This window comes from Chiloscyllium punctatum, chromosome 3, assembly GCF_047496795.1.
Source record: "Chiloscyllium punctatum isolate Juve2018m chromosome 3, sChiPun1.3, whole genome shotgun sequence".
NCBI classification, from domain to species: Eukaryota; Metazoa; Chordata; class Chondrichthyes; order Orectolobiformes; family Hemiscylliidae; genus Chiloscyllium; species Chiloscyllium punctatum.
In genome coordinates, this window is record NC_092741.1 from 6,056,816 (window position 1) to 6,121,485 (window position 64,670).

Here is a 64,670-nt window from a genome sequence, read left to right on the forward strand (position 1 = left end):
ATGTTCCCTGCTGTCTGCGGCGTTCCCCCCTGTCTGCGGCGTTCCCCCCTGTCTGTGATGTTCCCTCCTGTCTGCGGTGTTCCCTCCTGTCTGCGATGTTCCCTCCTGTCTGCGGTGTTCCCTCCTGTCTGCGGTGTTCCCTCCTGTCTGCGGTGTTCCCCCCTGTCTGCGGTGTTCCCTCCTGTCTGTGATGTGACTGGGCGGTGGTGTTTCCCTGTTCCCTGTGCTATCCTACGTCCCTTTCCTCCCCGTCCCAGTCAGTGATTGTGGATGACGGGGTGCTGATATAGTGACTGCTGCCCATTTTCGGTGTGTCCGTGTTCTCGTCCAGATATCACTGGTAACCGCTCTGTCCCGATTGGGAATGTCCAGTTGAGGGTGTCATAGACTCCCCGAAGGTTTTGTGTCGGAGGGTGGCGGTGGTTCGGAAGACCCGCTCTAACCTGACAGGGGGGTCAGAACCGTTTGCCCTCTCCTCCCTCAGTGAGTAGGCTGTCCACAGACTGAGTCCATCTGAAGACTAGAGTGTGGGGCTGGAAAAGCGCAGAAGGTCAGGCAGCATCCGAGGAGCAGCAGAATCGACGTTTCGGCCAAAACCCTTCATCATTTTCAGTTTTTGGGAGCGGTGAGTCACTGATTTGAGCTTTTACATTTGACATCGGAGAGCAGAGGTTTCTGAGAAAGGAGGGTTTTTAAATTTCCGTCCAGCTTTATAAGTGAGTGTTTTCCTAACCTGAGACCTGACCATCTCCTCTAACCTTAAACACCACAGACACGTCAGGTAAGCATCTCTTTTTTTTAATTTTGTGACTAGGGGACGAGCAGGGATGGCAGTACAGGGAGAGGAACATTCCTGCTGCAGGATGTTTGAGGTGAGGGACACCATTAGTGTCGCATCCAAGTCCATCTGCAGGTAGTGCACCCAACTCTCGCTCCTCCAAGACCGCGTTGGGGAGCTGGATGAACGTCGGATTATTCAGGAGGCAGACGCTGTGATCGATAAGAGTTACAGGGAGGTAGGCACTCCTCGGCACGAAGACAGCTGGGTGACTGTTCGAAGGGAGAAAAAACAGACAGTGCAGGGATCCCCTGTGATCGTTCCCCTGAAAAACAGCAATACCATTTGGAATACTGTTGGGTCAGGGTCCGTGATGTCTCAGATCGTATCTTTGGGGTCCTGAAGGGAGAGGGTGACCAGCCTCTAATCGTAGTCCACGTAGGTACCAACGACATAGGTAGAAAGAGGGATAGAGATGTAAGGCAGGATTTCAGGGAGTTAGGGTGGAAGCTGAGAGCTGGAACAAACAGAGTTGTTCTCTCTGGTTTGTTACCTGTGCCACGTGATAGTGAGGTGAGGAATAGGGAGAGATATCAGCTGAACACGTGGCTGTAGGGATGGTGCAGGAGGGAGGGCTTCAGGTTCTTGGATAATTGGGGCTCATTCTGGGGAAGGTGGGACCTGTACAATCAGGACGGTCTTCACTTGAACCAGAGAGGTAATAATATCCTGGGAAATTTGCTGGTGCTGTTCGGGTGGGTTTAAACTAGCTCAGCAGGGGAATGGGAACTGGAGGTGTAGTTGCAGGGCACAGGAGGATGAGAGTAGGGAGGACAGGGGAGTATCCGAAATAAGGTAGGTGAGCTTGCAGCATGGTTAGGTACCTGGGACTTCGATGTTGTGGCCATTTCGGAGACATGGATAGAGCAGGGTGAGGAATGGATGTTGCAGGTTCCAGAGTTTAGATCTTTCATTAAAAACAGGCAAGGCGGTAAAAGAGGGGGAGGTGTGGCCTTGTTAGTCAAGGATAGTATAACGGTAGCTGAGAGAACTTTTGACAAGGACTCGTCTACTGAGGTAGTGTGGGTTGAGGTTCAAAACAGGAGAGGAGAGGTTACACTGCTGGGAGTTTTTATAGGCCTCCGCAGAGTTGCAGGGAGGTGGAGGAGAGGATCGGCAAATCGATTCTGGGTAGGAGTGAAAGGAACAGGGTGGGGGTCTTTAACTTCCCCAACATTGACTGGAAATGTTATAACTCTAGTACGTTGGGTGGATCAGTTTTTGTCCAATGTGTACAGGAGGGTTTCCTGACACAGTATGTCGAAGGGCCGACGAGAGGGGAGGGCACACTGGGTCTGGTGTTTGGTAATGAACCAGGCCAGGTGTTTGATTTAGTTGTAGGTGAGCACTTTGGAGAGAGTGACCATAATTCAGTTACGTTTAGTTTAACGATGGAAAGAGATTGGTACATGCCACAGGTCAGGAGTTATCAATGGGGCAAAGGGCAATTATAATGTGACTAGGCAGGAATTAGGATGGAGATACAGACAATGGGAATGTGGAGCTGGTTTAGGGAACAGATAGTGCGTGTCCTTGATAGGTCTGTCCCTGTCAGGCAGGGAGGGAGTGAGAAGGTAAGGGAATCATGGTTTACTAAAGGAATTGTCTCCCTTGTTACGCGGAAGAAGGAGGCTTATGTGACGATGAGACAAGATGGTACAGATGGGACGATGGAGTGTTACAGATCAGCTCGGAAGGATTTAAAGAGAGACTTAAGAAGAGCAAAGAGAGGACACGAGCAGTCTTTAGCAAATAGAATAAAGGAGCACCCTAAAGCTCTCTATAGGTATGTGAGGAATAAAAGGATGATTCGGGTAGGAATAGGGTCAAAGACAGAAGTGGGAAGTTGAGTGTGGACCCTGTGGAGATCGGAGAGGTGCTAAATGATGTTCACTCAGGAAAAGGAGAATATTGTCGACGAGAAGAATGATACACGAGATATGAGACTAGAAAGGGTCGAGGTTAGTAAGGAGGAGGTGTTAGCAATTCAGGAAGGAGTGAAAGTAGACAAGTCCCCTGGGCCAGATGGAAGTTATCCACGGATTCTGTGGGAAATTAGGGAGAGGATAGCAGAGCCTTTGGCCTTGATCTTTGAGTCATCATTGTCTACAGGTTTTGTACCAGAGGACTGGAGGATTGCAAATGTTGTGCCCTTGTTCAAGAAGGGCAGGAGAGATGACCCAGGTCATTATAGACCAGTGAGCCTTATTTCTGTTGTAGGAAAGGTTTTGGAAAGGATTATAAGAGATAAGATTTATAATCATCTAGCAAGCAGCAACTTGATTGGAGATAGTCAACATGGTTTCAGCAAGAGCAGGTCGTGTCTCACAAACCTCATTGAGTTTTTTGAGAAGGTGACCAAGCATGTAGATGTGGGTAGGGCAGTTGTCGTGGTGTACATGGACTTCAGTAAAGCCTTTGATAAGGTTCCACGTGGCAGGCTGTTGGAGAAAATGCAGAGACATGGGATTGAGGATGATTGAGCAGTTTGGATTAGAAACTGGCTCTCTGAAAGAAGGCAGCGAGTGGTGGTTGATGGAAGATATTCAGCCTGGAGTCTGGTTACTAGTGGTGTGGCACAAGGGTCTGTTTTGGGACCATTGCTGTTTGTCATTTTTATAAACGACTTGGATGCAGGCATAGGTGGATGGATTAGTAAGTTTGTAGATGACAATAAAGTCGGTGGAGTAGTGGACAGTGTGGAAGAATGTTACAAGTTGCAGGGGGACTTGGATAAACTGCAGAATTGGGCTGAGAGGTGGCAAATGGAGTTCAATGCAGCTAAATGTGAGGTGATGCACCTTGGGAGGAAGAACAGGAAGGCAGAGTACTGGGTCAATGGAAAGATTCTCGGTCGTGTGGATGTGCAGAAAGATCTTGGAGTCCATGTACATAGATCCCTGAAAGTTGCCCCCTAGGTGGATAGGGCTGTTAAGAAGGTATACGGTGTGTTAGGTTTCATTGGGAGAGGGATTGAGTTCCAAAACCGCAATATCATGCTACAACTGTACAAAACGCTGGTGCGGCCACACTTGGGATATTGTGTACAGTTCTGGTCGCCCCATTACAGGAAGGATGTGGAAACATTGGAAAAGGTGCAGAGGAGATTTACCAGGATGTTGCCCTGCCCCCTGTAAAAACGCCATCCCATATTCCCAATTCCTTTGCCTCTGCTGCATCTGCTCCCAGGAGGACCAATTCCACTACCGAACAACCCAGATGGCCTCCTTCTTCAAGGACCGCAATGTCCCCCCAGATGTGGTCGATGATGCTCTCCACCACATCTCCCCCACTTCCCGCTCCTCCACGCTTGAGCCCTGCCCCTCCAATCGCCACCAGGACAGAACCCCACTGGTCCTCACCTACCATCCCACCAATCTCCATATACATTGTATCATCCGTCATCATTTTCATCACATCCAAACAGACCCCACCACCAGGGATATATTTCCCTCCCCTCTCCTATCAGCGTTCCGGAAAGACCACTCACTCCGTGACTCCCTCGTCAGGTCCACACCCCCCACCAACCCAACCTCCACTCCCGGCACCTTCCCCTACAACCGCAAGAAATGCAAAACTTGTGCCCACACATCCCCCCTTACTTCCCTCCAAGGCCCCAAGGGATCCTTCCATACCCGCCACAAATTCACCTGCACCTCCACACACATCATTTACTGCATCCGCTGCACCCGATGTGGCCTCCTCTATATTGGGGAGACAGGCCGCCTACTTGCGGAACGTTTCAGAGAACACCTCTGGGACACCCGGACCGACCAACCCAACCACCCCGTGGCTCAACACTTCAACTCCCCCTCCCACTCCACCAAGGACATGCAGGTTCTTGGCCTCCTCTATCGCCAGACCATAGCAACACGACGGCTGGAGGAAGAGTGCCTCATCTTCCGCCTAGGAACCCTCCAACCACAAGGGATGAACTCAGATTTGGTAAAAACAATGACTGCAGATGCTGAAAATCAAATACTGGATTAGTGGTGCTGGAAGAGCACAGCAGTTCAGGCAGCATCCAACGAGCAGCGAAATCGACGTTTCGGGCAAAAGCCCTGAACTCAGATTTCTCCAGTTTCCTCGTTTCCCCTCCCCCCACCTTGTCTCAGTCCCAACCCTCGAACTCAGCACCACCTTCCTAACCTGCAATCTTCTTCCTGATCTCTCTGCCCCCACCCCACTCCGGCCTATCACCCTCACCTTGACCTCCTTCCACCTATCGCATTTCCAATGCCCCTCCCCCCTACCTTTTATCTCAGCCTGCTGGACACACCTTCCTCATTCCTGAAGAAGGGCTTATACCCGAAACATCGATTCTCCTGCTCCTTGGATGCTGCCTGACCTGCTGTGCTTTTCCAGCAACACATTTTCAGCTCTGTCTGAAGACTAACCTCACTGAAGAATTAGTGATATATTTGCAGCACCCCCACCTCCTCCCCACCCCCACTGTGACCCAGTAATGGAGACACAAAGAGCTTACAATAATCCTTTACTGATTTATTGCCAAATGTAATACTGTCTCCAGGGATTGTGAGCACAGTTAGGGACTTTCACAGCTCTTGACTGGAAAGTCAATGCAGAAAGAAGTCACACAGCAAACACTTCATTAACGGGTTGAAGAGAGAGGGTTTAGCAGAGTGAGCAGTCAGTTACACCAACACCATCTCACCAGGCACCAGCGCAGCAGCTCTGAGAAATCACAGCCGGTGCCCAGGATCACCCTCACCCAGACACAGCACTCACCTTGACCCAGGACCAGTACTGCAGCAGCTGGGCGAAGAGGCAGAGTGACCTCGCTGTTGGAGCCTGGGGGCTGAGGGGTGGGGGATGGGGGATGGGGGCTGGGGGATGGGGGCTGAGGGATGGGGGATGAGGGATGGGGGATGGGGGATGGGGGATGGGGTCTGGGCGGGCTCTGAACCAGGAGCTGTACGGAAGACGATTCAAACTGTGAGGTTGCCTGACAGTTTTAGTGGTTATCATTGCAGACCAGACCAGACCAGACCAGGCCGATCCCATATTGGGGGGGGGGGGGAGGGGGATGTTGGTGGTAGGGGTGGGTAGGGGAATGGGGCAGTAGTTGAAGAGTGTCAGTTTCTGAGGGACTGGGCCGGGTACTGCACTGTGCTCTGGTGAAGGGGTTTGCATAGTTTCATCAGACTCTGAGTAAACAGCCTCCTCAGAGTCGCCCCAGGCCCGTTTCATCAAACAGGCTACATACAGGCCAAAGGCTGATACACTGTGAAAAAGCAGGAAGGAGTCACTCGCAATCTCGGCATCTTCATCTGGATTTCTAACCCGACATGGTCAAACTCAGCCACTGTGAACATAGAGAGAGAGAGAGAGAGGGCAGGAGGAGTCAGGCCCAACTGGAAAATACACACATTCCCCACACACACCGCAACAGGGACATAGACCATCACTGGGGTCAGCCCCTACTCTCACAACCTGGGGGGGTGTCCCCAATACACGGGGGGGGAGGTATCCCCACTACACGGAGGGGGGGAGGGGTCCCCAATACACGGGGCGGGGGGGGTGTCCCCAATACACGGAGGGGGGGAGGGGGGAAGGGGGGAGGACGGGTCCCCAATACACGGGGTGGGGTATCCCCAATACACGGAGGGGGGACGGGGTCCCCAATACCCAGGTCTGTCTGGGGCCTGTCCCCAATACTCAGGGCTGTCTGGAGCCTGTCCCCAATACCCAGTGGGGCCTGTCCCCAATACCCAGGTCTGTCTGGGACCTGTCCCCAATACCCAGTGGGGCTTGTCCCCAATACCCGGGTCTGTCTGGGGCCTGTCCCCAATACCCAGGGCTGACTGGGACCTGTCCCCAATACCCAGTGGGGCCTGTCCCCAATACCCGGGTCTGTCTGGGGCCTGTCCCCAATACCCAGGGCTGTCTGGGACCTGTCCCCAATACCCAGGTCTGTCTGGGGCCTGTCCCCAATACCCAGGGCTGTCTGGAGCCTGTCCCCAATACCCAGGGCTGTCTGGAGCCTGTCCCCAATACCCAGGTCTGTCTGGGGCCTGTCCCCAATGCCCAGGGCTGTCTGGAGCCTGTCCCCAATACCCAGTGGGGCTTGTCCCCAATACCCAGGTCTGTCTGGGACCTGTCCCCAATACTCAGGGCTGTCTGGAGCCTGTCCCCAATACCCAGTGGGGCCTGTCCCCAATACCCAGGTCTGTCTGGGACCTGTCCCCAATACCCAGTGGGGCTTGTCCCCAATACCCGGGTCTGTCTGGGGCCTGTCCCCAATACCCAGGGCTGACTGGGACCTGTCCCCAATACCCAGTGGGGCTTGTCCCCAATACCCGGGTCTGTCTGGGGCCTGTCCCCAATACCCAGGGCTGACTGGGACCTGTCCCCAATACCCAGTGGGGCTTGTCCCCAATACCCGGGTCTGTCTGGGGCCTGTCCCCAATACCCAGGTCTGTCTGGGACCTGTCCCCAATACCCAGTGGGGCCTGTCCCCAATACCCAGGTCTGTCTGGGGCCTGTCCCCAATACCCAGGGCTGTCTGGGGCCTGTCCCCAATACCCAGGTCTGTCTGGGGCCTGTCCCCAATACCCAGTGGGGCCTGTCCCCAATACCCAGTGGGGCTTGTCCCCAATACCCAGGGCTGTCTGGGGACTGTCCCCAATACCCAGGTCTGTCTGGGACCTGTCCCCAATACCCAGGTCTGTCTGGGGCCTGTCCCCAATACCCACTGGGGCCTGTCCCCAATACCCACTGGGGCCTGTCCCCAATACCCAGTGGGGCTTGTCCCCAATACCCAGGTCTGTCTGGGGCCTGTCCCCAATACCCAGGTCTGTCTGGGGCCTGTCCCCAATACCCAGGGCTGTCTGGAACTGTCCCCAATACCCAGGTCTGTCTGGGGCCTGTCCCCAATACCCAGTGGGGCCTGTCCCCAATACCCAGTGGGGCCTGTCCCCAATACCCAGGGCTGTCTGGTGCCTGTCCCCAATACCCAGGGCTGTCTGGTGCCTGTCCCCAATACCCAGGTCTGTCTGGGGCCTGTCCCCAATACCCACTGGGGCCTGTCCCCAATACCCAGGGCTGTCTGGGGCCTGTCCCCAATACCCAGGGCTGTCTGGGGCCTGTCCCCAATACCCAGTGGGGCCTGTCCCCAATACCCAGGGCTGTCTGGGGCCTGTCCCCAATACCCAGTGGGGCCTGTCCCCAATACCCAGGTCTGTCTGGGGCCTGTCCCCAATACCCAGTGGGGTGTGCCCCCAATACCCAGGTCTGTCTGGGGACTGTCCCCAATACCCAGTGGGGCTTGTCCCCAATACCCAGGTCTGTCTGGGGCCTGTCCCCAATACCCAGGTCTGTCTGGGGCCTGTCCCCAATACCCAGGGCTGTCTGGAACTGTCCCCAATACCCAGGTCTGTCTGGGGCCTGTCCCCAATACCCAGTGGGGCCTGTCCCCAATACCCACTGGGGCCTGTCCCCAATACCCAGGGCTGTCTGGGGCCTGTCCCCAATACCCAGGGCTGTCTGGGACCTGTCCCCAATACCCAGGTCTGTCTTGGACCTGTCCCCAATACCCAGTGGGGCCTGTCCCCAATACCCAGTGGGGCCTGTCCCCAATACCCAGGGCTGTCTGGGGCCTGTTCCCAATACCCAGGGCTGTCTGGGGCCTGTCCCCAATACCCAGTGGGGCCTGTCCCCAATACCCAGGGCTGTCTGGGGCCTGTCCCCAATACCCAGGGCTGTCTGGGGCCTGTCCCCAATACCCAGTGGGGCCTGTCCCCAATACCCAGGGCTGTCTGAGAGCTGTTCCAGAGCACCCTTCCTGTCAGAGGCCTTTCCCATTAGGAGGAACCCATTTGGGAAATATTTCTTGCTGCAAACCACTCACCTCAGCAAGATTCAAGTCCACTGTTCCATCCTCCTGCTCCAGAGCTTTGAATGACCCTGAATAAGAGAGAGAGAGAGATTGGTCAATGATTGGTGACACTGGAAATCAGGAATTTCCCTCCTGATCGGAGAGGAGCGAACGTAATCCCATTGTTTATAACTGGAGGCAGAGAGAAAACCAGGAATTCCAGCCCAGTGAGTCTGATATCGGTGATGGGGGGTGGAGAGGGGATGAGGAATGTTCAAGTCCATTATAAAAGATTCAGTCACTGAGCATTTGGAAAAACAGCAGCAGGATTGGACAGAGTTAGCATGGGTTTACAAAAGGGAATTCATCCTTGACAAATCGATAGGAATCCTTTCTGGATATAACTAACACAGTTGATGAGGCAGAGCCAGTGGGTGTGGTTTACTTGGATTTTCAGAAGGCTTTCGATAAAGTCCCATATTAGCATATAATGTCTAAGATTAGAGCACATGGGATTGGGGGCAGTGTATTGAAATGGACAGCGATTGGCTCGGAGACAGAAACAAAGACCAGGAATAAACGGGAATTTTTCCCAAGCAGCAGGAAGTGACTACTGGGATACCGCAGGGATCAGTGGGATAACGCGGGGATCAGTGGGATACCGCGGGGACCAGTGGGATATCACGGGGATTAGTGAGAGACCGTGGGGATCGGTGGGATACCGCAGGGATCAGTAGGATAACGCGGGGATCAGTGGGATATCGCGGGGATCAGTGGGATACCACAGGGATCAGTGGGATACCACGGGGATCAGTGGGATAACGCGGGGACCCACAGGGATCGGTGCTTGGACCCTGCTATCCACAATATACATGAATGATGTCGGTGGGGGAACTAAATGTAATCTCTGCAGGTTTACAGACAGCACAAAGCTGGGTGGGAGGGTGAGCTGTGAGGAACATGCAGAGATGTCTCAGTGGGATTTGGACAGGCTGAGGGAGTGGGGAAATACATGGGAGATGCAGGATAATGTGGATAAATGTGAGGGGTTGGGGGGGGGAGGGTCAGGAAGGCAGATGATGATCTGAATGGGGACAGATTGGGAAAGGGGCAGGGGCAATCGCACCTGGGTGTCCTTGTACCCCAGTCTCTGAAAGTAAGCGTGCAGGTACAGCAGGCAGTGAGGAAGGGAAATGGAATGTGGGCCTTTATAGGGAGAGGATTCGAGTCCAGGAGCAGGGAGGTCTTGCTGCAATTATACAGGGCCTTGGGGAGACCACCCCTGGAGTATTGTGGACAGGTTTGGTCTCCTTATCTGAGGAAGGATGTTCTGGTGATGGAGGGAGGGCAGCGAAGGGTTACCAGACTGATTCCTGGGAGGGCAGGGCTGATGGATGGAGAGAGACTGGATCAGTTAGGATTATATTCACTGGAGTTTAAAAGACTGAGGGGGAATCTCATAGAAACTGATGAAATTCTAACAGGACCAGACAGGGTGAACAGAGGAAGGGTCTTCCTGATAATGGGGTTGGAGGGCGGGGTGGGTGGTCACAGTTTAGTGGAAAGGGTTAAAGCTTTTCGAGCTGAGATGTGGAGAAATGTTTTCACCCAGAGAGTGGGGAGCCTGTGGAATTCACCAGCACACAAGGTGTTGAGGCCAAATCACTGTGTGTTTATGTGGAGGAGCTAAATATAGCTCTTGTAGCTAAAGGGATCATGGGATATAGATGGAGGGTGGGATTAAGGTGGTGAACTTGATGATTGGCCATGATCCTGCCTGTGGCTTATCCCTGTTTATACCCTAGCCTCGGGCAGGACAAGAGATAGGGAGGGGCAAGGGGAGGTGTAAAGGAAGGGGGTGAGAGGTGAGGGGAGGGGGTGAGGGGAGGGGAGGGGGTGAGGAGAGGGGGGCAAGGGGAGGGGCGAGAGGTGGGGGGTGAGGGGAGAGGCAAGAGGAGGGAGTGAGGGGAGGGGGTGAGGGGAGGGGGTGAGGGGAGGGGAGGGGAGGGGAGGGGGGCAAGGGGAGGGGCAAGAGGTGGGGGTGAGGGGAGGGGGTGAGGAGAGGGGGCAAAGGGAGGGGCGAGAGGTGGGGGTGAGGAGAGGGGGTGAGGAGAGGGGGTGAGGAGAGGGGCGAGAGGTGGGGGCGAGGGGTGGGGGTGAGGGGTGGGGGTGAGGGGTGGGGGTGAGGGGTGGGGGTGAGGGGTGGGGGTGAGGGGAGGGGGTGAGGGGAGGGGGTGGGGAGAGGGGGCAAGGGGAGGGGCAAGGGGAGGGTGAGGTGTAAGGGGATGGGTGTAAGGGGATGGGTGTAAGGGGATGGGTGTAAGGGGAGGGGGTGAGGGGTAAGGGGAGGGGGGTAACGGGTAGAGGGGTAACGGGAGTGGTTGAGGGGAGGGGGGGTAAGGGGAGGGGTAAGGGGAGGGGATGAGGGGTGAGGGGAGGGTGAGGGATGAGGGGTAAGGGGAGGGCCATTAGGTCCTGGCTGAGACTTACGGAACATGGCCTCCAGTTTGACGAGGCAGGAGATGAAGTTATCGAAGTCCAGCACATCATTCTCTGAGTATCGGCCAACGATCACTTGGTGGATTCGGTTGTTGATTTTAAAACCTGCCGAGTGACAGGGAGAAAGGATTCAGTTACACATCACCGTCAGAGTGACAGGGGGAAAGGATTCAGTTACACATCACCGTCAGAGTGACAGGGAGAAAGGATTCAGTTACACATCACCGTCAGAGTGACAGGGAGAAAGGATTCAGTTACACATCACCGTCAGAGTGACAGGGAGAAAGGATTCAGTTACACATCACCGTCAGAGTGACAGGGAGAAAGGATTCAGTTACACATCACCGTCAGAGTGACAGGGGGAAAGGATTCAGTTAGTCATCACCGTCAGAGTGACAGGGAGAAAGGATTCAGTTACACATCACCGTCAGTGTGACAGGGGGAAAGGATTCAGTTACACATCACCGTCAGAGTGACAGGGAGAAAGGATTCAGTTACACATCACCGTCAGAGTGACAGGGAGAAAGGATTCAGTTAGACATCACCGTCAGAGTGACAGGGAGAAAGGATTCAGTTAGACATCACCGTCAGAGTGACAGGGAGAAAGGATTCAGTTACACATCACCGTCAGAGTGACAGGGAGAAAGGATTCAGTTAGACATCACGGTCAGAGTGACAGGGAGAAAGGATTCAGTTACACATCACCGTCAGAGTGACAGGGAGAAAGGATTCAGTTAGACATCACCGTCAGAGTGACAGGGAGAAAGGATTCAGTTACACATCACGGTCAGAGTGACAGGGGGAAAGGATTCAGTTACACATCACGGTCAGAGTGACAGGGGAAAGGATTCAGTTACACATCACCGTCAGAGTGACAGGGGGAAAGGATTCAGTTACACATCACGGTCAGAGTGACAGGGGGAAAGGATTCAGTTACACATCACGGTCAGAGTGACAGGGGGAAAGGATTCAGTTAACATCACGGTCAGAGTGACAGGGAGAAAGGATTCAGTTACACATCACGGTCAGAGTGACAGGGAGAAAGGATTCAGTTAGACATCACGGTCAGAGTGACAGGGAGAAAGGATTCAGTTACACATCACGGTCAGAGTGACAGGGAAGAAAGGATTCAGTTACACATCACGGTCAGAGTGACAGGGGGAAAGGATTCAGTTAGACATCACGGTCAGAGTGACAGGGAGAAAGGATTCAGTTAGACATCACGGTCAGAGTGACAGGGAGAAAGGATTCAGTTACACATCACGGTCAGAGTGACAGGGAGAAAGGATTCAGTTACACATCACGGTCAGAGTGACAGGGAGAAAGGATTCAGTTACACATCACCGTCAGAGTGACAGGGAGAAAGGATTCAGTTACACATCACCGTCAGAGTGACAGGGAGAAAGGATTCAGTTACACATCACCGTCAGAGTGACAGGGAGAGAAAAGGATTCAGTTAGTCATCACCGTCAGAGTGACAGGGGGAAAGGATTCAGTTACACATCACCGTCAGAGGGACAGGGGGAAAGGATTCAGTTACACATCACGGTCAGAGTGACAGGGGGAAAGGATTCAGTTACACATCACGGTCAGAGTGACAGGGAGAAAGGATTCAGTTACACATCACGGTCAGAGTGACAGGGGGAAAGGATTCAGTTACACATCACGGTCAGAGTGACAGGGGAAAGGATTCAGTTACACATCACCGTCAGAGTGACAGGGGAAAGGATTCAGTTACACATCACCGTCAGAGTGACAGGGGGAAAGGATTCAGTTAGACATCACGGTCAGAGTGACAGGGAGAAAGGATTCAGTTACACATCACGGTCAGAGTGACAGGGGGAAAGGATTCAGTTAGACATCACGGTCAGAGTGACAGGGGGAAAGGATTCAGTTACACATCACGGTCAGAGTGACGGGGAGAAAGGATTCAGTTACACATCACCGTCAGAGTGACAGGGAGAAAGGATTCAGTAACACATCACGGTCAGAGTGACAGGGAGAAAGGATTCAGTAGTCATCACCGTCAGAGTGACAGGGAGAAAGGATTCAGTTACACATCACCGTCAGAGTGACATGGAGAAAGGATTCAGTTACACATCACCGTCAGAGTGACAGGGGAAAGGATTCAGTTACACATCACCGTCAGAGTGACAGGGAGAAAGGATTCAGTTACACATCACCGTCAGAGTGACAGGGAGAAAGGATTCAGTTAGACATCACGGTCAGAGTGACAGGGAGAAAGGATTCAGTTAAACATCACGGTCAGAGTGACAGGGAGAAAGGATTCAGTTAGACATCACGGTCAGAGTGACAGGAGAAAGGATTCAGTTACACATCACGGTCAGAGTGACAGGGAGAAAGGATTCAGTTACACATCACGGTCAGAGTGACAGGGAGAAAGGATTCAGTTACACATCACGGTCAGAGTGACAGGGAGAAAGGATTCAGTTACACATCACGGTCAGAGTGACAGGGAGAAAGGATTCAGTTACACATCACGGTCAGAGTGACAGGGGGAAAGGATTCAGTTAGACATCACAGTCAGAGTGACAGGGAGAAAGGATTCAGTTAGACATCACCGTCAGAGTGACAGGGAGAAAGGATTCAGTTACACATCACGGTCAGAGTGACAGGGAGAAAGGATTCAGTTACACATCACGGTCAGAGTGACAGGGAGACAGGATTCAGTTACACATCACGGTCAGAGTGACAGGGAGAAAGGATTCAGTTACACATCACCGTCAGAGTGACAGGGAGAAAGGATTCAGTTACACATCACTGTCAGAGAGACAGGGAGAAAGGATTCAGTTACACATCACCGTCAGAGTGACAGGGAGAAAGGATTCAGTTACACATCACCGTCAGAGTGACAGGGAGAAAGGATTCAGTTACACATCACGGTCAGAGTGACAGGGGGAAAGGATTCAGTTACACTTCACCGTCAGAGTGACAGGGGGAAAGGATTCAGTTACACATCACGGTCAGAGTGACAGGGAGAAAGGATTCAGTTACACATCACGGTCAGAGTGACAGGGAGAAAGGATTCAGTTACACATCACCGTCAGAGTGACAGGAGAAAGGATTCAGTTACACATCACGGTCAGAGTGACAGGGGAAAGGATTCAGTTACACATCACCGTCAGAGTGACAGGGGGAAAGGATTCAGTTACACATCACGGTCAGAGTGACAGGGGGAAAGGATTCAGTAACACATCACGGTCAGAGTGACAGGGAGAAAGGATTCAGTTAGTCATCACCGTCAGAGTGACAGGGAGAAAGGATTCAGTTACACATCACCGTCAGAGTGACAGGGAGAAAGGATTCAGTTAGACATCACCGTCAGAGTGACAGGGGGAAAGGATTCAGTTACACATCACCGTCAGAGTGACAGGGAGAAAGGATTCAGTTACACATCACCGTCAGAGTGACAGGGAGAAAGGATTCAGTTACACATCACCGTCAGAGTGACAGGGAGAAAGGATTCAGTACACATCACCGTCAGAGTGACAGGGAGAAAGGATTCAGTTACACATCACCGTCAGAGTGACAGGGGGAAAGGATTCAGTTAGTCATCACCGTCAGAGTGACAGGGAGAAAGGATTCAGTTACACATCACCGTCAGTGTGACAGGGGGAAAGGATTCAGTTACACATCACCGTCAGAGTGACAGGGGAGAAAGGATTCAGTTACACATCACCGTCAGAGTGACAGGGAGAAAGGATTCAGTTAGACATCACCGTCAGAGTGACAGGGAGAAAGGATTCAGTTAGACATCACCGTCAGAGTGACAGGGAGAAAGGATTCAGTTACACATCACCGTCAGAGTGACAGGGAGAAAGGATTCAGTTAGACATCACGGTCAGAGTGACAGGGAGAAAGGATTCAGTTACACATCACCGTCAGAGTGACAGGGAGAAAGGATTCAGTTACACATCACCGTCAGAGTGACATGGAGAAAGGATTCAGTTACACATCACGGTCAGAGTGACAGGGGGAAAGGATTCAGTTACACATCACGGTCAGAGTGACAGGGGGAAAGGATTCAGTTAGACATCACGGTCAGAGTGACAGGGGGAAAGGATTCAGTTAGACATCACGGTCAGAGTGACAGGGGGAAAGGATTCAGTTAGACATCACGGTCAGAGTGACAGGAGGAAAGAATTCAGTTACACATCACGGTCAGAGTGACAGGGAGAAAGGATTCAGTTAGACATCACGGTCAGAGTGACAGGGGGAAAGGATTCAGTTACACATCACGGTCAGAGTGACAGGGGGAAAGGATTCAGTTACACATCACGGTCAGAGTGACAGGGCAGCCATTGCTGAGGTAAACATACCTGCTGACTCCAAGGCAAGGCGCATCTCATAGGAACTCATCGTTCCTGACTTATCCAGATCATACTGTCGGAAAATACCCTACAGACCAGAACAGGAGAGTGTGAGAGAAGGGGCAGGGAGAGGGGAAGGGTGGGGGAGAGTGACAGAGGGGAGGGCTGGGAGAGACAAACAGGGATATGGGCAGAGAGAGAGAGAGATGGGGAGAGAGGGCAGAGAGGGAGGGAGATAGAGGAGAGAGCAGAAAGAGAGAGAGAGAGAGACAGGCGGAAATTAGAGAGATGGATAGCTGAGAGAGAGGGAGGGGGAAAGGGGATGATGGGGGTGAGAGAGGGGGAAGTGGGGAAGAGATAGGGAGAGGGCTGAGAGATGGGGAGGGGAATGGTAAGACAGAGAAAGATAGTGATAAATGAGGGAGAAAGAGAAATGGAGATATATATAGAGGGAGAGAGAGACAGAATGACACAGACACGGAAAGAGAAAGAGCAAGAAAGGCTAGGATCAGATAGATCTGATATGTGATCCACTAGATCCCATCTCTTACCAGCCATTTGCGAATTTTATTCCACATGATCTGAAACTCCACCACACCAAGACGCCACTGCCATCTTTCTGTGAAAAGTTGGTTAAAGAGAAGATGCTACAAACGAAGATCAGACCATTCAGCCCATCGAGGCTGGGCTCAGGGTTCAACCCTCACTTTCCCAACCACTCCCCTTCCACTTCAATTCTCTCTCTCTGTCTCAGCCTTCAATACCATCAATGATGGAGCATCGTCATCCCTCTGGGACCCAGACTCCTATAGATTCCCATCGTCTGAGAGAGGATCACTGTGTGAGGATACACGGGAGGCTATTTTTTTTTAAATTTTTTGTTTTCTTTTTTTTTTTTTTTTCTTTTTTTTCAGACGGTGAGGAGGAGAAATCTCTCACCCAGAGAGTGGGGAGTCTGGGGGATTCCTAGACAGAAAGCAGTTCAGGCCCAAAACATGGACGTTTTATGGAAGGAGTTCTTCAGGCTAAAGGGATGAAAGCTTCAGGGGGGAGAAAGTGGGAACAGGGAATGGGGTTGGATGATCAGCTGTGATCATACTGAACGGTAGAGCAGGCTCGAAGGGCTGAATGGCCTCCTATTGCCCCGATCTCTAACGTTTCTTCCAGATAAGTCTCCAAAACAGTCAGCCCCTAATCCTGAAGCTGTCCCTCCCCCCCCCCCCCCCCCCCCCCCCCCCCCCCCACCCCCCCCTCCCACCGTCAGCTTCCACCCACTCTCCCCTGGCCCGTGTTGTCGATACCTGAGCAACCAGCTGAACAACCTCCCAGAGTTAAACCCTTTCAGATCATCTCTCATTGTTCAAAACTCCACAGAATATCACCTGAATTTCCTCACTCTCATGATAGGACAGGCCAGATATCCCAAGTACAAACGTCCTTCAACACAGAGACCAGAACTGTGCACAGTGTTCCAGGGTCTGGCGTTGTTACATACTGAACTGCAATTCCCTCCCAATAAAGGCCAACATCCCCCTCACTGGGGTAACTGGTTCTTGCACATGATCATTCTGCTTCCCCCAGCTCAGTCTCCCTGAAAATCAGCGCGGGCATTTCCCTCCAGCCTGGCCTCGCTGCTTATTTCTTTCCATCCCCTCTCTCCGTCTCCCTAATGCTCACTCAGTTCCACCGTCACTCTCTCTCTCTGCCCTTTCCTGAGACATATGAGGGTGTTAGAGATTAAAGAGAGCGCACATGGCATTACAGGGAAGATAGTGAGGTGTTTACATTGGGAGATAATGACCACTGTTTCTGTGGGGTAAAAACAATGACTGCAGATGCTGGAAACCAGATTCTGGATTAGTGGTGCTGGAAGAGCACAGCAGTTCAGGCAGCATCCAAGGAGCTTCGAAATCGACGTGTGACAGAGGTCATTCTCCCTCAGGGTCAGGGAACAATATCCACCAGCTCCTGTCTACATGAAGGATACATCCAGGAGATTAACCATTCCCCGGCAAGAATCCAGACTGAACCCATCTGTTTTCAAATCACGGTCTGAAATAAAAGACAAGGAGGGAGGTACAGGGAGAGAGAGGACAGCTTATAATCGGGATCACATACCCCCCACGCACATACCCCCACAGACACCACACACACCCACTCACACCGACACCACGTACATACCCCCCACACACATACCCCCACAGACACCACACACACACTCACATCCCTCCCACCCCCGACATACATACTCACACCGACACCACGTACATACCCCCACACTCACACACACTCACACCCCCCCCCGACATACATACTCACACCGACACCACGTACATACCCCCACACTCACACACACTCACACCCCCCCCGACATACATACTCACACCGACACCACGTACATACCCCCACAGACACCACACACACTCACACCCCCCCCGACATACATACTCACACCGACACCACGCACATACCCCCACACTCACACACACTCACCCCCCCACACACACACCCACTCACACCGACACCACGTACATACCCCCACACTCACACACACTCACCCCCCACACACACCCCCACACACACACCCACTCACACCGACACCACGTACATAACCCCACACACATACCCCCACAGACACCACACACACACTCACACACCCCCCCCGACATATACTCACACCGACACCACGCACATACCCCCACACTCACACACACTCACCCCCCACACACCCCCCCCCACACACACCCACACACACCCACTCACACCGACACCACGTACACACCCCCCCAAACACACATCCCCACACACACCCACTCACACACACTCACCCCCATACACACCCACTCACACCCCAACCCCACACACACCAACTCACACAGACACCACACACACACTCACACCCCCCCCACATACACACTCACACCGACACCACGTACACACACCCCCAAACACACATCCTCACACACACTCACCCCCATACACACCCACTCACACCCCAACCCCACACACACCAACTCATACAGACACCACACACACACTCACACCCCCCCCACATACACACTCACACCCACTCACAGACACCATGCACATACCCCCACACTCCTACACCCCCCCACACACACTCACACCCCCACACACCCCAACCCCACACACACCCATTCACACAGACACCACGCACATACCCCCACACTCACACACACCCCCACACACACCCTCCCCACACACACTCACCCCCATACACACCCACTTACACCCCCACACACACCAACTCACACAGACACCACACATACCCACTCTCTCACACACCCCCCACACCCACTCTCACACACCTCCCCATACCCACTCACACATACACACACACATACCCCACACCCACTCACAGACACCACATACACTCACACACCCCCCCCACACATACTCACACCCGCCCCACACACACTCATACACTCCCCCCCACACACACCACCCCCACACACCCATTCACACAGACACCACACACACATACCCCCACACCCACTCACACAGACGCCACTCACACCCACTCTCACACACACCCCCACACCCACTCTCACACACCCCCCCACACCCACTCTCACACACCCCCCCACACCCACTCTCACACCACCCCCATACCCACTCTCACACCACCCCCATACCCACTCACACATACACACACACATACCCCCACACCCACTCACACATACCCCCATACCCACTCTCACACCACCCCCATACCCACTCACACATACACACACACATACCCCCACACCCACTCACACATACTCCCACACCCACTCACACACACACACACACACACACACACACTCACACATACTCCCACACCCACTCACACACACACACACACACACACACATATCCCCACACCCACTCACACACAGACACCACACACACACACACACACACACACTCTCACACAGACATCGGAATCACATACACACACACACATACCCCTACACACACCCACTCACACAGACACACACCCCCACACACACACCCACTCCCACACACCCACTCACACACCCCCCCCACACACCACACACACCCACTCAGACAGCACACTCATACACCCCCCACTCTCACACCCCCACACACACACACCCACTCTCACACATCCCCCACACCCACTCTCACACACCCCCCCACACCCACTCTCACACCACCCCCATACCCACTCTCACACCACCCCCATACCCACTCACACATACAAACACACATACCCCCACACCCACTCACACATACCCCCACACCCACTCTCACACCACCCCCATACCCACTCACACATACAAACACACATACCCCCACACCCACTCACACATACCCCCACACCCACTCTCACACCACCCCCATACCCACTCACACATACACACACACATACCCCCACACCCACTCACACATACTCCCACACCCACTCACACACACACACACACACACACACACACACACATATCCCCACACCCACTCACACACAGACACCACACACACACACACACACACACACTCTCACACAGACATCGGAATCACATACACACACACACATACCCCTACACACACCCACTCACACAGACACACACCCCCACACACACACCCACTCCCACACACCCACTCACACACCCCCCCCACACACCACACACACCCACTCAGGCAGCACACTCATACACCCCCCACTCTCACACCCCCACACACACACACCCACTCTCACACATCCCCCACACACACTCACACAGACACCACACCCCCCCCCACACACACACATACCTCCACACCCACTCACACAGACACCACACACACCCATACACACACCCACTCTCACACAGACCCCACACACACTCACACAGACACCCACACACACCTACTCTCACACACCCCACACACACACCCACTCTCACACACCCCACACACACACCCACTCTCACACATCCCCCACACCCACTCACACAGACACCACACACACCCATACACACACCCACTCTCACACAGACACCACACACACACTCCCACAGACACCCACACCCACTCACACACCCCAACACACACCCACACCCACAGACACTCACACAGACCCCACACACACACTCACACAGACACCCACACACACCTACTCTCACACACCCCACACACACACCCACTCTCACACACCCCACACACACACCCACTCTCACACATCCCCCACACCCACTCACACAGACACCACACACACCCATACACACACCCACTCTCACACAGACACCACACACACACTCCCACAGACACCCACACCCACTCACACACCCCAACACACACCCACACCCACAGACACTCACACAGACCCCACACACACACTCACACAGACACCCACACACACCTACTCTCACACACCCCACACACACACACAGACACCACACACACACCCCACCGCACCCCCCACACACACTCACACAGACACCACACACCCCCCCACACACACACGCACCCCCACACACACTCACACAGACATCACACACACACCCCCACACCCACTCACACAGACACCACACACACCCACTCTCACACACCCCACACACACACTCACACAGACACCACACACCCCCCCACACACACACGCACCCCCACACACACTCACACAGACATCACACACACCCCACACACACCCCCACTCTCACACAGACACCACACACACACCCACTCTCACACCCCCCACAGACATTACACACACACCCCACACACTCACACAGACACCATACACACACACCCACACACACACAGGTACCCCCTCACCCACTCACACAGACACCACACACACTCACTCTCACACCCCCCACACACACTCACACAGTCACCACACACACACACCCCACTCACACCCCCCCACACACACTCACACAGACACCACACACACACTCACTCTCACACCCCCCGACACCACACACACACCTCCACTCTCACGCACCCCCACTCTCACACACCCCCCACAGACACTCACACAGACACCACACACACACTCACTCTCACACCCCCCGACACCACACACACACCCCCACTCTCACGCACCCCCACTCTCACACACCCCCCACAGACACCACACACACCCACTCTCACACACACCCCAGACACTCCCACTCTCACACATCCCACACACACACCCACTCTTACACAGACACACACACACATACCTACTCTCACACACCCCCCACAGACACCACACACACACCCACTCTCACACACCCCTCACACACACACCCACTCTCACAGATACCCACACACACTCACACAGACACCACACACACACTCACTCTCACACCCCCCGACACCACACACACACCCCCACTCTCACGCACCCCCACTCTCACACACACCCCAGACACTCCCACTCTCACACATCCCACACACACGCAGACACCACACACACCCACTCTCACACACACCCCAGACACTCCCACTCTCACACATCCCACACACACGCAGACACCACACACACCCACTCTCACACACACCCCAGACACTCCCACTCTCACACATCCCACACACACGCAGACACCACACACACCCACTCTCACACACACCCCAGACACTCCCACTCTCACACATCCCACACACACGCAGACACCACACACACCCACTCTCACACACACCCCAGACACTCCCACTCTCACACATCCCACACACACGCAGACACCACACACACCCACTCTCACACACACCCCAGACACTCCCACTCTCACACATCCCACACACACACCCACTCTTACACAGACACACACACACATACCTACTCTCACACACCCCCCACAGACACCACACACACACCCACTCTCACACACCCCTCACACACACACCCACTCTCACAGATACCCACACACACTCACACAGACACCACACACACACTCACTCTCACACCCCCCGACACCACACACACACCCCCACTCTCACGCACCCCCACTCTCACACACACCCCAGACACTCCCACTCTCACACATCCCACACACACGCAGACACCACACACACCCACTCTCACACACACCCCAGACACTCCCACTCTCACACATCCCACACACACGCAGACACCACACACACCCACTCTCACACACACCCCAGACACTCCCACTCTCACACATCCCACACACACGCAGACACCACACACACCCACTCTCACACACACCCCAGACACTCCCACTCTCACACATCCCACACACACGCAGACACCACACACACCCACTCTCACACACACCCCAGACACTCCCACTCTCACACATCCCACACACACGCAGACACCACACACACCCACTCTCACACACACCCCAGACACTCCCACTCTCACACATCCCACACACACGCAGACACCACACACACCCACTCTCACACACACCCCAGACACTCCCACTCTCACACATCCCACACACACGCAGACACCACACACACACACCCACTCTTACACAGACACACACACACATACCTACTCTCACACACCCCCCACAGACACCACACACACACCCACTCTCACACACCCCTCACACACACACCCACTCTCACAGATACCCACACACACTCACACAGACACCACACACACACACACCACACACACACACTCTCACACACCCCCAACAGACACCACACACACCCACTCTCACACAGACACCCCACACACTCACACAGACACACACCCCCGCCACACACACACCCACTCCCCCCCACACACACCCACACCCCCCCACACACACCCACACCCCCTGCCACACACACACCCACATCCCTCCCACACACACACACCCACACCCCCCCCACACACACCCACACCCCCTGCCACACACACACCCACATCCCTCCCACACACACACCCACTCTCACACAGACACCCCACACACTCACACACACCCACACACACACACCCACACCCCCCCACACCCACCCCCCCAAAACCCCCCCCCTCCCAACACCGGGAAGTCAGTCATGGTGTCACATTGACAACATCCCCTTCACCTTGTAAACCCGAGACCCTTCAACTGGAGGCCATTCGACCTGGCCCCTTCTGGCTAACTCTCAAACTCTTTGTTCTTTGTGTCTGGACAGATGGATGAGTAGGTGGGGAGCAGAGGGGTACAGCTCCTTAGGAATTGACCGAGAGGTTAAGACAGTAGATTTGGATCGGCTCATGCCTGGAGGGCTGAAGGGCCTGTAAAGTTTCTTTGTTCTTCTTAGCAATTGACCAAGCACCAGGTTCCCTGGGTGGTCTAAGAATGAGGGGAACAGGTTGACTTGAGTATTTCGCAGTCGTTAGGATGTAGAGAAGAAAATAACCCAGGAGATAGAAAAGGCACAATTACAATAATCCTGGGGAACTTCCATACACAGGTGCACTGGGAAAATCAGGTTGGGAAGAGATCCCAAAAGAAGAGGGATTAGTGAGTTTTGAGAAGGTTTGTAGCCCAGGTTGAGGTTCTGGATGTAGGTTGAGCTGAAAGGTTCGTTTTCAGACGTTTCGTCACCATACTAGGTAACATCTTCAGTGGGCCTCAGGCGAAGCAGTGTACATGATTCCTGTTTTCTATTGATATGTTTGGGTCTCTTTGGGTTGGTGATGTTGTTTCTGGTTGTACACAGGAAATGACATCACCACAGGAAATGATGTCACCAACCCAAAGAGACCTAAACATATAAATAGAAAGCAGGAATCATGTACACTGCTTCGCCTGAGACCCACTGAAGATGTTACCTAGTAGGGTGACGAAACGTCTGAACATGAACCTTCCAGCTCAACGAGCAAACCTACATACAGAAGAGGGATTAGTGGAATGGCTGTGAGATGGTATTTTTGGAGCAGCCTGTGACAGTCTCTGGATTTGATGATGTGTAACGGGGCAGACATGTTTAGGGAGCTGAAGGTTAAGGAACCGTGAGGGACAGGGCCCACACTATGATAGAGTTCACCCTGTGGCTCGAGAGGGAGATGCTGGAATCAGCCATAATGGGATTACCATTGACGAGAGGGAGGAGCTGGTCAGAGTTCACCGGGAGGGGAGCTGAGTGGGGGGGTGGGGGGGGGAAGATGGTGCAGCAGCGATGGCAGCAGGTTTTGGAGGTAATTGGGGAGAATGTAAGGACGAGTGAAGATTCCATCACTTACGTTTGGAGAGAACTCGATTGAGAATAGTCCGCAGTTCAAATACACTGATCTCCATATCCTGTCGAGAAAGAGAGATACAATTACAATCAATGGGTTATCATAGGCCACTGCAGGGTCAGGGGTCAGGATTATATTTTATAGATTCCTGACAGTGTGGAAATAGGCCATTCAGCCCAATAAATCCACACCAACCCTCCGAAGACTAACCCACCCAGAACCATTCCCCTACCTCTAACTAATATACCTAACCTACACACCCTGAACACTATGGGTTAGCGTGGCCAATCCACCCTGACCTGCACACCTTTGGACTGTGGGAGGAAACCGGAGCCTGGGAGGAAACCCACTCAGACACGGGGAGAATGTACAAACTCCACACAGACAGTCACCCGAGGCTGGAATCGAACCCAGGTCCCTGGTGCTGTGAGGCAGCAGTGCTAACCACTGAGCCACCTGGAGTCAGGGTAATATCCAGGGTCAGGGTGATCTCCGAGGTCAGGGTGATCTCTGGGGTCAGGATGATCTCTGGGGTCAGGGTGAGGTCAGGGTGATCTCCGGGGTCAGGGTGAGGTCAGAGTGTTCTCTGGGGTCAGAGTGATCTCTGGGGTCAGGGTGATCTCCGGGGTTACAGTGATCTCCGGGGTCAGGGTGGGGTTAGGGTGACCTCTGAGGTCAGGGTGAGGCCAGGGTAATCTCCGGGGTCAGGGTAATCTCCGGGGTCAGGGTGATCTCCGCGGTCAGGGTGGGGGTTAGGGTGATCTCTTGGGTCAGAGTGAGGTCAGGGTGATCTCCGTGGTCAGGGTGGGGTCAGAGTGTTCTCTGGGGTCAGGGTGATCTCCGGGGTTAGGCTGGGGTAAGGGTGATTTCCAGGGTCAGGGTGATCTCTGGGGTCAGGGTGGGGTTTGGGTGATCTCTGAGGTCATGGGGTCATGGTGGGGTCAGAGTGATCTCTGGGGTCATCATGGGGTCAGGGTGATCCCTGGGGTGAGGGTGATCTCCAGAGTCAGGGTGGGGTTAGGGTGATCTCTGGGGTCAGAATGAGGTCAGGGTGATCTCTGGGGTCAGGGTGAGGTCAGGGTGATCTCTGGGGTCAGGGTGATCTCCAGGGACAGGGTGGGGTCAGGATGATCTCTGGGGTCAGGGTGATCTCCGGGGTCAGGGTGGGGTCAGGGTGATCTCCAGGGTCAGGGAGATCTCCGGGGTCAGGGTGAGGTCAGGGTGATCTCCGGGGTCAGGGTGAGGTCAGAGTGATCTCCGGGGTCAAGGTGATCTCCGGGGTCAGGGTAGGGTCAGGGTGATCTCCGGGGTCAGGGTAGGGTCAGGGTGATCTCCGGGGTCAGGGTGAGGTCAGGGTGATCTCCGGGGTCAGGGTGATCTCCGGGGTCAGGATGATCTCCGGGGTCAGGGTGATCTCCGGCGTCAGGGTGAGGTCAGGGTGATCTCCGGGGTCAAGGTGAGGTCAGAGCGATCTCCGGGGTCAGGGTGGGGTCAGAGTGTTCTCTGGGGTCAGAGTGATCTCTGGGGTCAGGCTGGGGTCAGGGTGATCTCCGGGGTTACAGTGATCTCCGGGGTCAGGGTGGGGTTAGGGTGACCTCTGAGGTCAGGGTGAAGCCAGGGTAATCTCCGGGGTCAGGGTGATCTCCGCGGTCAGGGTGGGGGTTAGGGTGATCTCTTGGGTCAGAGTGAGGTCAGGGTGATCTCCGTGGTCAGGGTGGGGTCAGAGTGTTCTCTGGGGTCAGGGTGATCTCCGGGGTTAGGCTGGGGTCAGGGTGATTTCCAGGGTCAGGGTGATCTCTGGGGTCAGGGTGGGGTTTGGGTGATCTCTGGGGTCAGGGTGATATCTGAGGTCATGGGGTCATGGTGGGTTCAGAGTGATCTCTGGGGTCATCATGGGGTCAGGGTGATCCCTGGGGTGAGGGTGATCTCCAGAGTCAGGGTGGGGTTAGGGTGATCTCTGGGGTCAGAATGAGGTCAGGGTGATCTCTGGGGTCAGGCTGGGGTCAGGGTGATCTCTGGAGTAAGGGTGAGGTCAGGGTGATCTCTCGGGTCAGGGTGAGGTCAGGGTGATCTCTGGGGTCAAGGTGATCTCCAGGGTCAGGCTGGGGTCAGGATGATCTCTGGGGTCAGGGTGATCTCCGGGGTCAGGGTGGGGTCAGGGTGATCTCCAGGGTCAGGGTGGTCTCCGGGGTCAGGGTGAGGTCAGGGTGATCTCCGGGGTCAAGGTGATCTCAGGGGTCAGGCTGATCTCTGGGGTCAGGGTGATCTCTGGGGTCAGGGTGATCTCCGGGGTCAGGGTGATCTCCAGGGTCAGGGTGATCTCCAGGGTCAGGGTGAGGTCAGGGTGATCTCTGGGGTCAGGGTGATCTCCGGGGTTAGGCTGGGGTAAGGGTGATTTCCAGGGTCAGGGTGATCTCTGGGGTCAGGGTGGGGTTTGGGTGATCTCTGAGGTCATGGGGTCATGGTGGGGTCAGAGTGATCTCTGGGGTCATCATGGGGTCAGGGTGATCCCTGGGGTGAGGGTGATCTCCAGAGTCAGGGTGGGGTTAGGGTGATCTCTGGGGTCAGAATGAGGTCAGGGTGATCTCTGGGGTCAGGGTGAGGTCAGGGTGATCTCCAGGGACAGGGTGGGGTCAGGATGATCTCTGGGGTCAGGGTGATCTCCGGGGTCAGGGTGGGGTCAGGGTGATCTCCAGGGTCAGGGAGATCTCCGGGGTCAGGGTGAGGTCAGAGTGATCTCCGGGGTCAAGGTGATCTCCGGGGTCAGGGTAGGGTCAGGGTGATCTCCGGGGTCAGGGTAGGGTCAGGGTGATCTCCGGGGTCAGGGTGAGGTCAGGGTGATCTCCGGGGTCAGGGTGATCTCCGGGGTCAGGATGATCTCCGGGGTCAGGGTGATCTCCGGCGTCAGGGTGAGGTCAGGGTGATCTCCGGGGTCAAGGTGAGGTCAGAGCGATCTCCGGGGTCAGGGTGGGGTCAGAGTGTTCTCTGGGGTCAGAGTGATCTCTGGGGTCAGGCTGGGGTCAGGGTGATCTCCGGGGTTACAGTGATCTCCGGGGTCAGGGTGGGGTTAGGGTGACCTCTGAGGTCAGGGTGAGGCCAGGGTAATCTCCGGGGTCAGGGTGATCTCCGCGGTCAGGGTGGGGGTTAGGGTGATCTCTTGGGTCAGAGTGAGGTCAGGGTGATCTCCGTGGTCAGGGTGGGGTCAGAGTGTTCTCTGGGGTCAGGGTGATCTCCGGGGTTAGGCTGGGGTCAGGGTGATTTCCAGGGTCAGGGTGATCTCTGGGGTCAGGGTGGGGTTTGGGTGATCTCTGGGGTCAGGGTGATATCTGAGGTCATGGGGTCATGGTGGGTTCAGAGTGATCTCTGGGGTCATCATGGGGTCAGGGTGATCCCTGGGGTGAGGGTGATCTCCAGAGTCAGGGTGGGGTTAGGGTGATCTCTGGGGTCAGAATGAGGTCAGGGTGATCTCTGGGGTCAGGCTGGGGTCAGGGTGATCTCTGGAGTAAGGGTGAGGTCAGGGTGATCTCTCGGGTCAGGGTGAGGTCAGGGTGATCTCTGGGGTCAAGGTGATCTCCAGGGTCAGGCTGGGGTCAGGATGATCTCTGGGGTCAGGGTGATCTCCGGGGTCAGGGTGGGGTCAGGGTGATCTCCAGGGTCAGGGTGGTCTCTGGGGTCAGGGTGAGGTCAGGGTGATCTCCGGGGTCAAGGTGATCTCAGGGGTCAGGCTGATCTCTGGGGTCAGGGTGATCTCTGGGGTCAGGGTGATCTCCGGGGTCAGGGTGATCTCCAGGGTCAGGGTGATCTCCAGGGTCAGGGTGAGGTCAGGGTGATCTCTGGGGTCAGGGTGATCTCCGGGGTCAGGGTGAGGTCAGAGTGATCTCCGGGGTCAGGGTGATCTCCGGCGTCAGGGTGAGGTCAGGGTGATCTCCGGGGTCAAGGTGAGGTCAGAGCGATCTCCGGGGTCAGGGTGGAGTCAGAGTGTTCTCTGGGGTCAGAGTGATCTCTGGGGTCAGGCTGATCTCCGGGGTTACAGTGATCTCCGGGGTCAGGGTGGGGTTAGGGTGACCTCTGAGGTCAGGGTGAGGCCAGGGTAATTTCCGGGGTCAGGGTGATCTCCGCGGTCAGGGTGGGGTTAGGGTGATCTCTTGGGTCAGAGTGAGGTCAGGGTGATCTCCGTGGTCAGGGTGGGGTCAGAGTGTTCTCTGGGGTCAGGGTGATCTCCGGGGTTAGGCTGGGGTAAGGGTGATTTCCAGGGTCAGGGTGATCTCTGGGGTCAGGGTGGGGTATGGGTGATCTCTGAGGTCATGGGGTCATGGTGGGGTCAGAGTGATCTCTGGGGTCATCATGGGGTCAGGGTGATCCCTGGGGTGAGGGTGATCTCCAGAGTCAGGGTGGGGTTAGGGTGATCTCTGGGGTCAGAATGAGGTCAGGGTGATCTCTGGGGTCAGGGTGAGGTCAGGGTGATCTCTGGGGTCAGGGTGATCTCCAGGGTCAGGGTGGGGTCAGGATGATCTCTGGGGTCAGGGTGATCTCCGGGGTCAGGGTGGGGTCAGGGTGATCTCCAGGGTCAGGGAGATCTCCGGGGTCAGGGTGAGGTCAGGGTGATCTCCGGGGTCAGGGTGAGGTCAGAGTGATCTCCGGGGTCAAGGTGATCTCCGGGGTCAGGGTAGGGTCAGGGTGATCTCCGGGGTCAGGGTGAGGTCAGTGTGATCTCCGGGGTCAGGGTGAGGTCAGAGTGATCTCCGGGGCCAGGGTGATCTCCGGGGTCAGGATGATCTCCGGGGTCAGGGTGAGGTCAGGGTGATCTCCGGGGTCAAGGTGAGGTCAGAGCGATCTCCGGGGTCAGGGTGGGGTCAGAGTGTTCTCTGGGGTCAGAGTGATCTCTGGGGTCAGGCTGGGGTCAGGGTGATCTCCGGGGTTACAGTGATCTCCGGGGTCAGGGTGGGGTTAGGGTGACCTCTGAGGTCAGTGTGAGGCCAGGGTAATCTCCGGGGTCAGGGTAATTTCCGGGGTCAGGGTGAACTCCGCGGTCAGGGTGGGGGTTAGGGTGATCTCTTGGGTCAGAGTGAGGTCAGGGTGATCTCCGTGGTCAGGGTGGGGTCAGAGTGATCTCTGGGGTCAGGGTGATCTCCGGGGTTAGGCTGGGGTCAGGGTGATTTCCAGGGTCAGGGTGATCTCTGGGGTCAGGGTGGGGTTTGGGTGATCTCTGGGGTCAGGGTGATATCTGAGGTCATGGGGTCATGGTGGGTTCAGAGTGATCTCTGGGGTCATCATGGGGTCAGGGTGATCCCTGGGGTGAGGGTGATCTCCAGAGTCAGGGTGGGGTTAGGGTGATCTCTGGGGTCAGAATGAGGTCAGGGTGATCTCTGGGGTCAGGCTGGGGTCAGGGTGATCTCTGGAGTAAGGGTGAGGTCAGGGTGATCTCTCGGGTCAGGGTGAGGTCAGGGTGATCTCTGGGGTCAAGGTGATCTCCAGGGTCAGGGTGGGGTCAGGATGATCTCTGGGGTCAGGGTGATCTCCGGGGTCAGGGTGGGGTCAGGGTGATCTCCAGGGTCAGGGTGGTCTCCGGGGTCAGGGTGAGGTCAGGGTGATCTCCGGGGTCAAGGTGATCTCCGGGGTCAGGGTGAGGTCAGGGTGATCTCCGGGGTCAGGGTGAGGTCAGAGTGATCTCCGGGGTCAGGGTGATCTCCGGGGTCAGGGTGATCTCTGGGGTCAGGGTGATCTCCAGGGTCAGGGTGATCTCCAGGGTCAGGGTGAGGTCAGGGTGATCTCTGGGGTCAGGGTGATCTCCGGGGTCAGGGTGAGGTCAGAGTGATCTCCGGGGTCAGGGTGATCTCCGGCGTCAGGGTGAGGTCAGGGTGATCTCCGGGGTCAAGGTGAGATCAGAGCGAACTCCGGGGTCAGGGTGGGGTCAGAGTGTTCTCTGGGGTCAGAGTGATCTCTGGGGTCAGGCTGGGTTCAGGGTGATCTCCGGGGTTACAGTGATCTCCGGGGTCAGGGTGGGGTTAGGGTGACCTCCGAGGTCAGGGTGATCTCCGCGGTCAGGGTGGGGTTAGAGTGATCTCTGGGGTCATCATGGGGTCAGGGTGATCCCTGGGGTGAGGGTGATCTCCAGAGTCAGGGTGGGGTTAGGGTGATCTCTGGGGTCAGAATGAGGTCAGGGTGATCTCTGGGGTCAGGCTGGGGTCAGGGTGATCTCTGGAGTAAGGGTGAGGTCAGGGTGATCTCTCGGGTCAGGGTGAGGTCAGGGTGATCTCTGGGGTCAAGGTGATCTACAGGGTCAGGGTGGGGTCAGGATGATCTCTGGGGTCAGGGTGATCTCCGGGGTCAGGGTGGGGTCAGGGTGATCTCCAGGGTCAGGGTGATCTCCGGGGTCAGGGTGAGGTCAGGGTGATCTCCGGGGTCAGGGTGATCTCCGGGGTCAGGGTGGGGTCAGGGTGATCTCTGGGGTCAGGGTGAGGTCAGGGTGATCTCCGGGGTCAGGGTGAGGTCAGAGTGATCTCCGGGGTCAGGGTGATATCCGGGGTCAGGGTGATCTCCGGGGTCAGGGTGAGGTCAGGGTGATCTCTGGGGTCAGGGTGATCTCCGGGGTCAGGATGATCTCCAGGGTCAGGGTGAGGTCAGGGTGATCTCTGGGGTCAGGGTGATCTCCGGGGTCAGGGTGAGGTCAGAGTGATCTCCGGGGTCAAGGTGATCTCCGGGGTCAGGGTGGGGTTAGGGTGACCTCTGAGGTCAGGGTGAGGCCAGGGTAATCTCCGGGGTCAGGGTAATCTCCGGGGTCAGGGTGATCTCCGCGGTCAGGGTGGGGGTTAGGGTGATCTCTTGGGTCAGAGTGAGGTCAGGGTGATCTCCGTGGTCAGGGTGGGGTCAGAGTGTTCTCTGGGGTCAGGGTGATCTCCGGGGTTAGGCTGGGGTCAGGGTGATCTCTGGGGTCAGGGTGGGGTTTGGGTGATCTCTGGGGTCAGGGTGATATCTGAGGTCATGGGGTCATGGTGGGGTCAGAGTGATCTCTGGGGTCATCATGGGGTCAGGGTGATCCCTGGGGTGAGGGTGATCTCCAGAGTCAGGGTGGGGTTAGGGTGATCTCTGGGGTCAGAATGAGGTCAGGGTGATCTCTGGGGTCAGGCTGGGGTCAGGGTGATCTCTGGAGTAAGGGTGAGGTCAGGGTGATCTCTCGGGTCAGGGTGAGGTCAGGGTGATCTCTGGGGTCAAGGTGATCTCCAGGGTCAGGGTGGGGTCAGGATGATCTCTGGGGTCAGGGTGATCTCCGGGGTCAGAATGAGGTCAGGGTGATCTCTGGGGTCAGGCTAGGGTCAGGGTGATCTCTGGAGTAAGGGTGAGGTCAGGGTGATTAGATTAGATTAGATTAGATTACTTACAGTGTGGAAACAGGCCCTTCGGCCCAACAAGTCCACACTGCCCCGCCAAAGCGTAACCCACCCATACCCCTACATCTACATCTACATTTACCCCTTACCTAACACTATGGGCAATTTAGCACGGCCAATTCACCTGGCCTGCACATCTTTGGACTGTGGGAAGAAACCGGAGCACCCGGAGGAAACCCACGCAGACACGGGGAGAATGTGCAAACTCCACACAGTCAGTCGCCTGAGGCGGGAATTGAACCCGGGTCTCAGGCGCTGTGAGGCAGCAGTGCTAACCACTGTGCCACCGTGCCGCCCCTCCAGGGTCAGGTGATCTCCAGGGTCAGGGTAATCTCCAGGGTCAGGTGATCTCCAGGGTCAGGTGATCTCCAGGGTCAGGGTGATTTCTTGGGTCAGGGTGGGGTCAGGGTGATCTCCAGGGTCAGGTGATCTCCAGGGTCAGGGTGATCTCCGGGGTCAGGGTGGAGTAAGGGTGATCTCCGAGGTCAGGGTGGGGGTTTGATGATCTCTGGGGTCAGCATGGGGTCATGTTTCGAGAAGAAGGTGGTGGAAGAATCCAAAAGGGTGCAGGACTCACCTCACCCGCGAGCTGCCGGAACATGGCCTTGAAACTTTCTTCAACATCATCCTCTGTGATCTCCTCCTGGAAGCAAATGGACAGAAACGTCTCAGTGAGCAGAGAATCAGGCAGCAAGAACAAGCAGAGAATCAGGCAGTGCAGGAGAGAAAGCAAAACAAGCTGAAGATATTGTTGAGAAGGAGAAATCAGAGTGATGGCAAGAAATAGGATACAGGGACAGAAATCAGGTGAGAAATCAGTGAGGTAGGGAGAAATCAGTGAGGCAGGGAGAAATCAGTGAGGCAGGGAGAAATCAGTGAGGTAGGGAGACATCAGTGAGGTAGAGAGAAATCAGTGAGGTGGAGAAATCAGTGAGGCAGGGAGACATCAGTGAGACAGAGAAATCAGTGAGACAGAGAAATCAGTGAGGCAGAGAGAAATCAGTGAGAGAGAGAAATCAGTGAGAGAGAGAAATCAGTGAGGCAGACAGAGACAGCAGTGAGTTAGGGAGAAATCAGTGAGGCGGAGAAAAATCAGTGAGTTAGGGAGAAATCAGCGAGGCGGAGAGAAATCAGTGAGGCAGAGAGAAATCAGTGAGGTAGGGAGAAATCAGTGAGACAGAGAAATCAGTGAGACAGAGAGAAATCAGTGAGGCAGGGAGAAATCAGTGAGGTAGGGAGAAATCAGTGAGACAGAGAAATCAGTGAGACAGAGAAATCAGTGAGAGAGAGAGAAATCAGTGAGAGAGAGAAATCAGTGAGGCAGAGACAGCAGTGAGTTAGGGAGAAATCAGTGAGGCGGAGAAAAATCAGTGAGTTAGGGAGAAATCAGCGAGGCGGAGAGAAATCAGTGAGGCAGAGAGAAATCAGTGAGGTAGGGAGAAATCAGTGAGACAGAGAAATCAGTGAGACAGAGAAATCAGTGAGAGAGAGAGAAATCAGTGAGAGAGAGAAATCAGTGAGGCAGACAGAGACAGCAGTGAGTTAGGGAGAAATCAGTGAGGCGGAGAAAAATCAGTGAGTTAGGGAGAAATCAGCGAGGCGGAGAGAAATCAGTGAGGCAGAGAGAAATCAGTGAGGCAGGGAGAAATCAGTGAGATGGAGAGAAATCAGTGAGGTAGGGAGAAATCAGTGAGGTAGGGAGAAATCAGTGAGGTAGGGAGAAATCAGTGAGGTAGGCAGAAATCAGTGAGATAGAGAGAAATCAGTGAGGTAGGGAGAAATCAGTGAGGCCGGGAGAAATCAGTGAGACAGAGAAATCAGTGAGGCAGGGAGACGTCAGTGAGGTAGAGAGAAATCAGTGGGGAAGGGAGAAATCAGTGAGGTAGGGAGAAATCAGCGAGGCAGGGAGACATCAGTGAGGTAGGCAGAGATCAGTGAGACAGAGAGAAATCAGTGAGGCAGGGAGAAATCAGTGAGGTAGGGAGAAATCAGTGAGACAGAGAAATCAGTGAGACAGAGAAATCAGTGAGGCAGAGAGAAATCAGTGAGAGAGAGAAATCAGTGAGGCAGACAGAGACAGCAGTGAGTTAGGGAGAAATCAGTGAGGCGGAGAAAAATCAGTGAGTTAGGGAGAAATCAGCGAGGCGGAGAGAAATCAGTGAGGCAGAGAGAAATCAGTGAGGCAGGGAGAAATCAGTGAGGTAGGCAGAAATCAGTGAGACAGAGAGAAATCAGTGAGGCAGGGAGAAATCAGTGAGATGGAGAGAAATCAGTGAGGTAGGAAGAAATCAGTGAGGTAGGGAGAAATCAGTTAGGTAGGGAGAAATCAGTGAGGTAGGCAGAAATCAGTGAGACAGAGAGAAATCAGTGAGGTAGGGAGAAATCAGTGAGGCCGGGAGAAATCAGTGAGACAGAGAAATCAGTGAGGCAGGGGGACGTCAGTGAGGTAGAGAGAAATCAGTGGGGAAGGGAGAAATCAGTGAGGTAGGGAGAAATCAGCGAGGCAGGGAGAAATCAGTGAGATGGAGAGAAATCAGTGAGGTAGGGAGAAATCAGTGAGGTAGGGAGAAATCAGTGAGGTGGAGAGAAATCAGTGAGACAGGGAGAAATCAGTGAGGTAGAGAGAAATCAGTGAGGCAGGGAGACATCAGTGAGGCAGGGAGAAATCAGTGAGGTAGAGAGAAATCAGTGAGGTAGGGAGAAATCAGTGAGACAGAGAAATCAGTGAGGCAGAGAGAAATCAGTGAGGCAGAGAGAAATCAGTGAGGTATGGAGAAATCAGTGAGGTGGAGAGAAATCAGTGAGACAGGGAGACATCAGTGAGGTAGAGAGAAATCAGTGAGGCAGGGAGAAATCAGTGAGGTAGAGAGAAATCAGTGAGGCAGGGAGACATCAGTGAGGCAGGGAGAAATCAGTGAGGTAGGGAGAAATCAGTGAGACAGAGAAATCAGTGAGACAGAGAAATCAGTGAGGCGGAGAGAAATCAGTGAGGCAGAGAGAAATCAGTGAGGTAGGGAGAAATCAGTGAGACAGAGAAATCAGTGAGACAGAGAAATCAGTGAGGCAGAGAGAAATCAGTGAGAGAGAGAAATCAGTGAGGCAGACAGAGACAGCAGTGAGTTAGGGAGAAATCAGTGAGGCGGAGAAAAATCAGTGAGTTAGGGAGAAATCAGCGAGGCGGAGAGAAATCAGTGAGGCAGAGAGAAATCAGTGAGGCAGGGAGAAATCAGTGAGGTAGGCAGAAATCAGTGAGACAGAGAGAAATCAGTGAGGCAGGGAGAAATCAGTGAGATGGAGAGAAATCAGTGAGGTAGGAAGAAATCAGTGAGGTAGGGAGAAATCAGTTAGGTAGGGAGAAATCAGTGAGGTAGGCAGAAATCAGTGAGACAGAGAGAAATCAGTGAGGTAGGGAGAAATCAGTGAGGCCGGGAGAAATCAGTGAGACAGAGAAATCAGTGAGGCAGGGGGACGTCAGTGAGGTAGAGAGAAATCAGTGGGGAAGGGAGAAATCAGTGAGGTAGGGAGAAATCAGCGAGGCAGGGAGAAATCAGTGAGATGGAGAGAAATCAGTGAGGTAGGGAGAAATCAGTGAGGTAGGGAGAAATCAGTGAGGTGGAGAGAAATCAGTGAGACAGGGAGAAATCAGTGAGGTAGAGAGAAATCAGTGAGGCAGGGAGACATCAGTGAGGCAGGGAGACATCAGTGAGGTAGAGAGAAATCAGTGAGGTAGGGAGAAATCAGTGAGACAGAGAAATCAGTGAGGCGGAGAGAAATCAGTGAGGCAGAGAGAAATCAGTGAGGTATGGAGAAATCAGTGAGGTGGAGAGAAATCAGTGAGACAGGGAGACATCAGTGAGGTAGAGAGAAATCAGTGAGGCAGGGAGAAATCAGTGAGGTAGAGAGAAATCAGTGAGGCAGGGAGACATCAGTGAGGCAGGGAGAAATCAGTGAGGTAGGGAGAAATCAGTGAGACAGAGAAATCAGTGAGGCGGAGAGAAATCAGTGAGGCAGAGAGAAATCAGTGAGGTAGGGAGAAATCAGTGAGACAGAGAAATCAGTGAGACAGAGAAATCAGTGAGGCGGAGAGAAATCAGTGAGACAGGGAGACATCAGTGAGGCAGGGAGAAATCAGTGAGGTAGGGAGAAATCAGTGAGACAGAGAAATCATTGAGACAGGGAGACATCAGTGAGGCAGAGAGAAATCAGTGAGGTAGGGAGAAATCAGTGAGACAGAGAAATCAGTGAGGGAAAGAGAAATCAGTGAGGCAGGGAGAAATCAGTGAGGCTGGGAGAAATCAGTGAGGCAGGGAGAAATCAGTGAGGGAAAGAGAAATCAGTGAGGCAGGGAGAAATCAGTGAGGGAAAGAAAAATCATTGAGGTAGGGAGAAATCAGTGAGGCTGGGAGAAATCAGTGAGGCAGGGAGAAATCAGTGAGGCTGGGAGAAATCAGTGAGGCTGGGAGAAATCAGTGAGGCAGAGAGAAATCAGTGAGGGGGAGAGAAATCAGTGAGGCTGGGAGAAATCAGTGAGGGAAAGAGAAATCAGTGAGGCTGGGAGAAATCAGTGAGGGAAAGAGAAATCAGTGAGGGCGAAGTCTCTCAGTGAAAGAAGTGGATGAGTGAAAGTGAGAACTGTAATATCCGAGAGTGGCCGAATCTATCTGGCAAGGCCGAATGGGGAAATGAGCCAATGAGAAACCTGCTTTTTAATTGGGTTGAGATGACTCGACACACTTATTTTCTTCCCCTTTTGTTCCTTGCTTCTCTTGATCCCAATCTGACAGCAATCTGCAGCAGACTTGGGCATGCCACTAATCTGTTCACCATCTCCTGCTGTGCCACTGTTGGCTGTTTCGGTCCAAGTTATTGACAACCTGAGATCATTGGCAAAGCCAAGGCAACAGTGCAATGAGCAAAAGCACTCCTGTGAAATGAGTATCCATGATCCGGAGTGGACTGGTGCTGGCTTTCGGACAAGAATTGGATCAGTACTTCACAGGGAGAGAACTGCAGCTGGTTGGCACAGACAGAATGGTCTTCACTGCTCTCGCTCATAAATTACTCGTGTTCAAACAGACACAGAGATTTCATCAGTTCTACTGAACCATCTTCCCTGATGACATGGTTGTGGTCTTTCCCCACCTTATCCCTTTATTTAAGGGCTGCCTAGAAACAATTTCACACCAAAAAAAAAAATATGTTTTGACACAAAGCCTCCCAGGAACCAAGCAATGAAATAATTTCGAAATGTAACATTCATTTTGCACACTGTAATATCTGAACCTGTTGGTTGTTGGATAATATTGGTCAGAACATTCTTGCTTAGCTTAGCTGGGGATGCCCCGGGGGGGGGTCTTTGGATTAAACACTGATCTGAGAAACAGCAGCCTCTGACTGTGCAGTTCCCCCTTAGTGCCGCAGTGAGAGAAGAACAAGCATCGTGAGTAGGTTGAATAGTCAGAATTTGTTCCCCAGAATGAAAATGTTAAATACCAGGGAGTATAGGTTTAAGGGTGAGGGGGCAGAAGTTTCAAGGAGACGTGTGAGAAAAGTCTTTTTTACGCAGAGGGTGGGTGCTGCCAGGGAGGTGGTATCAGCAGAAACAATAGCAACATGTGAGGGGCATTTGGACAGACACGTGACCAGGTACAGAACAGAGGGGTACGGAGCACGAGCAGTAGGATAGGATTAGTTTAGAATAGCATTATGGTCAGCATCAGTCCAATGGGCCGAAGGGCCTGTTCTGAACTGTACTGAGAAGGAAATCAGTCGATGAGTGGGAAATCAACAAATCAAAAGATTAATCGGGAAACAACCGAAATCAGTAAGTGAGAAATCCCCGAGAGGGAAATCAGAGGGTAGGTAAAATCAATGGGCAAAGGAGAGAAATCTCTGGGTAAGAGAGAAATCAAAGTCTCAGAAATCAGCAAATGAGAGATAACAGTGGGCAGGTGATAAATTAACAAATGAGAGAGATCAACAATTGAAATAAATTAGCAATTGGGGGGAATCAGCGGATAGGGGAAATGTGAGATGGAGAAATCATTGCACAAGAGAGAAATCAGTGTGCAGGAGACAGACGACAGTGAGTGACAGAAAGAAATTAGTGACTCTGGGAATAATGGGACTTGATTTCTAGCATGTGACATCAGTGAGGTGTGAAAGAGACAGATTTCACACAGTGAGAAAAATCAGCTGACAGCAGAGATCACCAGAGAGGGGGAAATCAAATGGAAAACAAAATCAGCGCATGGAAGAGAAATTGAGAAATCTGGAAGCGAGAGGAAAATCAGTGAGTGTGAGAAATTAGCAAGTGGGAGAAATCAGTGAGCTGGACAAGAGTGAGAGAAATCAGAGGGCGAGACAGAAATCATGTGAGAGAGTATTTATTCAATGGGAGAATTCAGTGGACAAGAGGCATAAATCACCGAGGGAAAACAAACAATGAATCGGTGAAATAAATCAGAGATGAAGAGACAAAATCATTCACAGACATTAGAGCAAGTGAGAACAGTCAAACAGAGTGAGAATTCAGTTGGTGGGAGAAATTGGTGAGAGAGCAAAGTCACAAAGTACAAATCAGAGTGAGCACGAAAAATCAGTGAGGGAAATAAAATCAACAAAATACAGAGAAATCAGTCACTGAGGAACAAAAATCAGTATGGGATGGGGAACTCAGCAGGCAGTGTGAAATCAGTGAGAGAGGTGGAGAGATCAGTATACAAGGGAGGTGGGAAACTAGCAGCAACACAATAATCAGAGAGAGAGAGGAATCAGTGAACAGGAACATTCAGCCAGGTGGGAGACAACTCAGAAAGTGAGAACATTTAATCACAGGAGGAAATCAGGCAGTGGGGCACATCAGCAAGAAAGACCATTCCTCACATGAGAGAGAAAAATCAGTGAGCAACAGAATTATATCCATGCAGGAAAGAGACGAGAGGAAGAGAACAGGAAGCCAGGTAGAGAGAGAAATTAACCTAGTAAACTAAATTCAGATGAGAGAGAGAAGACAGAAGGGGAGAGAAGTCAGAGGGAGTGGTAGAACACACTGACTCAGAGAGAAATAGGAAAATCAGTGAAGCAGAGAATAAGGGTAACTGGCAATAAGAGAAATGTGAGAGAGTGAGGTCAGATAAAGTGAGAGATTTGTGAATGAAAGATGTCAGTGTGAGAGCAAACAGTGGGTTAGGGTTAGGGTGGGGGTCAGCAATGTGTGTCAAGGATCAGGGTTCAGGACATCAGAGCAGTGGGAGCAAGGGGGGTCAAAGCTCAGCAAGGTGGGGTCAGGGTTCAAATAAACAGGGTCAAGGCATTTGGTGGTTAAACAGACGTGGGTCAAATGTCAGAGGTCAGACAGGCAGAGGTCAGGGAGGTAGGGGTCATGGATCTATGGGTCCTTGCCTCGTCTTCCAGGTCTGCAGAGATTGGGTCATCCAGCTCCCTGAAAGAGAGAAGGCGTGGTCACAGCATGTGCTCCCAACCCCACCCTGACACCAACAATCCCCATCCCTACCTCAACACCAACAATCCCCACCCCCACAATCCTATCCCCTCCCCCACACCAAACATTCCCACCCCAAACCCCCCGCCCCCACCACCCCAACACTGATAATCCCCACTCCCTCCCAAACCCAGGCAATCCCCCACCCCTCCCGAAGGATGATTGTGGGTCTATGTACAGCACATGGACTGCAGCGGGTCAGGACGGCAGCTCACCCCCACCCTCTCAAGGGGCGACTAGGGACGGGGTAATAAATACTGGACCCACCGAGCGATTCTGACATCTGATGAAAGTGTAAAGGAAGGCACTCACTCTGTGTCAGCGTTCTTCTCTGCGAACACCCGAAGGACAAAGTCAGCTTCCTTACTGGGGTCAAAGGTTGACGGGACAATCACATATTCCCCAGGGGGCAGCTTGATGCGGTTGCTGACCTCACGGAGATTAATGAAGGTTTCGGATCGAGCACACGAGCTGTGAGTTAGGAAAAAATCCTTCTTCAAATGGACGTTCTGACAACCGCGATACTGCGGAGAGACAGGAGAGGAGACAGTAAACCACAGCAAACCCAACATTTTATAACACTGACACACCAGCCCCTGCACCCAAATCTGCTAACTCATCTCCATACACAGCCCACAGGCAAATCCTTAAAACACCGACACCCAAACAAGTATCTATACCACCTACACACGTATACATAACCCGTACACACAGCTATATCCCCTACACACATATACATAACCTGTATACATGGCTATATCCCCTACACACGTATACACAACCTGTATACACAGCTATACCCCCTACACACATATACATAACCCGTACACACAGCTATATCCCCTACACACGTATACACAACCTGTATACACGGCTATACCCCCTATACATGTATACATAACCCGTATATACAGCTATACCCCCTACACATGTATACATAACCCATACACACGGCTATATCCCCTACATACATATACATAACCCGTATACACGGCTATACCCCTACACACGTATACATAACCCATATACACAGCTATACCCCCTACACACATATACATAACTCATACACACAGCTATATCCCCTACACATATATACATAACCTGTATACACAGCTATATCCCCTACACACGTATACATAACCCGTATACACAGCTATACCCCCTACACATGTATACATAACCCATACACACAGCTATACCCCCTACACATGTATACATAACCCATACACACGGCTATATCCCCTACATACATATACATAACCCGTATACACGGCTATACCCCCTACACACGTATACATAACCCATACACACAGCTATACCCCCTACACATGTATACATAACCTGTATACATGGCTATACCCCCTACACACATATACATAACCTGTATACACAGCTATACCCCTACACACGTATACATAACCCATACACACGGCTATACTCCTACACACGTATACATAACCTGTATATATGACTATATCCCCTACACACATATACATAACCTGTATACACGGCTATACCCCCTACACACGTATACATAACCCATATACACGGCTATATCCCCTACACACGTATACATAACCCGTACACACAGCTATATCCCCTACACATATATACATAATCCGTATACACAGCTATACCCCCTACACATGTATACATAACCCATACACACAGCTATACCCCCTACACATGTATACATAACCTGTATACACAGCTATACCCCTACACATGTATACATAACCCGTATACACGGCTATACCCCCTACACATGTATACATAACCCATACACACAGCTATACCCCCTACACATGTATACATAACCTGTATACACAGCTATACCCCTACACACGTATACATAACCCGTACACACAGCTATATCCCCTACACACATATACATAACCTGTATACATGGCTATATCCCCTACACACGTATACACAACCTGTATACACAGCTATACCCCCTACACACATATACATAACCCGTACACACAGCTATATCCCCTACACACGTATACACAACCTGTATACACGGCTATACCCCCTATACATGTATACATAACCCGTATACACAGCTATACCCCCTACACATGTATACATAACCCATACACACGGCTATATCCCCTACATACATATACATAACCCGTATACACGGCTATACCCCTACACACATATACATAACCCGTATACATGGCTATACCCCCTACACATGTATACATAACCCATACACACAGCTATACCCCCTACACATGTATACATAACCTGTATACACAGCTATACCCCTACACACATATACATAACCCGTACACACGGCTATACCCCTACACACGTATACATAACCTGTATACACGGCTATACCCCCTACACACGTAAATATAACCCGTATACACAGCTATACCCCTACACATGTATACATAACCCATACACACGGCTATACCCCTACACACGTATACATAACCTGTATACACAGCTATACCCCTACACACATATACATAACCCGTACACACGGCTATACCCCTACACACGTATACATAACCTGTATACACAGCTATACCCCTACACACATATACATAACCTGTTCACACAGCTATACCCCTACACACGTATACATAACCCATACACACAGCTATACCCGTACACACGTATACATGATCCGTACACACAGCCATATCCCCTACACACATATACATAACCTGTATACACAGCTATACCCCCTACACATGTATACATAACCTGTATACACAGCTATACCCCCTACACATGTATACATAACCTGTATACACAGCTATACCCCCTACACACATATACATAACCCATCAACACAGCTATACCCCTACACACGTATACATAACCCATACACATGGCTATACCCCTACACACAAATACATAACCTGTATACACGGCTATACCACCTACACACATATACATAACCCGTACACATGGCTATACCCCCCTATAGACGTTCCCATAATCCCTAGACACATGGACCCATACATCAGCCAGCAGCCACCCCCTCCCCCTCCCCCTGCCCCTTCCCATGTTAGACTCCATTATAAAATATGGAACTGCTGCAGATTTGGACAGTGTGATCAGAGATTTACAACAGGAAAATCAGCCTCACCAAATGTGGGGCTTGAGAGATGCTGCAGGGGGGAGGGGTCCAGATGTTTGGGACATTCGGCCCGGTTCCTGGGGAGGTGAGACTATTATAAATTGGACGGTCTACACCTGGGCCAGACTGGAACCAAGGTCCTCAGGGGTGCTTTTGCTAACGCTGTTGGGGAGGGTTTACACTAATGTGATGACAGGGGGATGGGAACCAATTGAGGTGGTTAGAGGACAGTAAGGAGGTGGTAACTAAAGCCTGTTGGGAACTGGATAATGGAGTCAGCGTGACGGAGGGGAAGGTGAAGAGGAGGCAGGGAGCGGTGGGTGAACACAGAGGGACAGGTGGTCTGAGGTGCATTTGGTTTACTGCACCAAGTGTAGTCGGTGAGGTGGATAAACTTAGGGCTTGGATTAGTACCTGGGAGTATGATGTGACTGCTCCTCCTGAATCTGGGATCGGGGAAGGGCATGATGGATAACTAAGTATCCCAGGATATAGATGGTTCAGGCAGGACAGAGAGGGAGGGAAAAGGGGGTGGAGGAGTTACATTACTGGTCAGTGAGGATCTCACAGCTGTGCTGAAGGAGGGCACTAGGAAGGGCTCAAGCAGTGAGACAATATGGGCAGAGCTCAGAAATAGGAAGGGTGTGGGAACAATGTAGGGGCTATACTACAGGCCTCCCGACAGTGAGGGTGAGGGAGAGGTGAAGACAGAAACAGGGGAATATATTACTGGGAACAAAGAAATGGCAGAGGAATTAAATGGGTACTTCAGATCTGTGTTCACTGGGGAAGACACAAGCAATCTCCCTGAGGTAACAGTGGCTGAAGGACCTGAACTGAAGGGAATTTATATTTGCCAGGAATTGGTGTTGGAGAGACTGTTAGGTCTGAAGGTTGATAAGTCTCCAGGACCTGATGGCCTGCATCCCAGGGTACTGAAGGAGGTGGCTCGGGAAATCGTGGATGCGCTGGTGATTATTTTCCAGAGTTCATTAGAATCGGGGTCGGTTCCTGAGGATTGGAGGGCGGCTAATGTTGTGCCACTTTTTAAGAAGGGTGGGCGGGAGAAAGCAGGAAATTATAGACCAGTTAGTCTGACCTCAGTGGTGGGAAAGATGCTGGAGTCTGTTATAAAGGATGAAATTACGGCACATCTGGATAATAGTAACAGGATAGGACAGAGTCAGCATGGATTTATGAAGGGGAAATCATGCTTGACTAATCTTCTGGAATTTTTTGAGGATGTAACTCGGAAGATGGACGAGGGAGATCCAGTAGATGTAGTGTACCTGGACTTTCAGAAAGCTTTTGACAAAGTCCCACACAAGAGGTTAGTGAGTAAAATTAGGGCGCATGGTATTGGGGGCAAAGTACTAGATTGGATAGAGAATTGGTTGGCTAATAGGAAACAAAGGGTAGTGATTAACGGCTCCATTTCGGAATGGCACGCAGTGACCAGTGGGGTACCGCAGGGATCCGTGCTGGGACCGCAGCTTTTTACAATATATATTCATGATATAGAAGATGGTATCAGCAATAACATTAGCAAATTTGCTGATGATACAAAGCTGGGTGGCAGGGTGAAATGTGATGAGGATGTTAGGAGATTACAGGGTGACCTGGACAGGTTAGGTGAGTGGGCAGATGCATGGCAGATGCAGTTTAATGTGGATAAATGTCTGGTTATCCACTTTGGTGGCAAGAACAGGAAGGCAGATTACTACCTCAATGGTATCAAATTAGGTAAAGGGGCTGTTCAGAGAGATCTGGGTGTTCTTGTACACCAGTCAATGAAGGCAAGCATGCAGGTACAGCAGGTCGTGAAGAAGGCTAATAGCATGCTGGCCTTCATAACAAGAGGGATTGAGTATAGAAGTAAAGAGGTGCTTCTGCAGCTGTACAGGGCCCTGGTGAGACCACACCTGGAGTACTGTGTACAGTTCTGGTCTCCAAATTTGAGGAAAGACATTCTGGCTATTGAGGGAGTGCAGCGTAGGTTCACAAGGTCAATTCCTGGAATGGCGGGATTACCTTACACTGAAAGACTGGAGCGACTGGGCTTGTATACCCTTGAGTTTAGAAGACTGAGAGGGGATCTGATTGAAACGTATAGGATTATGAAAGGATTGGACACTCTGGCAGGAGGAAACATATTTCCGTTGATGGGGGAGTGCCGAACCAGAGGACACAACTTAAAAATCCGGGGTAGACCATTCAGGACAGAGATGAGGGGAAACTACTTCACCCAGAGAGTGGTGGCTGTGTGGAATGCTCTGCCCCAGAGGGCAGTGGAGGCCCAGTCTCTGGATTCATTTAAGAAAGAATTGGATAGAGCTCTTAAAGATAGTGGAGTCAAGGGTTATGGGGATAAGGCTGGAACAGGATACTGATTGGGAATGATCAGCCATAATCATATTGAATGGCGGTGCAGGCTCGAAGGGCTGAATGGCCTACTCCTGCATCTATTGTCTATTGTCTATTGTCTAAATATGGAAACAGGTTATGGAAAGGTGATAGGAACAACAGGGTGGTGGGGATCAGAGATTTTATTTTCCCCAACATTGACTGGGATTCCCTTAGTGGTAGAGGTCTGGATGGAGCAGAATTTGTAAGGAACATCCAGGAGAATTTTCGAGAGCAGGAAGGGGCCATAGTGGGGCCTGGTGTTGGGGAATGAGCCCAGCCAGGTGGGTGAAGTCTCAGTGGGGGATCACTTTGGGAATAATGATCACAATCCCGTGTGTTTTAGAATACTCGTGGACAAAGACGAGAGTGGTCCTAAAGGAAGAGAGCTAAATTGGGGGAAGGCCAAGACCCGGCAGGAGCTGGGGAATGGAGATTGGGAGCAGCTGTTGGAGGGTAAATCCCCATTTGATATGTGGGAGGCTTTTAAAGAGAGGTTGATTAGAATTCAGGAGAGACATCTCCCTGTGAACATGAGGGATAGAAATGGCAAGATTAGGGAACCATGGATGACAGGTGAAATTGTGAGACTAACAAAGAGGAAAAAGGAAGCGTACATAAGGTCCAGGTGACTGAAAATAGATGAAGCTTTGGAAGAATATTGGGAATCTAGGACCAATCTGAAACGAGGAATGAAGAGGCTAAAGGGGACATGAGATATCCTTAGTGAGCAGGGTTAAGGAAAACCCCAAAGCCTTTTATTCACATAGAAGGATCAAGAGGGTAACGAGAGAAAGGGTTGGCCCACTAAAGTTCAAAGGAGAAAAGATATGCATGGAGTCAGAGAAAATGGGTGGGATTCTTAATGAGTACTTTGCATCGATATTCACTGAGGAGAGGGACATGACGGATGCTGAGGTTAGGGATAGATGTTTGATTACTCGAGGGCAAGTCGGCATAAGGAGGGAGGAAGTGTTGGGTATTCTAAAAGGCGTTAAGGTGGACAAGTCCCCAGGTCTGGAAGTGGTCTATCCCATGTTACTGAAGGAAGTGAGAGAGGAAATAGCTGGGGCTTTAACAGATACCTTTGCAACATCCTTGAACATGGGGAAGGTTCCAGAGGTCTGGAGAATTGCTAATGTTGCCCCCTTGTTTAAGAAGGGTAGCTGGGATAATCCAGGACATTACAGACCAGTGAGGCTGATGTCAGTGGGAGGGAAGCTGCTGGAGAAGATACTGAGGGATACGATCTATTCCCATTTGGAAGAAAATGGGCTTATCAGTGATAGGCAGCATGGTTTTGTGCAGGGAAGGTCATGTCTTACAAACCTAATAGAATTCTTTTAAGAAGTAACAGTGATGAGGGAAGGGCTGTAGATGTCATTTACATGGACTTCAGTAAGACATTTGGTAAGGTTCCCCATGGTAGGCTGATGGAGAAAGTGAAGTCACATGGGGTCCAGATGGATAGAGAACTGGCCGGGCAACAGGAGACAGAGAGTAGTAATGGAAGGGAGCTTCTCAAAATGGAGACCTGTGACCAGAGGGTGTCCCACAGGGATCCATACTGGAACCACTGCTGTCGGTGACATATATATATATATAAAATGATTTGGAGGAAGGTGTAGGTGGTCTGATTAGCAAGGTTGCAGATGACACTAAGATTGGTGGAGTAGCAGATAGTGAAGGGGACTATCAGAGGATACAGCAGAATACAGACAGATTGGAGGGTTGGGCAGAGAAATGGCAGATGGAGTTCAATCGGGACAAATGTGAGGTGATGGATTTTGGAAGATCTAATTCAAGAGTGAACTGTACAGTAAATGGAAAAGCCCTGGGGAATATTGATGTCCAGAGAGATCTGGGGGTTCAGGTCCATTGTTCCCTGAAGGTGGCAACACAGGTCAGTAAAGTGGGCAAGAAGGCATACAGCAGGCTTTCCTTCATCAGACAGGGTATTGGGTACAAGGGTTGGCAGGTCATCTTACAGCTGTATAAGACTTTGGTTCAGTCACATTTACAATACTGTGTACAGTTCTGGTCGCCACATTCCCAAAAGGATGTGGATGCTTTGGAGAAGGTTCACCAGGATGTTGCCTGGTCTGGAGGGTACTAGCTATGAAGAGGGGTTGAGTGGATTGGGATTGTTTTCATTAGAAAGGTGGAGGTTGAGGGGGATCTGATTGAGGTTTACAACATCATGAGAGTTACAGACAGGGTGGATAGCAAGAAGATTATTCCCAGAGTGGGGGGACTCAGTTACTAGGGATCATGTGTTCAAAGTGAGAGGGGAAAGGTTTAAGGGAAATATGCTGGATCAGTACTTGGGACTATGTTGTTGTGGCCATAATGGAGACATGCGTTTCACAGGGGCAGGGATGGTTGCTGGATGTTCCAGGTTTAGAACAGTTAAAAAGAACAGGGAGGGGGGAAAAAGAGGAGGGGGTGTAGCATTGTTAATCAGAGAGTGCGTCACAGCTACAGAAATGAAGGTTGTTGAAGGTTTATCTACTGAGTCAGTGGAGGTTAGGAACAGCAAGGACACAGCCACCTCATTGGGGGTTTTCTACAGACCCCCCTAATAGCAGTAGGGAGATTAAAGATCTCATAGGCTGGCAGATTTTGGAAAAATGCAGATGTAGCAGGGTTGTTGTTATGGGTGATTTCAACTTTCCCAATATCGACAGGAGCCTCCTTAGAGCTGATGGTTTGGATGGAGCCGTTTTTGTCAGCTGTGTTCAGGAGGGTTTCCTTACTCAGTATGTGGACAGGCCGATGAGGGGAGAGGCCATTTTGGATTTGGTGCTCGGCAACGAGCCAGGACAGGTGTCAGATCTCGCAGTGGGACAACACTTTGGTGACAGTGACCACAACTGCCTCACATTTACCATAGCCTTGGAGAGGGAAAGGAGCGGTTACCAAGGGAAGATATTTAATTGGGGAAAAGGAAATTACGATGCTAATAGATAGGAGTTGGGAAGTACAGTTTGAGAGCAACTGTCCACAGAAAGGGCACAACAGACATGTGGAAACTGTTTAAGGAGCAGTTGTTGCGAGTGATGCATAAATATCCACAGGCAAGAAGGGGTAAGATTAAGGAGTCTTGGGCGACAAGAACAGAGGAACTTCTCATCAAAAGGAAGAAGGCAGCTTACGTAAGGTGGAGGAAGGAAGGATCTAGCACAGCTTTAGAGGATTACAGGCTTACTAGAAAGGAGTTTAAAAATGGACTGAGGAGAGTCAGGAGGGGACATGAAAAAGGCTTGGCGGGAAGGATTAGGGAGAACCCAAAGGTATTTTACTCGTATGTGAGGAGTAAGAGAATGATCAGGGAGAAGGTAGGGCCGATCGGGGTAGTGTAGGGCACTTGGGTGTGGAGTCTGTGCAGATAGGGGAAGCCCTAAATGAGTTTCTTGCTTTGGTTTTCACCAAGGGGTGGCATGGTGGCACAGTGGTTAGCACTGCTGCCTCACAGCATCAGAGACCCGGGTTCAATTCCCGCCTCAGGCGACTGACTGTGTGGAGTTTGCACATTCTCCCTGTGTCTGCGTGGGTTTCCTCCGGGTGCTCCGGTTTCTTCCCACAGTCCAAAGATGTGCAGGTCAGGTGAATTGGCCATGCTAAATTGCCCGTAGTGTTAGGTAAGGGGTAAATGTAGGGGTATGGGTGGGTTGCGCTTCGGCGGGTCGGTGTGGACTTGTTAAGCCGAAGGGCCTGTTTCCACATTGTAAGTAATCTCATCTAAGGAAAGGGACCTTGTTGTGAATGAGAACTTTGAGGAGCTGGGATACAGCCTTGACCAGATCGAGATTGATGAAGTTGTTGTGCTGGAAATTTTGGAAAACATTAAGGTTGATAAGTCCCCAGAGCCAGACCAGATTTATCCTAGGCTGCTCCAGGAAGTAGGAAAGGAGATTGCTAAGCCGCTGGCAAAGATCTTTGCTTCCTCACTCTCCACAGGAGTTGTATTGGAGGATTGGAAGGAGTAATAGGGAAATCCCTGGCAATTACAGACCAGTTAGTCTTACGTCTGTGGTCAGCAAAGTTTTGGAAAGAATTCTGAGGGATAGGATTGATGACTATTTGGAAAAGTATAGAGTGATTAAAGGCAGTCAGCATGGCTTTGTGAGGGGCAGGTCATGCCTCACAAATCTTATTGAGTTCTTGGAGGAGGTGACGAGACAGGTTGACGACGGTCGAGCAGTAGATATGTAGTGTATATGGACTTCAGCAAGGCATTTGATAAGGTTCCCCATGGTAGGCTCATTCATAAAATCAGGAAGTATGGGATACGGGGAGATTTGGCTCTGGATTCAGAATTGGTTGGCCGACAGAAGGCAGAGAGTGGTTGTAGATGGAAAGTATTCTGCCTGGAGGTCAGTGTTGAGTGGGGTCCTGCAGGGCTCTGTTCTTGGGCCTCTGCTCTTTGTAGTTTTTATAAATGACTTGGATGAGGAGGTTGAAGGATGGGTTAGTAAATTTGCAGATGACACAAAGGTTGGAGGTGCCGTCGATAGTATAGAGGGCTACTACAGGCTGCAGCACGACATAGACAGGATGCAGAGCTGGGCTGAGAAATGACAGATGGAGTTCAACCTGGATCAATGGGAAGTGATGCATTTTGGAAGGTTGAACATGAATGCTGAATATAGGATTAAAGACAGGATTCTTGGCAGTGTGGAGGAACAGAGGGATCTGGGTGTACAAGGACATAGATCCCTCAAAGTTGCCACCCAAGTGGATAGGGTTGTTAAGAAAGCATATGGTGTTTTGCCTTTCATTAACAGGGGGATCGAGTTTAAGAGCCGTGAGGTTTTGCTGCAGCTCTACAAGTCCCTGGTGAGACCACACTTGGAATATTGTGTCCAATTCTGGTCTCCCTACAATAGGCAAGATACAGAGGCTTTGGAGAGGGTGCAAAGAAGGTTTACCAGGATGCTGCCTGGACTGGAGGACTTACCTTATGAAGAGAGATTGAATAAGCTCGGACTTTTCTCTCTGGAGAGAAGGAGGAAGAGAGGAGACCCGATCGAGGTATACAAGGTAATGAGAGGCATGGATGGAGTCAATAGCCAGAGACTTTTCCCCAGGGCAGGATTGACGGGTACGAGGGGTCATAGTTTTAAGATATTAGGAGGACGGTATAAAGGAGAGGTCAGAGGTAGGGTCTTTACACAGAGAGTTGTGAATGTGTGGAATGCGTTACCAGTGGTGGTGGTGGAAACAGAGTCATCGGGGACATTTAAGCAACTGCTGGACATACACATGGACAGATATGTGACTGGGCAGGGAGCAGAGGGACATAGACCCTGAGAAAATAGGCAGCAGGTTTAGACAGAGGTTCAGGTTCAGCACAAGCTTGGAGGCCGAAAGGCTGTTCTGATGCTATATTTTTATTGGTCCTTAGTTCGAAATCTGCTGGAATTCTCCAGGGTGTAACTCGTCAGGTTAATAAGGCAGAGGCAGTGGGTGTGGTTTACTTGGATTTTCAGAAGGCTTTCGATAAACTCCCACATTAGTATATAATGTCTAAGATTAGAGCACATGGGATTGGGGGCAGTGTATTGAAATGGACAGCGATCGGCTCGGAGACAAAAACAAAGACCAGGAATAAACGGGAATTTTTCCCAAGCAGCAGGAAGTTACAGGTGGGATACCGCAGGGATCAGTGGGATACCGCAGGGATCAGTGGGATACCGCGGGGATCAGTGGGATACCGCAAGGATCAGTGGGATACCGCGGGGATCAGTGGGATACCGCGGGGATCAGTGGGATACCGCGGGGATCAGTGGGATACCACAGGGATCAGTGGGATACTGCAAGGATCAGTGGGATAGTGCGGGGATCAGTGGGATACCGTGGGGATCAGTAGGTTACTGCAGGGATCATTGGGATACCACGGGGATCAGTGGGATACCGCGGGGATCAGTGGGATACCGCGGGGATCAGTGGGATACCGCGGGGATCAGTGGGATACTGCGGGGATCAGTGGGGTCCCACAGGGATCAGTGGGATACTGCGGGGATTAGTGGGATACCGCGGGGATCAGTGAGATACCGCGGGGATCAGTGGGATACCACAGGGATCAGTGGGATACCGCAAGGATCAGTGGGATACCGCGGGGATCAGTGGGATACCGCGGGGATCAGTGGGATACCACAGGGATCAGTGGGATACCGCGGGGATCAGTGGGATACCACAGGGATCAGTGGGATACTGCAAGGATCAGTGGGATAGTGCGGGGATCAGTGGGATACCGTGGGGATCAGTAGGTTACTGCAGGGATCATTGGGATACCACGGGGATCAGTGGGATACCGCGGGGATCAGTGGGATACTGCGGGGATCAGTGGGATACCGCAGGGATCAGTGGGATACCACGGGGATCAGTGGGATACCACAGGGATCAGTGGGATATCGTGGGGTTCAGTGGGATACCGCAGGGATCAGTGGGATACCCCGGGGATCAGTGGGATACTGCTGGGATCAGTGGGGTCCCGCGGGGATCAGTGGGATACCGCGGGGATCAGTGGGATACCACAGGGATCAGTGGGTGGGATACCTCAGGGATCAGTGGGATACTGCGGGGATCAGTGGGATACCGCAGGGATCAGTGGGATACCACGGGGATCAGTGGGATACCACAGGGATCAGTGGGATATCGTGGGGTTCAGTGGGACACCGCAGGGATCAGTGGGATACCGCAGGGATCAGTGGGATACCCCGGGGATCAGTGGGATACTGCGGGGATCAGTGGGGTCCCACAGGGATCAGTGGGATACCGCGGGGATCAGTGGGATACCACGGGGATCAGTGTGGTCCCACAGGGATCACTGGGATACCGCGGGGATCAGTGGGATACCGCGGGGATCAGTGGGATACCGCAGGGATCAGTGGGATACCGCGGGGATCAGTGGGATACCACAGGGATCAGTGGGGTCCCACAGGGATCGGTGCTTGGACCCTGCTATCCACAATATACATGAATGATGTCGGTGGGGGAACTAAATGTAATCTCTGCAGGTTTACAGACAGCACAAAGCTGGGTGGGAGAGTGAGCTGTGAGGAACATGCAGAGATGTCTCAGTGGGATTTGGACAGGCTGAGGGAGTGGGGAAATACATGGGAGATGCAGGATAATGTGGATAAATGTGAGGGGTTGGGGGGGGGGAGGTCAGGAAGGCAGATGATGATCTGAATGGGGACAGATTGGGAAAGGGGCAGGGGCAATGGCACCTGGGTGTCCTTGTACCCCAGTCTCTGAAAGTAAGCGTGCAGGTACAGCAGGCGGTGAGGAAGGGAAATGGGATGTGGGCCTTTATAGGGAGAGGATTCGAGTCCAGGAGCAGGGAGGTCTTGCTGCAATTATACAGGGCCTTGGGGAGACCACACCTGGAGTATTATGGACAGGTTTGGTCTCCTTATCTGAGGAAGGATGTTCTGGTGATGGAGGGAGGGCAGCGAAGGGTTACCAGACTGATTCCTGGGAGGGCAGGGCTGATGGATGGAGAGAGACTGGATCAGTTAGAAGACAGTGAGGAGTGCAGATGCTGGAGATCAGAGTCCAGAGTGTGGTGCTGGAAAAGCACAGCAGGTCAGGCAGCATCCAAGGAGCAGAAGAATCAACATTTCGGGCATAAGCCCTGAATACTGGCTTTTTGTCAGTCTTCACAATAGAAAAGGGTGATGTTAGTGAGAATACAGAGATACACTCTACAGGATTAGATGGGATTGAGGTTGACAAAGAGGAGGTCTTAGCAACTCTGCAAGATCTGAAAACAGATAAGTGGTTGATGTGCTGCATATGGATTTCAGTAAGGTGTTTGATAAGGGTCCCTACGGTAGGCTATTGCACAAAGTACGGAGTTTTGGGACTGAAGGTGATTTAGCGGTTTGGATCAGAAATTGGCTTGCTGAAAGAAGACAGAGGGTGGTGGTTGATGGGAGATGTTCATCCTGGAGTTCAGTTACAAGTGGTGTACCGCAAGGATCTGTTTTGGGGCTACTGTTGTTTGTCATTTTTATAAATGATCTGGAGTTAGGCGTAGAAGGATGGGTTAGTAAATTTGCAGATGACACTAAGGTAGGCAAAGTGGTGGATAGTGCTGAAGGATGTTGTGGGTTACAGAGGGACATAGATAAGCTGCAGAGCTGAGTTGAGAAAGTGGCAAGTGGAGTTTAATGTGGAAAAGTGTGAGATAGTTCACTTGGGAAGAAGTAACAGAAATGCAGGGTATTGGGCTAATGGTAAAATTCTTGGTCGTGTAGATGAACAGAGAGATCTCGGTATCCTGGTACACAGATCCCTGAAAGTTGCCACCCAGGTTGAAAGGGTTGTTCAGAAAGCATGTGGGGTGTTTATTGGTAGGGGGATTGAGTTTCAGAGCCAAGAGGTCATTCTTCATCTGGACAAGACACTGGTCAGGCTGCACCTGGAGTATTGTCTGCAGTTCTAGTCATCGCACATTATCGGAAAGATGTGGAAGCTTTGGAAAGGGTTCAGAGGAGATTTACCAGGATGTTGCCTGGTTCGGAGGGAAGGTCTTATGAGGAAAGGCTGAGGGACTTGAGGCTGTTTTTGTTAGAGAGAAGGTTGAGAGGTGACTTAATAAGATAATAGACATATAAGATAATCAGAGGGTTAGATAGGGTGGACAGGGAGAGCCTTTTTCCTCGGATGGTGATGGTTAGCACAAGGGGACATAGCTTTAAATTGAGGGGTGATAGACATAGGAAAGATATCAGGGGTAGTTTCATTACTCAGAGAGTAGTAGGGACATGCAACGCAACGCACTGCCTGCAACAGCAGTAGACTCACCAACCTTAAGGGCATTTAAATGGGCATTGGACATTCATATGGATGAGAATGGAACGGTGTCGGTTAGATGGGATTCACATTATTTTCACAGGTCGGTGCAACATCGAGGGCCGAAGGGCCTGTACTACGCTGTAATGTTCCATCAGGACTAGACAGGGTAAACGTAGGAAGGATGTTCCCAGTGACTGGGCAGTCCAGAACCAAGGGTTAGTCACAGTAGAAGGATATGGGGTGGGTCATTTCTGACTGGGATGAGGAGAAAGATCTTCACCGAGAGAGTGGGGAGCCTGTGGGATTCTCCGCCACAGACAGCAGTTAAGGCCATATCATTGAATGTTTATGAGAAGACATTAGACAGTCTTTCGGGATCAAGTGATCAGGCTGTGGGGAGAAAGCAGGAATAGGGGACTGAATTGGATGATCAGCCATGATCATATTGAACAGCAGTGTAGGCTTGAAGGGCAGAATGGCCCACTCCTGTTTCAGAGGATGACACTGTCAATGAATTGGATTCACCCACCTCATCTGGAACCTGCAGGGAGAGAGAGAAAGAGAGAGAGTTAGTTTCGGAGAGGGGAAACCACAGATGGGGGGGGGGGGGGCGGGGGGGAGAGAGGCCCCCAAGGCACAGACCAAGTGGAGTGGGTAGGGAGGGGGCAGGCAGTCACCCCAAGCACAAACTGTGTCCTTGGACTCAACCAGTGGCACAGTGACAGGCCAGGATCAGGGCCTAGGGGATTCCTGCTGGGACTAGCCCAGGCTGGGATCAGGGCCTAGGGGCTTTCTGCTGGGGACTAGCCCAGGCTGGGATCAGGGCCTAGGGGCTTCCTGCTGGGGACTAGCCCAGGCTGGGATCAGGGCCTAGGCGCTTCCTGCTGGGGACTAGCCCAGGCTGGGATCAGGGCCTAGGGGCTTCCTGCTGGGACTAGCCCAGGCTGGGATCAGGGCCTAGGGGCTTTCTGCTGGGTCTAGCCCAGGCTGGGATCAGGGCCTAGGCGCTTCCTGCTGGGGACTAGCCCAGGCTGGGATCGGGGCCTAGGGGCTTCCTGCTGGGGACTAGCCCAGGCTGGGATCGGGCCCTAGGGGCTTCCTGCTGGGGTCTAGCCCAGGTTGGGATTAGGGCCTAGGGGCTTTCTGCTGGGGACTAGCCCAGGCTGGGATCGGGGCCTAGGCGCTTCCTGCTGGGGACTAGCCCAGGCTGGGATCAGGGCCTAGGCGCTTCCTGCTGGGGACTAGCCCAGGCTGGGATCAGGACCTAGGGGCTTCCTGCTGGGGACTAGCCCAGGCTGGGATCGGGCCCTAGGGGCTTCCTGCTGGGGTCTAGCCCAGGTTGGGATTAGGGCCTAGGGGCTTTCTGCTGGGGACTAGCCCAGGTTGGGATCGGGGCCTTGGCGCTTCCTGCTGGGGACTAGCCCAGGCTGGGATCAGGGCCTAGGCGCTTCCTGCTGGGGACTAGCCCAGGCTGGGATCAGGACCTAGGGGCTTCCTGCTGGGGACTAGCCCAGGCTGGGATCGGGGCCTAGGGGATTCCTGCTGGGGTCTAGCCCAGGCTGGGATTAGGGCCTAGGGGCTTTCTGCTGGGGACTAGCCCAGGTTGGGATCGGGGCCTTGGCGCTTCCTGCTGGGGACTAGCCCAGGCTGGGATCAGGGCCTAGGGGCATCCTGCTGGGGACTAGCCCAGGCTGGGATCGGGCCCTAGGGGCTTCCTGCTGGGGTCTAGCCCAGGTTGGGATTAGGGCCTAGGGGCTTTCTGCTGGGGACTAGCCCAGGTTGGGATCGGGGCCTTGGCGCTTCCTGCTGGGGACTAGCCCAGGCTGGGATCAGGGCCTAGGGGCTTCCTGCTGGGGTCTAGCCCAGGCTGGGATTAGGGCCTAGGGGCTTTCTGCTGGGGACTAGCCCAAGCTGGGATCGGGCCCTAGGGGCTTCCTGCTGGGGTCTAGCCCAGGTTGGGATCGGGGCCTTGGCGCTTCCTGCTGGGGACTAGCCCAGGCTGGGATCAGGGCCTAGGCGCTTCCTGCTGGGGACTAGCCCAGGCTGGGATCGGGGTCTAGGGGCATCCTGCTGGGGACTAGCCCAGGCTGGGATCGGGGTCTAGGGGCTTCCTGCTGGGGACTAGCCCACACCAGGATTGGGGCCTGGGAGTTTTCTGCTGGAGTGTAGCACAGGGTTGTTCATTGTGAGGTAGGGTCAGGGTGAAGCCCACGTGGACACACCTCGTAGATGGCAAAGCCGATGGTGTGCATGTCCTGCCCATGGCGACGGTATCTACGGCGATCCTTCTGCATCAGAGCACACAGGAAGCTGCAAGCAAGCTCATTATCATCAGGATCATCATCCTCTTCCTCCAACTTGATTTTAAACTGCGGATTGATCCAGAACGTAGCTTAAGGGAGAAAAGGAGACGGTGTCAGTTAGGGAAGGAGAGAGAGAGATAGAGTGAGACAGAGAGGAGAGAGAGTGTGATACGGAGAGAGAGAGAGAGAGTGACAGTGGAACTGAGTGAGCATTAGGGAGACGGAGAGAGGGGATGGAAAAGAAATAAGCAGCGAGGCCAGGCTGGAGGGAAATGCCCGCGCTGATTTTCAGGAGACTGAGCTGGGGAAGCAGAATGATCATGTGCAAGAACCAGTTACCCCAGTGAGGGGATGTTGGCCTTTATTGGAGGGAATTGCAGTTCAGTATGTAACAACGCCAGAACCCTGGAACACTGTGCACAGTTCTGGTCTCTGTGTGAAGGACGTTTGTACTTGGGATATCTGGCCTGTCCTATCATGAGAGTGAGGAAATTCAGGTGATATTCTGTGGAGTTTTGAACAATGAGAGATGATCTGAAAGGTTTACTCTGGGAGGTTGTTCCAGCTGGTGCTCAGGTATCGACAACACGGGCCATCAGTATGGCTTCATGAACTGGTGCCTGATAAATCTGACAGGAATTCTTTCAGGAGGAACCAAGCCAGATAGATAAAGGGGAAGCAGTGGATGTCATAGTGATGGATGTTCAGAAGGTGTACAATAACACAAGATCAGAGAGGAGGCCATTCAGCCCCTCCAGCCCTGTCCCAATGAGATCATGGCTGATCTGTGACCGTACTCCATATCCCTCAATCCCTTTGTTTAACAACAATATATCTCTCTCAGGTTTAACATTAACACCTGACCCAGCATCAGCTGCGGTGTGTGGAAGAGAATTCCAAACCTCTCCCAGCCTTTGTGTGTGGAAGTGTTTCCTAACATCTCTCCTGAACAGTCTGATCCTAATCCTCAGACTCTGCCCCTCGTTGTAGAATCTCCAACAAGTGGAAATAGTTGATCTTTACCTACCCTGTCTTTTCCTGTTAATATCCTGATTTGATCAGATCACTCCTTAAACATTCCAAATTCTTGAGAATAATTTGTATAATCTCTCCTCGTAATGTAACCCTTAAAGTCCAGGCATTGTTCTTGTAAACCCACACTGTACTCCCTGCAAGGTTAGTCTATCCTGCCGAAGGTAGGGTACCAGGATCTGCTCCCAGTAAGGTCTGCCTGACCAGGGTTCTGTATATAACGCCTGCATCTTTATCCTCCAGCCCTCAACAATAGAAAGGCCAGAATACTCTCAGCTTTCCTCATTACTGTCTGCAGCTGGTCGGCACATTTTAAAGATCTGTGCCCCTGTAGCCTCAAGCCTCTCTGGACACCTGCTATATTGAACCACACCCCATCAAGACAGTGCGACACATCAAGCTAATGTTTAATAAGAGACCATCTCCATCTTCTGAACTTACAGTCACACTCTGAGCAGAGGGAGTGATAGTTCCTGACTGAAATGGCAGGGTTGGGGAGGTGATGGTGAAGGTCCCCCTGTCAAGAGGATGGGGAATCTCTTGGCGTCTGGCTCCCACAGGGAAGTGGATGCTCCATCGTTGATGGTATTTAAGGCGGAGACAGAGACAGTGTTTTCTCTCTCTCTCAGGGAATGGAAGGATAAGGGGGGAACGCTGGCCAGGGGCTGGGCTGGTGCTGTCATGGGCTGGGTGTGTAGGGAGTAGGTGCGACAGTTTGTCAGGGGCAGGTTAGCTCTGAGCAATGTCCTGAAGAGCTCATTCACCGGGATGGTTACGGCAGCCCCCAGCAGTGCTCCCTCGGCGCCAGGAGCCATTAAACACGGCCATGTTCCACTTCTTCATCAGGTCATCCTGCAGTGTGTCCGGTGTCAGGTTACACACCTCCAACCGCGAGAACTGCCGCAGGAATTCAGGGAAGGCCATCCTGAGAGAGACAACAAAGACAGCACATTACCACCCTCACCCCCCTGGACCCTCACCCCCCTGGACCCTCACCCCCCCAGACCCTCACCCCCCCAGACCCTCACCCCCCTGGACCCTCACCCCCCCAGACCCTCACCCCTGGACTCTCACCCCCCGGACCCTCACCCTCCCCCCGACACTCACCATCACCCTCACCCCCGGACCCTCACCCTCCCCCCGACACCCATCCCCCAGACCCTCACCCCCCTGGACCCTCACCCCCTGGACCCTCACCCCCCGGACACTCACCCTCCCCCCGACACTCACCCCCCGGACCCTCACCCCTGGACCCTCACCCCCGGGACCTCACCCCCGGACCCTCACCCCCCTGGACCCTCACCCCTGGACTCTCACCCCCTGGACCCTCACCCTCCCCCGACACCATCCCCCAGACCCTCACCCCCTGGACCCTCACCCCCTGGACACTCACCCTCCCCCCGACACTCACCCTCCCCCCGACACTCACCCCTGGACCCTCACCCCTGGACCCTCACCCCCTGGACACTCACCCTCCCCCCGGACCCTCACCCTCCCCCCGACACTCACCATCACCCTCACCCCCCCGGACACTCACCCCCCTGGACCCTCACCCCCCTGGACCCTCACCCCCCTGGACCCTCACCCCCCCGGACCCTCACCCCCTGGACCCTCACCCCTGGACCCTCACCCCCCGGACCCTCACCCCTGGACCTCACCCCTGGACCCTCACCCCTGGACCCTCACCCCCCGGACCCTCACCCCCTGGACCCTCACCCCCTGGACACTCACCCTCCCCCCGACACTCACCCCTGGACCCTCACCCCCGGACCCTCACCCTCCCCCCGACACCCATCCCCCAGACTCTCACCCCTGGACCCTCACCCCTGGACCCTAACCCCCTTGGACCCTCACCCCCCGGACCCTCACCCCCAGACCCCTCACCCCCCCAGACCCTCACCCCCCCAGACCCTCACCCCCCCAGACCCTCACCCCCCCAGACCCTCACCTCTGGACACTCACCCCCCGGACCCTCACCGAGAGACCCTCACCCCCCTGGACCCTCACCCCTGGGACCCTCACCCCCCTGGACCCTCACCCTGGACCCTCACCCCCCTGGACCCTCACCCCTGGACCCTCACCCTCCTGGACCCTCACCCCCAGACCCTCACCTCCCCAGACCCTCACCCCCCCAGACCCTCACCCGCCCAGACCCTCACCCCCCCAGACCCTCACCTCTGGACCCTCACCCCCCCGGACCCTCACCGAGAGACCCTCACCCCCCTGGACCCTCACCCCTGGACCCTCACCCCCCAGGACCCTCACCCCTGGACCCTCACCCTCCTGGACCCTCACCCCCCGGACCCTCCCCCTCCCCCCGACACTCACCCCCCAACCCTGACCACCCGACCCTCACCCCCCCCGACACTCACCCCCCCGACCCTCACCCCCCCAGACCCTCACCCTCCTGGACCCTCACCCCCCGGACCCTCACCCCCCCAGACCCTCACCCCCCCAGACCCTCACCCCCTGGACTCTCACCCCCTGGACCCTCACCCCCCGGACCCTCCCCCTCCCCCCGACACTCACCCCCCAACCCTGACCACCCGACCCTCACCCCCCGCCGACGCTCAACCCCCCCGACCCTCAACCCGGACCCTCACCCCTGGACCCTCACCCCCTAAGCCCTCACCCCCGGACCCTCACCCCTCCGACACCCACCCCTGGACCCTCACCCACAGAGACCCTCACCCCCGGACCCTCACTCAGAGACCCTCACCCCCAGACCCTCACCCCAGACCCTCACCCCCAGACCCTCACCCACAGAGACCCCTCACCCACAGAGACCCTCACCCCCCGGACCCTCACCCCCAGACCCTCACCCCAGACCCTCACCCACAGAGACCCTCACCCCCGGACTGTCACTCAGAGACCCTCACCCCCAGACCCTCACCCCCAGACCCTCACCCCCAGACCCCTCACCCCCAGACCCTCACCCACAGAGATCCTCACCCCCAGACCCTCACCCACAGAGACCCTCACCCCCGGACCCTCACTCAGAGACCCTCACCCCAGACCCTCACCCACAGAGATCCTCACCCCAGACCCTCACCCACAGAGACCCTCACCCCCGGACTGTCACTCAGAGACCCTCACCCCAGACCCTCACCCCCGGACTGTCACTCAGAGACCCTCACCCCAGACCCTCACCCAGACCCTCACCCCAGACCCTCACCCCCAGACCCTCACCCCTGGACCCTCACCCACAGAGACCCTCACCCCCGGACCCTCACTCAGAGACCCTCACCCCAGACCCTCACCCCCAGACCCTCACCCCTGGACCCCTCACCCACAGAGACCCTCACCCCCGGACTGTCACTCAGAGACCCTCACCCCAGACCCTCACCCCCGGACTGTCACTCAGAGACCCTCACCCCAGACCCTCACCCCAGACCCTCACCCAGACCCTCACCCCCAGACCCTCACCCCAGACCCTCACCCACAGAGACCCCTCACCCCCGGACCCTCACTCAGAGACCCTCACCCCAGACCCTCACCCCCAGACCCTCACCCACAGAGACCCTCACCCCCGGACCCTCACCCCAGACCCCTCACCCACAGAGACCCTCACCCCCAGACCCTCACCCCTGGACCCTCACCCCCCAGGACCCTCACCCCTGGACCCTCACCCTCCTGGACCCTCACCCCCCGGACCCTCCCCCTCCCCCCGACACTCACCCCCCAACCCTGACCACCCGACCCTCACCCCCCGCCGACGCTCAACCCCCCGACCCTCAACCCCGACCCTCACCCCTGGACCCTCACCCCCTAAGCCTCACCCCCGGACCCTCACCCCTCCGACACCCACCCCTGGACCCCTCACCCACAGAGACCCTCACCCCCGGACCCTCACTCAGAGACCCTCACCCCAGACCCTCACCCCAGACCCTCACCCCCAGACCCTCACCCACAGAGACCCTCACCCACAGAGACCCTCACCCCCGGACCCTCACCCCCAGACCCTCACCCCAGACCCTCACCCCAGAGACCCTCACCCCCGGACTGTCACTCAGAGACCCTCACCCCCAGACCCTCACCCCCAGACCCCTCACCCCCAGACCCTCACCCCCAGACCCTCACCCACAGAGATCCTCACCCCAGACCCTCACCCACAGAGACCCTCACCCCCGGACCCTCACTCAGAGACCCTCACCCCAGACCCTCACCACAGAGATCCTCACCCCAGACCCTCACCCACAGAGACCCTCACCCCCGGACTGTCACTCAGAGACCCTCACCCCAGACCCTCACCCCCGGACCTGTCACTCAGAGACCCTCACCCCAGACCCTCACCCCAGACCCTCACCCCAGACCCTCACCCCCAGACCCTCACCCCTGGACCCTCACCCACAGAGACCCTCACCCCCGGACTGTCACTCAGAGACCCTCACCCCAGACCCTCACCCCCGGACTGTCACTCAGAGACCCTCACCCCAGACCCTCACCCCAGACCCTCACCCCAGACCCTCACCCCAGACCCTCACCCACAGAGACCCTCACCCCCGGACCCTCACTCAGAGACCCTCACCCCAGACCCTCACCCCCAGACCCTCACCCACAGAGACCCTCACCCCCGGACCCTCACCCCAGACCCTCACCCACAGAGACCCTCACCCCCGGACCCTCACTCAGAGACCCTCACCCCAGACCCTCACCCACAGAGACCCTCACCCCAGACCCTCACCCACAGAGATCCTCACCCCCCGGGACCCTCACCCACAGAGATCCTCACCCCCGACCCTCACCCACAGAGATCCTCACCCCAGACCCTCACCCCAGACCCTCACCCCCAGACCCTCACCCACAGACCCTCACTCAGAGACCCTCACCCCAGACCCTCACCCCCAGACCCTCACCCCAGACCCTCACCCACAGAGACCCTCACCTCAGACCCTCACCCACAGAGACCCTCACCCCCGGACCCTCACTCAGAGACCCTCACCCCAGACCCTCACCCACAGACCCTCACCCCAGACCCTCACTCAGAGACCCTCACCCCAGACCCTCACCCCAGACCCTCACCCACAGAGATCCTCACCCCCGGACCCTCACCCACAGAGACCCTCACCCCCGGACCCTCACTCAGAGACCCTCACCCCCAGACCCTCACCCACAGAGACCCTCACCCCCGGACCCTCACCCCAGACCCTCACTCAGAGACCCTCACCCCAGACCCTCACCCCAGACCCTCACCCCAGACCCTCACCCCCAGACCCTCACCCACAGAGATCCTCACCCCAGACCCTCACCCACAGAGACCCTCACCCACAGAGACCCTCACCCCCAGACCCTCACCCACAGAGATCCTCACCCCAGACCCTCACCCACAGACCCTCACCCCAGACCCTCACCCACAGACCCTCACCCCAGACCCTCACCCACAGAGACCCTCACCCCCAGACCCTCACCCACAGAGATCCTCACCCCAGACCCTCACCCACAGAGACCCTCACCCACAGAGACCCTCACCCCCAGACCCTCACCCACAGAGATCCTCACCCCAGACCCTCACCCACAGACCCTCACCCCAGACCCTCACCCACAGACCCTCACCCCAGACCCTCACCCCAGACCCTCACCCACAGAGACCCTCACCCCCAGACCCTCACCCACAGAGATCCTCACCCACAGACCCTCACCCACAGAGACCCTCACCCACAGAGACCCTCACCCCCAGACCCTCACCCACAGAGATCCTCACCCCAGACCCTCACCCACAGACCCTCACCCCAGACCCTCACACCACAGACCCTCACCCCAGACCCTCACCCCCAGACCCTCACCCACAGAGACCCTCACCCCCAGACCCCTCACCCACAGAGACCCCTCACCCAGACCCTCACCCACAGAGACCCTCACCCCCGGACCCTCACTCAGAGACCCTCACCCCAGACCCTCACCCCAGACCCTCACCCACAGAGACCCTCACCCCAGACCCTCACCCACAGAGATCCTCACCCCCGGACCCTCACCCACAGAGATCCTCACCCCCGGACCCTCACCCACAGAGATCCTCACCCCAGACCCTCACCCCAGACCCTCACCCCCAGACCCTCACCCACAGACCCTCACTCAGAGACCCTCACCCCAGACCCTCACCCCCAGACCCTCACCCCAGACCCTCACCCACAGAGACCCTCACCTCAGACCTCACCCACAGAGACCCTCACCCCCGGACCCTCACTCAGAGACCCTCACCCCAGACCCTCACCCACAGACCCTCACCCCAGACCCTCACTCAGAGACCCTCACCCCAGACCCTCACCCCAGACCCTCACCCACAGAGATCCTCACCCCCGGACCCTCACCCACAGAGACCCTCACCCCCGGACCCTCACTCAGAGACCCTCACCCCAGACCCTCACCCACAGAGACCCTCACCCCCGGACCCTCACCCCAGACCCTCACTCAGAGACCCTCACCCCAGACCCTCACCCCAGACCCTCACCCCAGACCCCTCACCCCCAGACCCTCACCCACAGAGATCCTCACCCCAGACCCTCACCCACAGAGACCCTCACCCACAGAGACCCTCACCCCCAGACCCTCACCCACAGAGATCCTCACCCCAGACCCTCACCCACAGACCCTCACCCCAGACCCTCACCCACAGACCCTCACCCCAGACCCTCACCCACAGAGACCCTCACCCCCAGACCCTCACCCACAGAGATCCTCACCCACAGACCCTCACCCACAGACCCACACCCACCCGTCACTGAGTCACCGTGATCCCCTTACTCATTGAGAACCTCTCCCTCTGTCTCTGTTGTAAGTACACTGCCTCTGCTACAATGAATCCCACATATTCCACTCCCCACACCCCCATCCCGCGGCTGAAGAAACTCCTCCTCCTCTCCATTCTAAGAGATCTTCCCTTCACTCTCACAATGTGCCCTCAGCTCCTAGTTTCTTCTAATGTTGGATTCTCCATGACCACTCGATCCAGGTCTCTCAGGGTTCTGGAAGTTTCAATCAGATCCCCCCCCCCACCCCCATCCTTCTAAACCCCATTGAGTACAGACCTTGTGTCCTCAGCTGCTCCTCATGTGACAAACCCTCCATCCCCAGGATCATTCGGGGGTAAACCCCCTGTGGACCCTCCTCCCTCCAACACCAGCACGTCCTTCCTTAGATATGGGGCCCCAAAACTGCTCACAATCTGGATGTAGGTTTGCTCGTTGAGCTGGAAGGTTCATGTTCAGACGTTTCATCACCCTACTAGGTAACATCTTCAGTGGCCTCAGGCGAAACACTGCTGATTAGTGAGACATGACCCTCTCTCACTAGTAACCTCACATACGGATGAGGAAGGACACTACTTCAACTGGGACAACACATCCATACCTGGACAGGGCCCAAACAGAGACACGCACTAGAATTCCTAGAAGCATGGCATTCCAAACGGAACTGTATCAACAAACACATTGACTTGGACCTCATCTACCACCCCCTGAAAAAAAGCAGGAAATGACATCACCAACCCCAAGAAACCCAAACATATAA

At 53.9% G+C, this 64,670-nt stretch overlaps 1 protein-coding gene across 1 annotated transcript; it reads right to left on the reverse strand.

Annotated features, from left to right (window-relative positions):
- Positions 1-5,320: 5,320 nt before the first annotated feature.
- Positions 5,321-58,088, reverse strand: LOC140455340 (calpain-1 catalytic subunit-like). Its single transcript, XM_072550123.1, is given in 14 exon segments — positions 5,321-6,164; positions 8,709-8,764; positions 11,166-11,279; positions 15,515-15,593; positions 16,057-16,112; positions 16,115-16,124; positions 17,493-17,557; positions 24,624-24,681; positions 32,586-32,651; positions 39,413-39,452; positions 39,825-40,036; positions 54,359-54,370; positions 56,052-56,221; positions 57,929-58,088. Coding segments are annotated over 14 exon segments (1,125 nt in total). The 3' UTR covers positions 5,321-6,137.
- Positions 58,089-64,670: the final 6,582 nt, after the last annotated feature.